This window comes from Cupressus sempervirens, chromosome 10, assembly GCF_028749045.1.
Source record: "Cupressus sempervirens isolate cs-2001-9-10 chromosome 10, ASM2874904v1, whole genome shotgun sequence".
Taxonomy (NCBI): Eukaryota; Viridiplantae; Streptophyta; class Pinopsida; order Cupressales; family Cupressaceae; genus Cupressus; species Cupressus sempervirens.
The window spans coordinates 95,000,318-95,072,406 of NC_143127.1; the positions used below are offsets into that span (position 1 = coordinate 95,000,318).

Consider the following 72,089-nt stretch of genomic DNA (forward strand, 5'->3'; position numbering starts at 1 on the left):
GGGATCCACATGGGATGGTTATGGCTGAGATTGCTTAGGCTACAAGAAATTTGTAAGACAATCTTTAGGGTTTTGCATCAAAGCTCTCACACAAATTTACATTTCTTTTTCGCAGTCATCCAACAAATAATGGATAAAACAATTTGTATTTGATGCAGCAATGAAAGCCAATTGGTTATGGGTGTTCTCTAGAAAAGAGTTGGTGACACCAGCAGAAATTGGCATCATGTTTAGAAGGTAGATTGTTCTGATCCTTCTCTAGCGGTTAGTAATTTCAAGCTGCATATACTTGGTTCATGCGAAAAGTCAACAATAGTATATGACTTGCTTGAGCTGACATTTGTAATTTTTAAAAACATGTTTTTTTTTGCAATGGAAGTGTTCCTTTTTTTTATCTTCTGTCAAAACTACAAAATTGATTTTGTTCTTAGCTTATGGCACATTTGGAGTTGTAAAAAATTCTTTTAAGAAACTCATCTTTTCTCATTTCAAGGCATTGACTATTCTAGAATATCTTATGGCAAATGGATTTGAATGTGTCGTTGATGAACTATTGGAACACACTTTCCAAATTTTAGTATAAGATGTCCCAAGATTGTCTTTTTGTTGGCTAGGAAACTTACAACAAAGGCTAGGATCAAGGAATCAATGTGATCGACACTAGTACATTTGACCCCATTTTTAGACCAAAATTTTCAACCATCTAATAAAATGAGGTCAAATTGGTCGAAATATGCAAGGCAACATATATATATATTTTTAAATACAAGCCCGTGTTGGTCAAAATTTTGACCAACACAGGCTTACACTGTGGAAAAATAAATAAAAACTCTATTTGCCATCCTAATTTCATTGTTGCTGCCCTAATTTCTCATTTATTTTTATGTGGAAGATAGCTTTTGCGGCTTAATAATTTCCTATAATGCATTTTTTAGCCAAGAGTACATGCCAAAAGGGTTTTATAGCTTCAATGCCAAAAGGGTTTGACAACTTGGGTTCTTTGTTGTTTGATTGTAGTAGAGGAGAGCTTATGAATGCTTCAAATTAGTTGACATTGAAAGAGATTTCAGAACCGAAGGCTCTTGTAGCATCAAAGAGTCATAGTGAAGCTAAAAGAAGGTGGCGTGAAAGGATTAATTTACACCTGGCAACATTGAAGAGTTGAACCACACTAATACAAGCTACGTCATTTAGGGTAAGCTTGGGTTGGTGTTAAAGTTTATTATTTAACCACATTTCTATCATTTGTATGGTTTAATGGTTGGATCATCTACCTTCAAAAACTAACACTAATCACACAACAACTACAACATAATTTCTTAGTAGGAAAAGCCACTAATGTGGGACTAGTTATGTGTTGGTGTCTCAAGGACTGCCATTGCTTGTTTTCAATGCAAGATACATACTAGAAGCAACAACTTCTCATTCAAATGAAACGAGACTACAAACTGACATCATTTGCTTCTTGCATATTTTGCTAGGCCATTTGTTAGAAGACATTGAACAATCATTTCCACAAACTTTCTTTTGATGGTAGATAAATGTAAAATGGAAATAACATCTAGCAGTGTATTTCGATAAGAGAAACCATTTCACTAACATAGGCTTGATGATAGAAAAAGGAGTGGCTTATTCTATGTGTCATCATATACAAGAGTCTAGCGGTGCAGTGGTTGTGTCATTTAATTACATTTTAATATTCTAGATTTTGAAATTATATGTGGTAAACCAAGATCAATGAGGTCATTCCCAATGGATCAAGGGTTGACTTGTTGGTCTAAATATTTGTTTAAATTAAGTCCATCTTGTTTAAATACCAATCATGGAAAGCCACACAAATGCATGATAGGTTTGTGAGTCAATATCCATGATTACAAGGCCAATTCTTCACCTATTCCAGCATAAGCCTTATTGTAAATGAAAGGAGGAAAAAAGCAATAGAGGAAATAACAGAAATGAAGAGTCTCATGCTCAACATATATCCTCTTTTGGCTGAAATAGAGCTTTAAGAATCATGGATCACTAGTCCAAAAAAGTAACAATGATAAAACACATACGCATTAGACATTCATTAGACATTCATAGACTCAATAGATCATTTACATGAAATGGATTCTCCATTACAAATGGGCACAAGGCTGCTCACTTATAATAATATCTCAACAAGCAATACATTCTCCCAAAAAATGAGTTTGAATTTTGAATCCATGGAGGTAGAAGTCATAGTGAACATGGGTAGCATAGATCTCCTTTGCTGATTGTTGGAGCACCTATAGGATGGGTGCAAGGTAATTAACCTTGAACTTCAACTCTTTGTTTCACATATGAAACTAATAGGGTTGCATTTCTTGACAATGCTTAGAGCATGGCCACTGAGCTTTGAAATCTTTTCAAAAGCCATCCATGATATTGTCAAGATTTGGATATGAAACAACTCAATTATTTTTAGTCCCACCTAGCATAGGTGGAGACTAAAGTTTTCAACCTTCTTTTTTCAATTAATTCATTCCTTAAAATCTATGCACAATTGGTTTATCCATGGTGCCTACGAAATTTTGTATTAAAATTTAATTATTTCTTTTTATTTCTTTTTTCGTCATTGGTTGTCTTTCCTTTTCCTAGTGGTCTTTTCATATTTTCTTTCAAAAATTTAGAAAAAAGAGGAGGGATGTAAAAAAGTGGCATGTGGCATGTGGTTTGTTTTCATTTTTACATTTTACCTACATGCATAAAGGGTAGTTGCATGGCAAAAAATTAGCAACAAGTGTGGACATCTTCAGTCTCTTATGTGTTGATGGAAAATTGTCTTCATGACCTTATTTCAAAAATGGAAAGGAGAAACTATGTTTATTTTTCTATTTTAGATCAGATCAGATGTTGAAAGTCTCATGGCTGTAGAAATATCAATTAGTTTAGGGTGAGTGCCAACTTTCTACTTGATTTCTACAGTCTATCACTTTGCAAAGACGTCACACCCTTTGTGGTAGGGTTTTCTTTTTGTCAATTTTGAGGATCCTAGGTAAGTAACATGCCAAGGTTTCTACAAATCTTGAGATGAAATTCTTCTTTTTCTATAACATTTAGTTCTTCCTTGCATTCTGCAAATATTGAGGGAAATCCTACTATTTTGATTCAAATTTAGGGTTTGAATTTGGATATTGAAAAATATTTTACCATTTTTCCCGCACATAAACAACATTAGCAAGTTGCTGGCAACAACCTGGTAAGGGTGTCAATCTTGCAGACATTTTGAACATATTCAATCATACCCACCTTCCTCTTACTAACATTTGAGAAATATGAATCTGTATCTAAATTCTTATTCTTTCAAATATCAATTTCTATTGATCTATCTGAATATGGTCGTATTTTGTTTAATGGAAGCTACAAAAGGCTTTACTATGAACTCTGTGCAAACAAATTCAAATAAGAAAATAGCTCTTCCTGCAATCCAACTATTCCACATTATGCTCAAGGAGGGAAGTATAAATTTGAGTGAAAATTAGGAGACTTGCAAATTATAATGCATTATGATGCTCATCCTATTGTTCTAATTGTTTTAACCAAAAGTATAACACAATGTTTATTGTAATGTAGAGGTGAGGGATGGAATGTGAATATTGCATTAAATAGTGCCGACAAATGACTCGGATGCATTCACCATTAATAGCCATCTGGAAACCTAATTCCATGATCTGTAATTAATGTTCATCTTTCAGTTCAACAAATCATTACTTATTCTTGTACATTTCTCTCTCATCCCATATTGAGGGCAAATAATTACTAATTCTTGTTGATGAAGAGTACATTATTATAAAAGAAAAGCAGAAAGGTTGTAAGGCATAGTTGCTGAATCATAAACACATGTAATAGTTAATATTGGCTAGCCTAGATATGTGAAAAAAACTTATTTTGAAATTTTATGTTCTTACTCTAAATTTAGTAGGATATAAAAATTTATATGATTAAATTGAAAACAACAGGAATGTAGCTGACAATTAATTTGATTATTTCCATCACTTGTCCACCCATGCCTTGTGCCTATTTTGGGGGTTGTAACTGTCCATTTCAGACAGATTCTATTTTAATTATGCCATGTGAATTTCAGGCATCCCATAGGCTACAACATGAGCTCTTCATCGCTGCTGAAAGAATCTATAGTGGCCAATTTGTTTATGTTGTTAAGAGGGCTTATTTGAGTGTGGGAAATGTGCTACTCCTTAGATGTATTCCTTAGGATGTCATGGTCTGCAATGTAGAACAACATGTGGGAGATCATGGCTCCTTTGTTTGGGCCTCCAGAGACTACGCAATCATCATTAGTCATAATCTGGATAATAAAACTTTCAAGTAATAATAATTTCTCGTTAGCATATATAATAATCAAAAATTTTTCTTTCTTTGTTCCTCTATTCATCTTTTGTTTAGTATATTGATTCAAAAGTTGATTTGTAGTTGATGTTTATACTACATTTTGATTATACAATTATTTTATGCCCTAGATCAATACTTTTTTGAAATCAACTTCAATTTACAGGATAGAACTTTCATTTGGAACTAGAAAGATTGTGCCAAGCAGCTACAGAGCCATGATTGGTCAGACTGCTGATGGTGGTCAAACTGAAAGCCAATGCTAAAATCTTACATTGCCTAACCCAAAAGAAACCATTGGCCCAAGGTGCTTGGAGCCGCAATGAATCCAATAGAACATCCGCATGGTGGTGGAAACCACCAGCATACTGGGTATATACGAGTATTGTCTGCTGCTATGCTTTATTGTTTGTGCTTGAATTGGTTTTCCTTCATGATTTTTTCTAAGCTAATCCATAATTTCTCTAAACTGATATTATTTTCTACTGCGTAATGTTTACAAGTTTCCAAATAATTTGTTTAGGTTTTCTCGCATATGCTTATCTATTCAAGTCGTCTATGTATTGATTCCCTAAAAATATGACCTTTATCCATCAATACTGACTATAGCATTTTTTGGGTCTCTTGTAAATGTTAACTAGCTAAGTGTGTGTGACTAGCTATTGATTCTACTTATCGTGATTCCAATATGCTCTCATCTATTTGTATACCTATTCTTAATTGCCACTCCTCTCCTATGTAAGCATTGTGTAGTCCTACTCATATCTTTCAAAAGATTAGTTGCATCCATCTCAGGTTGAGTAAATTTGTGGCCAGACTTTTTTAATTTTATTTTTTTCAAGTTTTAAAAATTGGATTCTCCTACTGTGTAGATTTAGAGCATCATGGACTATAATGTGTGCCCATATTCATTTTGAGTTGAAAATTCTCGTAGCTTTCTTGTTTCCTTTAAACCATAGAATGCTCATAAAGGTTATATTTATAGGGAGGAGATTGTATGTGTGCATTTCTTTCTTTAAAACTATAAAATGATAAAAAAATATTGTATATTTGCATTGTATATTTTGAAGACTAAACTATAAAGGCATGTATTGAAGTTAAGGGCATTGTAATGTTAACATGCACCTAGGAGGCTATTGAAAGGTCAATTTTTTTGGGGATTTAGGCCTAGTAAAGCTTGTAAGAGTTTTAGGTGTCTTTGGAAGGGTTAGTGAAGTTATAAAACCTTTGAAAAGGTTAGTGAAATATATTAAAGTCATATATGATTGTCAGTTGTCGAAGTTGACACTTTGTGTCAACTTAGACAACAAATTTTAGTTTATAACTAACTGGTAACTGTCAAATAGTTAGACAGCAATGGTTATTTACTATTTTTTGGTTATTTAGAAGGGATTTTTCAAGTGTTTGAGGGAGAAGTAGAGTTGGGGCGGTGAGACAAGGCATTGTGAAAAAATTTAATCAATAAAATAATCTTGTTCTCTGCAATTCAGTCTCTGTCCCATGGAACAGTGAGTTCCTATGATGTATCAAATGCATTTTGACTAATATTTAATGTGAGAACATATTATTATTTTTGTTATCTTGTCCACGCATTCTTTTAATTTTCATTGCGGGTTGAGTAAGGAATAATAGACTGGTGCATTCAAACCAATGACTGGTTAGGCATAGTCAACTCTACTTATTCTAAAGTTTCCAATGTAGATTCTCTCCTACCACCTATAGTCACTGTTATTGGTGGGAGACAATGAGGTTGTGATAATTTATTTGTACTATATTAACCAAATGTAGGAGAGTGGGAAAACTTGTTGTAAGTGCAATGTTGGATGGTAATTGCTGATGGAGGTTTAGCCCAGATTAGACACCAATCTAATAGATAGTAGATCATTTCATGTTTGAAGATGTTTGGGGGGTGAATCCTTCATGTTTGGGGGGTGTCTCTATTACCAAAAATGAGACAATAGAGCACTGCTAGTGTTATGATGGGAAAAATATGTCTTTCATTGTGATAAACTATTTCTAAGTCATCTGTGTTGTTTCTTGCTATTGTCAAGCAGTCTTTGTTTTCCTTGAGACCATGAACAAAATTATTTACCATTTTTGCTAATGATAAACTTTTGACTTGAACAATGATAAAGTTTATTATTAATCATTATAGTGGAACAACTTTTGACTTGTTCAAAAATTTTAGTCGAAGGTGTTGGAATTGATAGTGAACCCCAAGCTCCTAGAAATCACCTACAACTACAATGCATGTTACATCTATGTCTGAGAGAGAATATGATCCAAAAAGCATGCCTACTTTGGTGATTTGGCTATTATTGCAGCACTACAAAGTGTCTTATAGTGTTTCTCATTTTCTTAAATAATAGGCAATTAGTTCATGATTTCATCATATCTTATAGTGGAACAACTCCAAGAATCTTGGGTAAATTGCTTGCTATAAGACTTTCTTGTATAGGACACTCAATAATGTTGGCTAAGTGGTGGGCACAAAGAGGAACAAGAAAGGATCTCTACAAGTGCACAGTGTAGTAGAATTCAAAAATGAAATTGAAGTGCTCTCATATATTCATTATAAGAATCTAGTCAGGAAAATTGGCTTTCATCTCCATTCATGATGGAACTTACAATGATGCATATCCACAACAATCTTTAACTTCTAGCAAACAAGTTAAACCTAAAGATAAGTTGTTTGAAGACTTGGTTGACTTTGCCAAGGCAAAAAGTAAAACTTCACCCAGTAAAAGTGAAAGTTTTTAAAAATTAGAGGTTGTTCTCTGGGATGGTTTGTACTACATATCTTCAAGTAGCTTGCTAAAAGTGATGGTTTAGGTGTAGAATCAATTTTATTGAAGCCACTATATAGTCTTTTGTTCAATTGAGGTTTAGTATTCATTATGTGTTATATTATTCCTAGTGCACTGCAATTTAATTTATTTCTTGTTACTTTTTTTTTTTCTGATATGAAATTCCTTTTGAAGATTTGTATATTGAAACAAACTTATGTTCTTACCTAGAAGGTAAACGATTTTAGTAACAATGCCAAAAGATCCATATATATATATATATATATATATATATATATATATATATATATATATATATATATATATATTGCAATGAATTGTTGAAGCTGGTTCTATTTCAGATCTCAAGTAGTGTGTGAGCAATATCTTTTCTTATCATAATATTTGTGGGAAGTAATTGCCTATGTGGCCTTCCACTATTCTCTAGTTCACAATTCGATTGTGGCATTTTGTTCGAAGCAAAGCTTTATAATTACAAATCTAGGATATTTTAACAGATCATTTACTTGTGTGAGGGGATGAAACCCATTTTGGTGCCCTAAAATAAGATAATTATATATAGAAACTCAATCATTGAGACATTTCATATGGACTTGAGCTATCTTGATCTAGGCTTAGATCTATTTCTATGCATTTTCTATAACTATTTTTGGGCTTTAATCTGCAATGTGAGATGCTTATTTTGTTGGCAAGTAATTTAAATAGGAAGTATTTTCTACCACTAATGTCTGAGAGTTTGTTTTATAAATGATATCTAAGTTTATTATTATCAATATGCATGAAATCTTATAATAGGAGAATATTATCAATATGCATGAAATCTTTAAGATCATACAAGATTTTCTTTCATCTAGAGTTGCATAGGTGTTGAAACTCCTTTATTATATATAGGTTGTTGCTGGAACTAATTGTTTGAAAACATCATAATGTGGGTTATTTTCATATTGCAACATTGTTAGTCAATCAGAAAAGATGTAGATTTGAAATTTGTTTCACTTTTTTTTCATCCTAAATTAAAATACATCTACATTATTAATAGTCATTTTTTGTGTTTTAGGTGCAATTTATCAGATAACCTCCTTTTTGATATGTCTTTTGAGTTAGTCCTTTGCTTAAACAATAAATTAAAAGATCATTTTATTGTAGGGCCCTGAAGTCAAAAGTGGAGATCTACCACAACCTATCATGCTCAGAAAGGGCTAAGAGTTTACTTTCACAATCAAAAGAGGAGTAGGCTCTGAAGATTGTGTAAGCGTGAATTATGATGATTTTGTGAATGATGTGGAGAAAGGAGACACACTACTTGGCGATGGTACATTCTCTTGTGCTAGCTTGAAAATTCATTTATTAGCTAAAAAGAACAGAGTTACTAATGTTATTCGCAACATTTTCATAGCTTTCTATTCCTTATCATTATTTGAATTTCTCTAGGGGGGATGATTTCACTACAAGTGAAGTAAAAAACATCAATTTCTATAATTTATGAAGTAATTGATGGAGGAGAGCTTAAATCACGATGACATTTAAATGTGTCTGGAAGAAGTGCTACCCTGCCTTCCATTACAAGTTAAGACCATTTTATCAACTCTCAGGCATGTATAGAAAATTAGATGTTTGTTGCTTATTGACATGTACATCTCAATTTGCTTCTTTCTTAGGGTTTCATTGTGATTTCCCTTTTTTGTGCCTAGTATTGATTGATTGAAGTTACCTAGAATATAATTGAATGATATGTTTATCAATCTTGAAATATGTGTAATATTTGTATTTTGTTGTTGCTTGTATATGTGATGAGTTGTTTTGACCAACACAACATCTGAGATAGCTTAATTTGGTATTTGATAAAATCTATTTCTTGTCTTTTTTTTTCACAGATAAAGATTGGGATGATATTAAATTTGGATTTGAGAATGGCATAGACTATTATGTTTTTTCCTTTGTTAAAGATGCTAAGGTGGTGCATGAGTTGAAAGATTACCTTAAAAGTAAACCTTTGAAGCAAAATTTTAACTTTCTAGTGTAATATAATCCATTGCAGATAGTATTGGGCTTGATATAGCATGTTCCCTTAATTTATATTTTAAATCATAATTTAAAAAGTGATAAAATATCAATGCATTTGTATTTTTAATTATGTGAAGGTTGTGGTGCGGATATCCATGTGACTGTGAAGATTGAAAGTGTTGATTCAATACTGAATCTTCATTCAATTCTTTATGCATTAGATCGGGTAAGTACAGTCTCCCTAGATCAGAGGTTTCAGTTGGATAAGTTGTTACTTTATGATTGGTGATATTGCTTTGAATGGGGTTAATAAATTATGTGAAGTCATTCTTGTCAAGCATTATATAGAAAGTTAAATGCACATGCTACTTTGTTTACTATTTAGTCCTGCATGTATTTGTTTGGATGTTGGTGCTTTTCCATTGTTGGTTTTTGATGGTTTTTGTACAGCTTTGATGTAAAATACAAAATATAAAAGCTTTACTTGTGAATATGTTATAATCTTCTTTAAATTGTTGGCAAGGACTATGAGCTTCAGTAAAGATGCTTTTAAATCAATTTTTTTTTATTGTCTACCATTCAGTCAAGTTAACTAGAATGAGACCATCATTTAGCTGCTTGACAATTCCTAGCTATTGAGTTTTTAGATTGTAGTTTCCTCATAGAGCTCAAGATGGTTCTATCAAGAAACGAGAGAGAAAACCTTAAATGTGGATAGTAATATCTAAATTGACACTTTGAAAGGAGGGATACATATATTCTTTATGCTATAATTTTCACATGAAATAAATTAATGTGATTTTTTTCCTTTGTGAGTAAAATATGTGAGGCCATATAGCCTTTGGAGATTTTTCTAAATGCGACATAAGTTGGTTAAAATGGCATAACTCTCAACTGTGAAAATCTTGACATCTTCCTCATTCTGAGACTGTTTTCTTCTGATGGGAATTTTTATGTCATCACAACTTATCATAATTGATTGTACTAGGTACATTCCCATGCAAGACTTGTTGGTATCTTATGCTTATGAAATTTTAGTGTATGTATTTAAACATGGCATTCTCTTCAAATTCTACTATCGTAATTCATAAATTTGACATTAGTTCAATCTCATAAATTATGCCTTTGTTATCTTTGTCCTCTCCATCTTTTAGCTTCACAACAAAGGGCTTAGAAGTTGTGAACTATCAAGAAACATTTTTCTATGAGAGGAAATGCACTTATCCAATTCTTAACAGAGATGTTGTGGCATGCAAGGGCTATGGGTATTTTTGTGCAGCTGTCATACCATGCATGGGAAAAGATCTTCTATTTGCCATAATTTTTGTCAGTGTTGCCTTGAGAAGAATTTAGGGTTAGCTTTAGGTTCATTCTAGCTTTGATTTTATCTTGTCACCTTTTGTTTGGGTATGAGATGCCAGATTTTGAATACATAGGATACAAGCTAGGTTTTAAAAGCTAAGAAACATTGTCTTACATGTTAGATTTCAATAGCTAAGAAACATTGATCTTATTGTTTTGTTAATTTTTACCTTCTTTTGAACTTGGTATACAAGATTTGTTGTTTTGTGTCTCGTAAACACCACTTAACAGTATTTGGCTAGTCTCTAGCATATCTCACACACCCAAATATTCAATCGGCTCAGTTGAGGTTGAAAGATACCACCTAGAGGACTAACCAAGATAGTCTCCCAAACAACAACACCCTTGTCTTTTGTCCCTATTTAGGTAAATATTTAGCTTTCCAGATGTCCAGAGTCCATATAGCAGTTTATATGTCAATCTGATGAAACTATGAATGATCATGCATCTCTTAGTATTCAGGCTCCACTATTTCTCCAGACACTAGTGTCAGAGTGTAGAATTGTCATGGAGTAGTGTTTCTGCAAAATAGTTTGTGATTTGCAAAGGGAAGGGCACCATTCTTTAATGCAAGTGTCCATTTCTGATGGCCATACAGGGTTGGAGCACCCAGATATTGTGCAAGTGACCTGTAGTGGTGAATATAAGTTGTGTGTCTTTGTCCTAGTCTATGTCCTACAGAAGCATCCATCTTGAATGCTAGTGCTCCATTTGATTCTCTAGAATAAAAAATTTCTTGGATCCTTGTTCCTATGTTTCTATTCCCTTTTCTTCTATCTGCTACAGCCTACAATATACAAAGGAATGCATACTCTCTCTCTCTCTCTCTCTCTCTCTCTCTCTCTCACACACACACACACACACACACACACACACACACAGTTGGAATTAATAATCTTTCTTTGGTTGTATTTATTTATTTATTGGGATAAACCAAGGTATCCCTTATGTATTATTTATTTGTCCTCTAGTCCACATGTAAAGGACATGTCATTCTTGTCCTATTGTCCACTTGTGAGGACAACTCATTTTTGTATTTTCTTTAATAAGAAAAATAGATATTCCTCCTTAAGAGAAACTTGACACTTTGCACACACCTTTTATGAATGTGGCATTTATAGAAATGGGTGTTACACATGCAAAGACATGCAACTCCTTTCTCATCTCTTTAAAAGAGGTGCTTCTCTTTTTCATTTTCATCTAGTCTCCATTATTCACATCAAATTTTTGATGCTATTGTAAATGAGCTATTTTGCTCCATTTCTTCTCTCTCTTTCTCTCACATTCTTAGACTTTTGCCTCATTCATAATACTCACAATGGGTTTTCTTTGCTTTCCCCTTATCAAATCCTTGTCTATTGTGTTGCTTCTTCTTTGGTATTGCTCCATTGATCTTGTATCATTTGTATGGTAAAACTCTTCTTGCTCTCTTGGATTAAATCTATTATTTCATGCTATTTTATTTTATTATATTTTATCATTTCAATCACTTTTTCTTACATGGTATCAGAGCTTTCTAATCCTTATTTGAGCTTTTGTGAATTTTACCATATTGGAGAACTTTGGTGAGAGAAGAAGTGAAGAAAAAAATTCATTCCTATTTTTTTTTGTAGGTTTTTTATTCAATCTTCAAATTTTTTTTCTAACCCTTTTTGGAAGGTTTACCGCCAAAGAGTTCTTTATTTTTTATTTTTTCTAACCTCCTTTGGAAGGCTTGCCGCCAAAGGATTCTTTATTTTTAATTTTTTTATTATATCTAACCCTATTTCTGTTGCAGGCTTTTTAAGTTTTTTGAAATTCAAGTTTTTTTTTCTATTTTTGTTTTAGAAAGAAAAGTACAGTAGTTCATATTTTTCTTATATCTCATAATCTATTATCTGGGTTTGGTTGAAATTTTAATAGCATTTAGAAAACATAAAAAAGAAAAAACTTTTAAAATTTCATTTGTATCAGAATAGTATTGCAAAATTTATTGTACTATATGTGCAGTATTATTTATTTTTCAAGTTTTAAGACAACAGTTTGTATTTTTATGATATCTCTCAATCCGTGATCTGGGTTTGGCTGAAATTTGAACAACATTTAGAAGACATAAAAATAAAAAAACACTTTAAATTTTATTGAAAATTGAATTAAATTAAAAAAGTTATCGCTCTCTGTGTGTAACACATTTTTTTCAATTTTTCAAATTTTTATTTTTCCTGTTTCTTCAATCTGACCAGTGGTTTTGCAGGAAACATTTTAGTTTTTAATTTTGACTCTCTAAATCTCTTGATTATTATTTAACATTCTTTTGGATAATAAGTCTCACTTTTTTATTTCAAATCTATTATTTAAATTTTAAACGTAATTTTTAAATCATGTCAACCTTAATTCCAAAAATCAAGTTAAATAACTCAAACTATCATGCTTGAAAAACTTATCTTTCATTTATATTTCGTTTTAAGCATATTTTAGATGTTGCTACTAACCCTTCTGTAGTTCTTGGTACCTCAGCTACACAAGATGAAAAAAAATGCATGGAATACTAAAAATGAGGAAGCCCTTGGCCTCATTGGTATATCTCTTAACCCATATTTATATATTCTAATTTCTCATTGCACTAATGCCCACAAAGCTTGAGATATTTTAAAACAAACATATGACAAGCCATCTAAATCATGCAAGATTCAATTGCAAGACAATTTGGAAGACTTAAGGTATATTGATTTCAAATCCATGGATGAATTTTACTTAAATTTGATTATATTAAAAGTCAACTAATTGGATTAGGCGTTACTCTCACTGATATTAGATTAATTACCATTATTTTAAAGAAATGTCTTCCTAGACAATTTTAACAATTTATTACTAATGTTCATTCTCAACTTGCTATTCCTACTTTGTCTACTCAATTAACTTATAGTATTTTTCAAAATTTGTTGCCTCAAGAGGAAGCTAAGTTGTTACAATTTGGTACTCTTAGATCTAATGAACATGCTTTTGTGTCTAAAAGTCAAAACCAAAATTTCAAAACTTCTAATAATGATTCTCCCAATACTTATAATAATAATAATCATAATAATCATCCAAACACTCATCGTAATAATACTCATCCTAATCAATTTAATAAGAAACTTCACTGTACTTATTGTGGGAAAGATGGTCATGTAACTAATAATTGTTTAAAAAAATAAAAAGATAAGCAAATTATGAATAACAATAATCAAAACTCTCATCCATCTCGTCATGCTTTTACTGTTAGTTACAATGTTCTTAAAAATTTAGAATGGATTATTGATACTAGTGCGTCTCAACATGTTACTTTTCATAAAGAAGTGTTTGATTATTTAAAACCTGATCCTTCTAATATTCCAATTCAATTAGCTGATAATCATAGTTGCAAAGTTGAAGGATTTGGTAATGTTAGTATTTCAAATGGAAAATTACATGATGTCCTTTATGTTCCTGATTTGAAATACAATCTTCTTTCTGTTGTAAAATTATTTCAAAATTACAAAGTTGAGTTTCATAGAGACATGTGCTCTGTTATTGATCCTAACACTAATGAAGTTGTTGCTAATGCTAAGTTAGGCCATGATAACTTATTTAAATTTTCTAGGTTCACCTCTTCTAGACACTCTTTGCACAAAGATATTACTTTTAATATGGAGCATGAAAGGCTTTCTCATTTGAAAAATGAGTATATCTCATTTAATACAGTTGAAAATTTACCTCCTATTGCTTCATCTAAGATGACATGTACAAAGTGCATGAGTGAAAACATGCAAAATACAAAAAGTTATCAAGCTTATAATCCTATTACTAACAAAGTGCACATAGCACAAAATGTTTATTTTGTAGAAAATGGTGTACATGATTCTTCTAATGCTCAAAATGAACAAGTTCATGGAAGCAAAATTGTGTTAGTGGAGGACCAACCTCCTTCTCTAAACCTTACTCCTCATATATCTACCTTTATTCCTTCTATTCTTTCTTATAATGGTAATGGTAATGATGCATTTATAGATCATGGTAATAATGCTAATATTGATAATGGTAATAATGCTAATGTTGAAACAAATGATGCATTCATAAATCATGACTCTTCCTCTAGTGATAAATTTGTTAAGAGAAAAAATAAATGATTTCAAAAAGTACTTAGTAAAAGAGATCAATTTTTAGAATGGGTGGACTTCAACCTAGGAGGATTAATTACTGCAAATATTGTTTGATGTTAATAATTCTCTTTCAACATCTTTGACATTTCTCTTTAGTATGTTGTCTAGAAATTATGTTCTATATATGATCTTAATTCTATATGCATGATTTCATACCATGATAGTTTAGGTATATTTATTCATGTGTATATATGGGGCCCCACATATATATCCTGATAAATATACAAATTATTATGTCTCTTGTGACTTATCAAATATGAGTGCATTCTTTATTTCACATAAGTAAATTTATTTTATTTATTTTTCTTATTCTTTGGGATTATGAGTTATTATACACTATTTCTTTCAACATTTATTTTGTTCTACTGATTGGCACATAAGTGCAGTTTATGCTTTTCTAGCATCATTCTATTGCCATATTGGCACTTTATGGTTAATACCATTTATTATTGGAGTTTTTCTCCAATTTTAGTTAATTTGACCCATCTTGAAGGCATTTTACTCTTATTTGAAGGCAGTCAATTTTTAATACTCATACTCCTCCCTTTTGATATCTTTGAAAACATGCCATATAATGTTATGTATACTTCTTTGCTTAAATCATGAGTCATGCAGGTTATGGATTGATCACCCATTAACTTGTAGTAAAATGACTTATTATTGGACTGTCTATATCCACGTGATTGAAGCATTGTTGATATTGAATTCACTAGCTAGCCTTTTCTATGGTCTTTTCTTGAAAGTTTTGATAACATATTTGTTCTTTGCAGGATATGATTTATCTTGATTTCTTTGTGGTACCAAGTTACACTTATATTTACTCTATGAGAATTTACTTATACATAAAAAAGTTTCTAACTTGAATATAAGATGAAATTATCCTTGTGGATAGTTGCCTTTTTTTTTATGTTTCAGGTAATCCATCAAGGCACATACAAGATATCATTATTCATTGTACAGATTCTATGCCACATGAATCCAATTGAAGATGTAACACACTTGAAGAATTATCCACTTCTCTTGGCTCTCCAATGATGTACCCATGATAATAAGAGACCTCTTGCACAATGAAGATATTTCAAAAAATCAAGTTGTAATATTGTAAATTGGTTTTGACAACATCTCTCCAAGTAAATATTAAAGGGGGGTGTTAGAATTAATAATCTTTCCTTGGTTGTATTTATTCATTTATTGGGATAAACCAAGGTATCCCTTATGTATTATTTATTTGTCCTCTAGTCGACATGTAAAAGACATGTCATTCTTGTCCTATTGTCCACTTGTGAGGACAACTCATTTTTGTATTTCTTTTAATAAGAAAAATAGATATTCTTCTTTAAGAGAAACTTGACACTTTGCACACACCTTTTATGAATGTGACATTCATAGAAATGGGAGTTACACATGCAAAGACATGCAACTCCTTTCTCATCTCTTTAAAAGAGGTGCTTCTCTTTTTCATTTTCATCTAGTCTGCATTATTCACATCAAGTTTTTGATGCTATTGTAAATGAGTTATTTTGCTCCATTTCTTATCTCTCTCTCTCTCTCTCTCTCTCTCTCTCTCTCTCTCTCTCTCTCTCTCTCTCTCATTCTTAGGCTTTTTCCTCATTCATAATACTCACAAGGGGTTTTCTTTGCTTTCCCCTTATCAAATCCTTGTATGTTGTGTTGCTTCTTCTTTGGTATTGCTCCATTGATCTTGTATCATTTGTATGGTAAAACTCTTCTTGCTCTCTTGGATTAAATCTATTATTTCATGCTATTTTATTTTATTATATTTTATCATTTCAATCACTTTTCCTTACACACACACACACTCGTACATGCACACACACACACACACATACGCACATGCATGTGTACATACATCCATGCACAAATTTACTTGTTTACATTTTACATTTCCTAACTTTGTATTGATTATAATCTTTATTAAATCTAAAATGGTTTTAGAGTATGCTATCAATGTATAATATGATTTATTTTAGATCCGAGTGAATATAGTCAAATATAGTGAAGGTTTAAATTTAGGCCTAGTTCGAATCTATAACTTCTTGTGACCCAAGACTTAATTTATGTTCTTTTAGTAGCATAAGTTGCTTTCTTTGAGAACCCTTTTGGCTTTTTTGGCTAAATTCTTAGTTTCTTCTAACCATAAGGTTAATTTCTTGGCAAAGGGTTTGGTGATATGGTGGTGATGAGAGCTTCTAAAAATGCTATCCTTAAAAAGCAATAAAGAAGCACAAGTATCATGACTCCCATGAGTTTACTTAAGAAGACTTAATTTCTATTCTTTCCATAGCATAATCTGCTTGCTTTGAGAACACTTTCAGCTTTGTTCCTGAATTTTTAGTTTCTTTAAACATAAGGTTATTGCTAGTCCAAGGGTAAAATTTTTGCACAAGTTTACTAAAAAGTTCATAAATGGATAGAAATTGTTGATCTAGATAGTTGTATAAGCTTACAGTTTTATGAAAGTACTTCGTTGGAGGTTTTTTGATATTTATATGCTTCCCTTGGACATTATCGAATGTTTTCTTTCATTTAGTTTATTTATGACAAGCATTTACACACTACTTCCATGCGAATGGTCATAGCCACCTTCATTTTTAGCCACACTCATTCAAGTTATGCATGTATTGATTTTTTTATGGTATTTGTATGTTGTTTAGGATTCTAATAGTTTTCTCTTCCTTCCTCTTCTTTAGGCTATGGTAGCTCAAGGGGATCTTGGAGTAGAGCTTCCTATCGAGGAAGTTCCTTTACTCTTGGTAATTTTATAGAGTTTTTTATCATCAATTAAAATGTTACACATATCAATGAAATTCATTTCTTGAATTCTGTGTTTGTAACCATTCTTATTGAATTCCCTATTTACTACCCAAGATTAGGCTAATATTTCAAATCACACTAGGTATGATGCAGTCTTCCATGCTGACACAAGTAGTGTTAACTTGGAAGGGCTTTCTATGCTTCCCTCATCACAAGGTGCACCTTCTTCTGGAATGGAAGTCCAAATAGATGCTCTTGGCCTTGGAATTCAATTAAGCTTCTTGACATTATTCATCTTACTTTTTAATTATTTGCAAGCCAAAAAAGCAAAGATGGAGGCTAGTTTCAAAATGCCCTCTAATTTGTCATCTTGCTTGGTTTTTTAAGAAAATTTTTGTCCTTCATTGTACTCATAATGAAATTTCCTAAATAGAATTTAGTTTTCACTTGCTTGATTCGATAGAAGAGTAGAATTGGGTGTAGAAGAATATAATTTAGTGTTAAATTGTTAATTTAGCCAGTTGAAGAGAACTACAGATTACGTAGCAATCAAGTTTGGAAGCCTATCATTGGATCCATGATGTTACTTGCAAGAGTGAATGGCGGATTTAGCATTTATATTTTGATCTATATTTTAATTTATTTTTTATAATTTCTAAAATGAAAACTACTTTTATCTATTTAGTATGTAAAGTTTTGATATTTTTTCACAGCAAGTTAAATTATGATACTTCTAGAACTAGAATTTAATTGTATAGTTTTTCAGTTAAATTTGTTGGTCTATTTTTCATAAGTAATCAGTGATAAGAACCCACTTAACTGATCCATAATAACTTGTTCATTTATTTCCTTCCTCTTTATTTGTCTTTTTATTGCATACATCTACTACCATCATTCTCATGAGAGAGATTCTTGTATATAGCTACTCATGAGAAATGAGTTCATAAATTCAACTAAAAAGTCATAGATTTTTATATATAGCCGATCATTTATTCATGTAAATGAATCAATAGATTGGATTAAAAAATTATATACTTGAATCCTAATAATTGTCTTATAGTTGGAATATATTTATACATAAGTAGAAAAAAATAGTCCATAGTAAATTGGTACATATGAAACTGAGTTTAACTATGAAACTCTTTGTGATGCACAATTTGTTTGTTAAATTAATATGTACTGAGAATTGTTCTTTTTATTTCTTACTGGGCCAAACTTTTCCTAAGAGCGGTAAGGGAGGTGGAGGAAAAGCTCATGGAGAACATCAATAAGCTAAAGTTAGAAATGGTGAAATTGGAGGAAGTGGGACACATGGCAAGACTAAGAGATTATAGAAATAGATGTGTGAGGATGAAGATTGTATACTATGATGCCTTCAAAGAAGTGAATTTCAAGGAAGAAAAAGAGAAGCTAATTTTCATGCCAACCTTAGCAGGCTTAACCTTGTTGCCTTTTATGATAAGTTAGAAGATATGGTGGAAACCCATGATCGAATGGGGATTATGAGTCAGACCAATGGGGATAAATATGATGGGCAATGGTTTGATGGGTTGAAGCATGGCCATGGAGTCTATAGATGGGAAGATGGGAGTTGTTATATGGGGACCTGGAGTAAGGGGCTCAAAGATGGGAAAGGTACATTTTATCCTACATGTGGAAATCAGACATTTTATCCTCAAGGCAGTTGCATCATTAAAAGTACTTACTATAGGAGTGTTATAAACTACAGTACAAATTGCCTGAACTTGTTTAGTTATCCTGTTCTAAATATGAGTTTTATGATTCCATTCTAATCCAAAGTTGTGTAAAAGTAAACATGTTCTACTGATAAAATGTTCAACTGAGAATCTAATACCATCTTTATCTGTAGATATGAGATATCTTGAGTTGGATGTGAAACTATTTATGGGTGCAGTGGGGTAATGTACAAAATGCATTTCAGTATATTTGAGTTTGTGTGTTTGTCCATAGACATATTGGATTCACAAAATTTTGAATTTGCCACACTTGGTTTTGGGTGTACAAGAGATTTACATTTTAAACACCATGCATACTAATTTAGTCTCATCTATGCAATTTTTGCAATTAGTCGAAGAAAGTGGGAGTTATTGTTCTTAGTTTATTTGGTGATTTTTGTTAGCATCCTTGAAATTGATGCATCTTTGTATCATAAGATGCTAGTTGTAGCTAAACAAGTCCTTTAAACTATACATTTAGGTGTGGTAGCCAACTAATGCTAGTTGTAAGGTACACAAATTTTATATTATGGGATTCCTCAGTTTGCCTTAATGTTCCACAGGGTTTCAGCATCCTATTGTTTTTCTTTTCTTCATTGTTTACCAGTGTGACCATTTTAGAGGTACTTCTTTGTATGCTGCCAAATTACTATAATCATGTTCATACTTATGAAAGCACATTGAACACTAAATTTTTTGGTCTACATAGTATCAAAGTAGTAGGAGGACAAAAGGTATTTTCTATACCTTCTTACTATGTTTTCCATTTAATCGTTGACATAATATGTCAATTTTTGGTAACTAGACATTATTTTCAAAATTAAACATGGTGAGTGGGCTTAAAGTGTCAACTTGGTGGGGCAAGTTGGTGAGCTGACTTAGCAAGGCCACTTAGAGATGCGACATGGCAAGCTGACTTGGTGAGCAAGCTTGATGAGCGAACCTCAAGACTGACCTTGATGAGGCACTTTGGTTGGGTGACTTGATGACCAAACTCAAAGAGTCAACTTGGCGAGCATACTTGAATAGTCGATGTGGTGGGGCAAGTTGGTGAGCCGACTTAGCAAGTCCACTAGGTGAGGCAAGATGATGAGTCAACTTGGTGTGGCAACTTGGTGAGCTGACTTAAAGACTGACCTTGATGAGGCACTTTGGTAGGGTGACTTGATGAGCAAACTTAAAGAATAAACTTTGTGACCATACTCAAACAGTTGACTTGGTGACATGACTTGGTGGGCTAGCTTGGTGATCCGACTTGGCGTGCGTAATTGAATAGTAGACTTGGTGAGCTAACTTAAAGAATCAACTCATTGAGGTGACTGGGTGGGAGTGACTTAGTGATCTCACCTGGAGAGTTGACCTAGGGGATGGGCTTGGTGAGAAAACTTAAAGAGTTGACTTGGTGAGCGTACTTGAATTGTCGGCTTGGCAAGAAGACTTGGGGACTTGGTGGGACATGTGGGTGAGGCAACTTGGTGAGCTAACTTGCTGAGTAGATTCAAGTATTGACCTTGATGAGGCACTTTGGTGGGGCAGCTTGATGAATGAACTCTGAGTCAACTTGGCGACCGCACTTGAACAGTCAACTTGGTGAGCGTACTTCAATTGTTAGATTGGGGAGTTGACTTGGGGAGTCGGCCTGGCGAGAAAACATGGTGAGTGGGCTTAAAATGGAAACTTGGAGGGGCAAGTTGGTGAGCTGACTTAGCAAGGCCACTTAGAGACACGACATGGCAAGCCGACTTGGTTAGCAAGCTCGATGAGTGGACCTAAAGATTGACCTTGATGAGGCACTTTGGTGGGGTGACTTGATGACCGAACTCAAAGAGTCAACTTGGCGAGCATACTTGCACTAGTACATTAGGGTTCAATTTTTGACCTTTATTGGTAGAATTTTTGACCCAATTTTTGACCAAATTTTGACCAAATTCGACCAACCCATTGGTCAAAATTTGTTTGCTTGAAATTTTGACCAACTCACTAGTACATGATTTTTCTCAATCATATAGCTAATTATATATTCTTCATATTAGTTATTGTCAATGTTTTTCAAGCATTCTATAAAACAGTTCACATGTCTTGCGTATGATATGAGATTTTGCATGCATCCTGCACTCTCTCTCATCCAACTAATGATGGATTACATAGAGTGATCTGAAACCATGATGCTAAAAAACACACAATCAAATCCAAAATGAACTTGCACTACAAATGGATTGTGGAAATATGATATTGGTAAAATTGCATGCATGTCTACTAGGACAATCACAACTTAAACATATATTTGTCTTGGTAGACATGCATGCAAAATTAACAATATCAGATTTCCATAATCCATTTTTAGTGCAAGTTCATTTTGGATTTGATTGTGTGTGTTTTTTAGAATCATGGTTTTAGATCACTCTGTGTAATCCATCATCATCTAGATGAGAGAGTGTAGGATGCATGTAAAATGTCGTATCATAGGCAAGACATGTGAACTGTTTTATAGAATGCTTGAAAAAAATTTACACCTTCTTGTTGGTGGAAATTTCCATTTTTTCGACCTTTGTTGGTGGAAATATACACCAACGCTTAATTTTTTTTCTACCTTTGTTGGTGGAAATTTCCACCAACACCTAAATTTTTTTCTACCTTTGTGGGTCAAAATTTCCACCTTCATTGGTTGAAATTTCCACCAATGCCTAAATTTTTTTCTACCTTTGTTGGTCAAAATTTCCACCTTCATTGGTCAAAATTTCCACCAATGCCTAAATTTTTTCTACCTTTTTTGGTCAAAATTTCCACCTTCATTGGTCAAAATTTCCACCAATGCTTAAATTTTTTTTCTACCTTTGTTCGTCAAAATTTTGACCTTCATTAGTCAAAATTTTGACCAATTCTTGTATGACCTTACACAATGGCTTTGGTGGATTTTCAACGAATAGATTGGTTGAAATTACCAATGATTTGGTCAAAATTTTGACTAGAAAAATATTGACCAGTGGGTTGGTCGATTTTGGTCAAAATTTGGTTGAAACTTGCGTCAAAAATTTGACCAATAAAGGTCAAAAATTGAACCCAAATGTACTAGTGATGTATTACTAATGCAAGGAGGGTAGGGAAGAACTAGAGCCAAAGGCACACCCAACAATCCAAACCAACCTTGTAGAATTAACACAATAGAAGTAAACACAAAAAGAGAGCAGCACCACAAAGAGAGAAAGAGAAAGAGAGAACAAAACTATTGATTCATGAAAATATCAGCATACATGCATAGCTATAAAGAATTCTAGGTTATGGCTAGATACAAAATACCTTCAAGATCAAAGATTTAGCTTCAAATTTGCACTTTCCAATACTACACTAGATTGATCTACCCAAATCTCAAAAAATTGCCCTAACTCTAAGCCTAAACACTTTGTTTATACTTGCCAAAATGGCTTATAGAATGTTCTAGGTCATTACATAATAGGAAGGATGACCCAACAATAATCTAGACACATCCCAAGAAAAGATCTCCTCATAAATGTCAAGATTAAAATAAAGCTTGCAAGTTGGCTCACACCAAAAATGCAAAAATCACATCCAAGATACTTACGCTCAGCATCAATAGGATAACTTGGCACATGAAGAGTCACTTGGCATACACTAGGTAACTCAACACATGAAGAATAGCTTGGCACACACTATGGAACTTGGCACACACTATAGAGTGAGATGGGATAACACATAAACCCCAGTATTAACATGACATGGGATAACATCAAATCATCTTAAACTGTAAAATTACTAGCACTCGGTAATTGCTGCAACTCAACAATGACTGTAACTCAGTAACATTTGGTAGAATGAACACAAATGAGTAGGATAACATGTCAACTTAGGATACTCCTACATCAAACAACTGGGCTAGAAAGAAATGATTTTCCTAAATCATGCAAGTGTCACAACCTAAGCTAAATCCAACTCAGATTGAGAAATCCATGTAGCATATTCAACTGGTCTATTCTTCCACTTTACCAAATATTTATAGTAGTCCTTTCCTCTTGTGCTTTTACCAAATTTCTAATCCAATATCTATTCAACCTCTTCAATCTACTTCTTAGGATAATCATTAGGAACAACAACTTCATCATCTGACTCATGATACTTATATAGATAAACAACATTGAATATAGGACATATGTCCATGTCATCAAGTAACTCAACTTCATAAGCATTTCCTCTATCAAACTTCTACAAGATTTTACAAGGTCCAAACTTCTTCATCTTCAAGTTACTATATGTTCCAACCAAAAATCTTCCTTTCTTCAAATGAACCATCACCTCATCACCAACTTCAAAAATATGATGTCTTCTAGACTTATTAGCATTCTCCTTATACTTCTGATTACTTTGTCCAACTTTAGCTTCACTTCCTTATGCAAAGACTCCATAAAATCAAAAAAAGTTTCTCCTATAGTACTTCTCTTCTCTTCACTAGCAACATCTCTTAAATTTAATATTCCTCTAGGCTTCATTCTAGTAAAAATTTTAAAAGGTGTCTTCCATGTACTTTTATTCACAAAATTATTATATGCAAACTCAACTTGTGCCAATACCATCTCCCACTTATGTGTTTCTCTCCAACTAAGCATCTCAACAAATTACCCAAGCTTCTATTCACAACCTTTTTCTATCCATCAGTCTATGGATGAAATGTAGAACTAAACTTCAACTCAACACCCATCTTCTTCCCAAAAGTTTTTTAAAAATAACCAACAAACTTACTATCTCTATCAAAAATAATACTTCTTAGTAATCCATGCAATCTAACAACCTCTTTGAAGAAAAGTTCAACAACATGCTCAGCATCTGATGTCCTCTTGCATAGTATAAAATGAGCCACTTAAAAAAATCTATCCACAACAACAAGTATAGAATCATACCCCTTTGTTGTTTTAGGGAATCCAAGAACAAAATCCATATTAATATCACTCCAAGGTTTCTCAAGAATAAAAATAGGTGTAGACAATCTAGTATTTTGACTTACTCCTTTTGCAACTTGAAAAACTCCACAACTCTTCACAAATTTTTGAACATCCTCATACATTTGTGGCTAGTAATACTTCTCCTTCAGCAAACTCAATGTCTTATCAATGCCAAAATGTCCAACGAATCCAACACTATGCTTTTCCTTAATTAGATTCAACCTAATAGAACTTCTAGGGATAGACAACTAAATTCTTTTGAACAATTTACCTTCTTGAATAAAATATATTCATCATACTTATTGATGTGATCTATCAGATTTAGTGCTCTACACTCTCTCCATGCCTCAAAAAAATTACTACCAGCATCATACAACTCTTTCATTTCCTCAAAACCAAGAACTTCAACCTTCATTTCAATCAACAAAGAGTATCTTCTACTCAATGCATTAGAAACTTTGTTAGTAACTCCACTCTTATTCTTAATCACAGATGTAAAACTTTTCAAATACTCAACCCAATTCATATGCCTTTGGTTCAATTTATGTTGACTTCCCAAGTAATGTAAAGCTTTATGATCAGTGTACAACACAAACTCCTTAGGAATCAAATAATGTCTCCACTTCTTTAAAGCTTGAATAATAGTCTAAAACTCTTGATCATACAAAGAATACTTCCTTTTAGCATCATTCAACTTCTCACTAAAGAAATCAATAGGCTTACCTTCTTGACTTAATACAGCTCCTATGGTGCTGTCACTTGTATCACAATTAACTTGAAATACCTTATTGAAATTAGGCAAAGCTAATACGGGCAACTCAACAACCTTTTGTTCCAAAGTTTCAAAACTCTTGTTAGCTCCATCTATCCACTTGAATTCATTTTTATATCCTCTCATTGAATCAGTCATAGCATTGCAAACAACACTAAAATTCTTTATAATGTTTTGTTAAAACTAGCCAAACCATGAAATGATATTACCTCATCCAAATTCTTGGGTGTAGGCCATTCCAAAATTGCTTTAACCTTCTTTGGCTCCATTCTCAAACCATCAACTAAAATCACAAATCCCAAATACACAATCTCCTCTTGCATAAAAGAACACTTTTTTAGATTAATCAACAACTTTTCCTCTTTCAATCTCTGCAATACTTGTCTAACATGCTCAAGATGTACTTCCTTAGTCTTTTTGAATATCATAATATCATCCAAATAAATAATCACAAACTTACCCAAGAATCTTTTTAAAACTTTTCTCATCAACCTCATGAAAGTACTAGGTGCATTAGTCAAACCAAAAGGCATAAGCAACCATTTATAAAAACTATCTTTTGTCTTGAAAGAAGTATTCCATTCATCATCTTCTCTAATTATGATTTGATGATATCCACTCTTCAAATCAATCTTGGTAAAATACTTTGCTCCACTCAAATAATCCAATATATCATCCATCTCCAGCATAGGAAACCTATATTTCACTATGATCTTGTTAATAGCTCTAGAATCAATACACATTCTCCATTTTCCATTCTTATTAGGTGCTAATACAGTAGGTACAATACATGGACTCAAAATTTCTCTAATTAATCCCTTCTACAAAAATGAATGCACTTGTTTATTAAGTTCTTCATTCTTCGCAGTGTCAATCTATATGGTTCTTTGTTCAACAAACTAGCTTCAAGAATCAAATCCATACAATGACTTATGCTTTTTACTGGTGATAAACCATTAGGATTATCTTCAGCAACAATATCCTTATACTCATTTATAAATTTTTGTAATTTATTTTTGTACTATACTACCACTATCTATTGTCACTCAGTCATTATCAACTTCTATTGTCACTCGGTCATTACCAACTTCTGTTGTCACTTAGTCATCACTACCCAAACTTGATCCTCTAAGAATTATGGCAAAATAGACTTGATTCTTCTTCACTTCATTTTCAAATTTTTTTCCATTAACCATGCAAACTTTTTATTGCAATACAACTAACCTCATCTAGACTTTAAATCAATGGCAACAATATTTGCTTCTACCCATTGACCCAAAGAGTATATTGATTCAATCTTCCATCATGTACAATATATCTATCATATTTCCAAAGTCTACCCAACAAAATATGACAACAATCCATAGGCACAATATCACACAACACTTCATCAAAGTAATGTCCAATCTTGAACTTCACAACACATTGCTCACTTACCAATAACTTATGCTCATCTTTGATCCATGTAACATGATAGGGTTTAGGATGCTTTAGCCTCTACAACTACAACTTTGTAACCAGCTGTTCTGATGCCAAATTTGTAGAACTTCCACTATCAATGATCACCTTGCCAAATTTTATAGCCATCTTACATCTAGTCTTGAAAAGACTTCTTCTAAGGATAGGTTCCTCATCACTTCCCTTATTGAATAAGGTTCTTCTCACTGTTATATTTTCTCTAGCCTCAGGTGCACTTGGTGAAATCTTAATGTCTCCTTGAATCACAATATTTATATTATTTTACCCACTTTTAGAATATCTACATTCAAAAGATCTATGCCCTTCTTTACCACATTTGAAACAATTACCACGAAAACTATCTTTAGAATATGAATTACCTCTTCCTCAATAAGAACTAGTACCTCCTTGGTAAGAACTACCACCTTTCCTCTTGGTCTTGTCTTTGTCATCATTCTTCCATTTAGATTTTCCTTTATCATGCATAGAACTATTAGATCTACCACCTTCACCATAAGATCTACCTCTACCTCTCTAGAATCTACAACCTCTACCTCTTTGTCTTTGTTTATGCTTCTTTGTCAAGATCTCCTCAACTTTCAAGGCATATTGATATGCTTCTTCTACACTTTCCAATTTCACAAAACTTATTTCATCGTGGATTCCAGATCTCACACCATTTGTGTACCTTACAATTTTTTCAAGATCATCATCCACATGTCCAGATCTGGTGTCCAATCTATAGAACTCTTTAGTATACTCTTTTAGAGTCATGTCTTTTTGTCTCAAATTTTTTATCTTGGTAATCAGTATGAAGGAATTTGTTCTTTACCTTATTCACCATCTTTGGCCAAGTCTTGATCTTCTCTTTTCATCTCCTTTATCTATCAGTTTACAAATGCTCCCACCATAGTGAAGCATGACCTTTCAACCTAGTAACTACAATTTTCACCTTCCTATTATCAAGAGTGTTTTCATACTCAAAGAATTTCTCCATATCAAAGATCTAATCCATCATAGCATTGGTGTCCAGCTTGCCATCATAAGGAACAACTTCTACAGGAGGCTTTGAATGTGCCCTAGACAAGACTCTCAATAATCTTTCCTCATCTTGATCTTCTTCCAGTTCTAGATTAGGGTTTGGTTCTACCACTTCATCATCACTCACATCCTCAAGATGTGCTCCTCTCCTTTGGGTTGTCTCCATAGTATCTAATCTAGCTATAATTTATCTCAAGGTATCTAACATGACATTATTGGCATTTCCTCTACTATGAACCATCTTTACAAATCAATTTCCTACAAGATTGTAGCCCTCTATAAGTTACAGGTCAAATCTACATATCTTTAATGCTATAACCAAATCTAAATTAGGGTTCTACATAATCCAAAGTCCTAGTACAAACTACCTCACACTTTGGTAATCTGCTTATGCACTCAAGAATAATTGAGCTCTGATACCAACTAACAAAAGGAGGGTAGGGAAGAACTAGGGCTAAAGGCACACCTAGAAATCCAAACCAACCTTGTAGAGTTAACACAACAAAAGAACAACACTCTAGAGAGAAAGAGAGAGAACAAAACACTTTATTGATTCATGAAAATATCAGCATACATGCCCAGCTATAAGGCCTTCTGGGTTCAGACTAGATTCAAAATACCTTCAATATCAAAGATTCAACTTCAAATTTTCACTTTCTAGTTTTGCACCAGATTGATCTACCCAAAACTGCCCCAACTCTAAGCCTAAACACTCTATTTATACTTGTCAAAATAGCTTATAGAATTTTCTAGATCATTACATAATAGGAAGGCCAACCCAACAATGGTTTGGAGATATCCCAAGAAAAGATCTCCTCATAAATGTCATCATTGAAATAAATCCTACAAGTCAGCTCACACCAAAAATTCAAAAAATCATGTCCAAAATACTAACACTCAGCCTCAACAGGATAATTTGGCACATTAAGAGTCACTCGGCATAAAATAGGTGACTTGGCACACACTACAAAGTGAGATGGGATAACATGTGAACCCGAGTGTTAACATGATGTGGGATAACCTCAACTCAGCTTAAACTACAAAATTACTGGCACTCAACAATTGCTGCAACTTGGCAATGACTATAACTTGGCAACAACTGGCAGAATGAACACAAATGAGTAGGATAACACATCAACCCAGGATGCTCCTATATTAATTTTCATGCTAATTGAAGACAAAATTTTAGTGTGAAGTCAAAGCCAACCAAATGATTGATGAATCACTACAGTAACAGATCATGGTAGGAATTCTATTATGGCAGAACATGAAGATAACTTCCTTGACTTGCTATATTCTTGGGAAGTTGAAATGTAGTTAATAACATTTCTATTATAAACTTTATGATTTTTAATTTATCCTCATTGATGGAGTGATCGTAGGAGTAAGAAGTTTTTAGAAGCTTTCCTTTAAATAAATTGTGTCATAACCTTGAAAGGGGATTTTGAGATTTTGATATTTTCCTGGTTTTGACTAGAAGGAAACCGAGTAGACTATTTTTTCAATAGATTAAAATATTTTTTTGAAATTTAATTTCTTATTATGAATGAATAGTATATAGAGTTCAAGTTTCCACCTTAGAACTTGATTTTTTTCTATTCACTCATCCAAGGGGGCCCACTGGGTGAGTGAACTACTTTGTTAGAATAGATTTCCTTTCTTAGTTTGTTTTCTTGCTAAGTAGACTTTTTCTATTCTTATAGCCATTGATAATAGAATCATTGAACTATTCCTTTAGCATAGGTGTTTAAGTAGATTTACTATGGTAGGAATTCTATTATGGCAGCACATGAAGATAGCTTCCTTGACTTGCTATATTCTTGGGGAAGTTGAAATGCAATTAATAACATTTCTGTTATAAACTTTGTGATTTGTAATTGATCCTCATTGATGGAGTGGTTGTAGGAGTAAGAAGTTGTTAGAAGCTTTCCTTTAAATAAATTGTGTCGTAACCTTGAAAGGGGATTCTGAGATTTTGATCTTTTCCTAGTTTTGACTATAAGGAAATAGAGTAGACTATTTTTTTTAGTAGATTAAAATCTTGTTTTGAAATGTAATTGCTTATTATAAATGAATAAGATATAGAATTCAAGTTTCCACCTTAGAACTTGATTTTTTTTCTGTTCACTCATCCAAGGGGGCCCACTTGGTGAGTGAACTACTTTATTAGAATAGATTTCCTTTCTTAGTTTGTTTCCATGCTAAGTAGACTTTTTCTATTCTTGTAGCCATTGATAATAGAACCATTGAACTATTCCTATAGCATAGGTGTTTAAGTAGATTTACTATTTAGAGCATTACTCTAAGCTTTAAGGCCAATGTCATTTCAGTTCTTAGCTTAATATCCTTCAGCATTCTTTTCCTATTGTAGTTGTAATGACTTAAAGAGGAATCAAAGCATATAATTTGTAGCCACCCTCTCAATCTTATGCTCCTAGGTTGATAATTAAAATGAATTATATATGTTATACTTAGGAAAATACATGATTCTATTTAGTCATGGAGTTAATGTAGAAGGATGTCCAATCATTTATTACTAAGCTATTTAGCTGACCAAACACACACATTTGATGACTATACCATGAATTCCATGGAACCTACCACTTCTCTTTCACTCACTTATCTTGAGCTCATAGACTGGAATTCCAATGATACATCTAGTGAAGTCCCTTATTCTAAAATTACTATGCTCTTTTCTGCTACTTAAATGTTATTGAATTAGTAACATCCTCCACTAGTGAAAAAAGTGTCAATATAACTAAAGTTGACATCAAATATCTCAATCATACAATCAAAAAGGAAAAAGTAGAACGTTTGATGATTAAAACCACATTGTGGCATTATTAAAACCCAAAATAGTAAAAATAAAAAACATATCCAAAGGTGAAAACCTCTTTGAGGTGCCTAAGGATGAGATATTTGATGCACTTCCTAGTCATTTTCAAGATATCATTGGTGTTGATAGAGGCAACATAGCCAATCAACTTGGGAATAGAGGGACAACCTCATATGCTATACATCTCATAGTCTTTATCTACTAAAGGAAAAGAGGAATTCATTGCTTTCTTTCAAGAGAAAAAGATTAATTTTGCATGGACATACTCAAACATAACAAGCTTAGATCCTGACCTCATAATGCAGCATTTATCTATAGCACCAGGAGTAGCAGAAGCTCAGGAAAATGTATCCTCGTGTTGCATTAGATGTTAAAGTTGAACTGGAAAATCTTCTTAAAGTTGGTGTCATTTGTGCCATCGACTATGTTGAATGGATCTCCAACATTGTTCTAGTCTCTAAACATGACAAGTCTATCCCAATTTGTACAATTTTTTGAGATCTAAACTTAGTGTATCCAATAGATGATTTTTGTTCCCCAATATCAATATGATCATGGATATGATAGTAGGATATGAAATGTACTCACTCATGGATGGTTTTTATAGTTATAATCAGATTAAAATTGCACTGAAAGACCAGGAGAAAATTTCTTTTACTTGCACATGGGGTACTTTCTATTCGAACGTGATGCCTTTTGGTCTAAAAAATACTGATGCCACCTATCAAAGGGTGGTTACAATAATATTTCATGACATGATGCATAAGACGATGTAAGACTATGTTGATGACACATTGGTCAAGAGTAAATAGTATAATAGTCATCTTCAAGATTTGGGACCTATCCTAGACTGCATGAAAAATTCAATCTCAGATTAAATCCCAAGAAATGTGCATTTGGTGTCACTTCGGGGAAACTACTTGGCTACATTTTATCTACAAAAGGAATTGATGTGGACCTAGAAAAGGTCCAAGAAATCATGGAAATGTCTCCACCTCATAATATTATTCAAATGAGGGGGTTGTAAGGAAGACTTCAATTCATTCACAGATTCATCTCATAGTTGGCGGATAGGTCACAACCTTGTACCAAGACTCTGCATGAAGGTGTAAAATATAATTAGAGCAAATAATGTTATTAGAGCTTAACATAGATGAAAAAAATCTTTCTAATCCATCGATCTTGATGCCTCCTATTTTGGGGAAGCCTCTCATTTTGTATATCTTAGTGAAAAACATCTCTTGGTATCTTGCTAGCTTAGAAGGACAATGATAACAAGGAGTGTGCCATATATTATCTTAGTCATAAATTGGTCTCTTATCAGATGAACTACAATGGCATTGAAAAGGCTTGCTTGGCAGTGGTCTTCATTTCTCAAAAGTTGTGACACTATATGTTAGAACATACTACACAATGAATTGCTAAAATTGATACCTTGAAATACTTGCTTACCAAGGTAGCTCTAATAGGTATACTAGCTAAATGGGTCATGATTCTTAGTGAATTTGACATTGAATATGTTGAAAGAAAGGCTATTAAGGGACAAGCAATTGCAGATGAACTAGTAGATGCACCAATGCAATGTCTTCTCCCACTAAATAGTGATTTCCTAGATGAATCTATCTTATTGCTAACACACCAAACATGGGTGATGTTCTTTGATGATTCCTTCACACAATAGGGATCTAGTGTTGGACTCTTATTCATAACACCATAGAAGTGCTCATTGCCTAAGGTGTACATGATCTTATTCCCTTATACAAATAATATTGCAAAATATGAGGCCTTAATTAATGGCATGAAGATTGTAGTCAAATGGAGAGTAGATCAATTGAATATATTTGGCGATTCATAGCTCATAATTAATTAGGTTAATGATGTGTATCAGAAAAAGGATGAAAATTTGATACGTTATAAACAAATGGTGAGTGATTGAAAGAAATATTTTGCTCATATCACTTTTCAACAAATTTCTTGGGCAAACAATAAAGTGGTTGATATAATGGCTACTCTCACCTCCATGCTATAGATGCCTAAGAATGATTTTAAACATGAATCCTTGGTGGAGATATTACTCTGCCCTGCGTATACAACTCACCTAAATCTTGGATGATATGTTATATTGTAGGACATGATTCATCCTACTACCATCATATCTATTCTTACCTACGTGACCAAATTGTTCTAGACAATCTAACCCAGAATGAAACATGTCACCTAATCTATAGTGCATCATGGTATGTCATCATTGCAAATGACTTGTTTAGGAGAGGTCTTGATGCAACACTCCTTAGGTGTCTAGAACCCGATGAGTCCAAATGCACATTAATCAATGTGCATGAGGGAATTTTTTGATCTTACCCTATGGCTAATGCTATCTTGTAAACTTATAAAATTTGGTTACTATTGGTCAAAAATGGAGCAAGAGGCAATCCAATATGCTAAGTCTTGTAAACAATGTCAAATCCTTGGAAATCTGATTCATGCTCCAACTAGGTAGCTAATTCCATCTATCATGCTTTGGCCATTTCAACAATGGGCCTTTGATCTTTTGGGTCAGATTCATCCTTCATCTTTGAATGGACACAAATTCATCATGACAACTACAAACTATTTCACTAAATGGGTGGAATTTGTCCCTCTTTTTGAGGCAAGTGGTAAAATTGTAGCTATGTTCATTCTTAACTATATCATATGCAAGTATGGTGTGCCATCCTCCATCATTATTAACAATGGGGAATAGTTTAAAAATAATGTTCTTAAGGCATTGTGCTCAAAATTTTGAATCAAGTAGCATTGGTCTTCTATTTATTACCCCTAGGATAATAGACAAGTGAAAGCTTTCAACAAGGCTATTCTTAATATCCTACATCACACAATCAAAAAATCTAAAAGGCATTGGCACCTTCAAATTAATCCATCTTTATGGGCTTATGGAACTAGCATTAGAACTCCAATGGTAACAACACATTTTTCTTTGGTATACGGAGTGGATGCTGTGCTTCCTATTGAGGTCAAGATTCCTACTTTGAGAATCTTTATGAAAGGTCTTTTCACTAATGATGACCACAGAATATCTTAGCTTCAAGAGCTAGAATTGCTAGATGAACATCAACAAGTGGTGTGTGATCATCTTCGAGCTTATCAAAAGTATATGTCTAAAAACTACAACAAGAAATCCAAACCATGTGACTATTAAGTTGGTGACCTCATTCTAAGGGAAAACCTTAAGAATTAGCAACAAAGGATCAAGAAAGTGAAGTTTGAGCCTAACTAGCTTGGTCCATACATAGTTACTATAATGTTTGGATTCAAGGCTTATCAACTTTCAACAACTAAGGGAGAATCACTCAAGAAGTCGACCAACACTCTCCATCTGAAGCAGATTTATAGCTAACGTGCTTTCAAAAGCTCTTTGTGCATACTTAAAAGTATTGAAAAAATCTATTATCTTGGTGAGAACCTAAAAATAGGTGCCTATAATACCAAAAATTCAAAAAAATCAAAAAATACAAAATTTTAAATTTTGAAAAACAAAAAAAAAGTTGTCATTAATGAAAACTTGGCAAATAGGCATCATGATAGCAAAAAAAGAATTTTTGCCAAGAAGGTGAAAACCTGGTAAACAAGCACCTCTTGTTTCAAATGCTACATCCAACAACACATATTCTAGCTCTTGTGTAGTCATTTTTCTAATTTCATTTGTTGCTTTCACTCATGTATCCATGGATTGAATCGTGTCATAGTCTTGAGGTAACATCCCACAGTGTCATAAAGAAGATCTCTTTCATGTTAGTCACTAGTTGTTCTAACTACATATGCTTACTATCACTTATGTCACTACAAAGATTCCTCTCAAAGAAAATCTCTTAAGCTTTAGTCACTAGTTTCTCTAATTGTGTCTTCCTACTATTGCTTAGCTTCTACAAAGATTCCTCTCAAGGAAGATCTCTTTCGTGTCAGTCACTAGTTGTTCTAACTGTGTCTGCCTACTATTGCTCAATTTCCTACTAAAATTCTTCTCAATGAAGATTCCTCTTTGACATCAGTCACCAGTTGTCCTAACTGAGTCTATCTATTATTTTCCTCCTACTAAAGAGATTTCTTTCACATATGTTATGAACATAAATACTTGACATCAATCCTATGACACAAAAAATTGAACTAAAAATGTTGAACTTTTTTGAGATATGTTGAGCTTTTCTTTGTTTATTTTGCTTTTTCTTTATCATTCCCCTTCAAGAAACTCGATCTTGTTTCTTTTGACTATAGAAGTGAGGACTGGGGCAATGATCTTTTCTTTGTTTTCTATTTGATAGTTTAGCTCCAATGATCTGAACCATCCATGTAAAAGGGTTGTCCATTATAAGAGCCTCTATCTTGTATTGGATGGTCATGTGTACCTCAACTCCTTTTATATGGATACTTTAGTGAGGCTGGTTATTTTCCTTTCTTCTTTGAGTGAATTCTCTACTCTATAGTATAATACTAATACTCATCTTGTTAAGTGAACATATGGGTCATTGCAAGTATACTTACACAATTTTGTCTTAGGTTATGAATGCAAGGGTCATTGTAGACAGAATCTTTACTAAATTCTTAGCATAAGAATGATCTTTCATGTGTCTGATGTGTTTTGTGCAAGCAACATTCTGGTCATCCTAGCATTTATGCTTTGATGCTTATGTTAACTTGCTATATTAAAAGGAACAAATGTTCTAGTCATTCTAGCTTCTTGTGCCTTAATGTTTACATTTAATCCTGAAAAAAATAAGACATATGTCATATTCATATTCTCATGATTGCAATGTCAATGTGAATTGTATGGCATTTTTGGGTCTAACTAAACACTCTATGATGATAATTTTATGAGTTCAGTAACCAAACCTAGGGACATGTCTAGTATAGGGTTGCATTTTATACTCCACTTTCACAAGAGTTCAATTCAATCACTACTTTACTTGCATCTTTTGGAATGAGAGGTTGTTGGTTTATTCAAAGTATCACATTTTCATCTTAACTACACAAGTGATCAATTAATCGCCCTCTTGGCTAATTTGGCTGCTCTGAACTCATTTTTAAAAACAAATTTGAAATATGACACACTTAAACAACTCAAATTCAAACTTCAAATTTTTGGGACCGACATGATTGAATGCTTGTACAATCCATCTCACTAATACTTTGTGACTTTGTGAATATTTTCAAATCACATATTTCTTCAAATTTTCCAAAATTTTTGGAAAATTCAACTCTAGTCAGCTTTGGTCAACCAAAGTCATTGTCTTTTGGATCTTGAAATCACTAAATCAACTTAAAATTTTCTTCATTCTTTTCTGATCTATTCTAAATTCTTCTAAATCTTTGATCACACATGTGTCTCCCAATCTATGGCTCTACATTACTATTTTGGTGTGTCATCTTTTGATTTTGCTCCTAAGGGGGCAGGATGATTACATCATTAAATCTTTCAAAACTACTTCAACTTCATCTAAATATAATGTCCTAATTGTTAGGGACATCTCATCACTTAGGGTATCTTTGTTCCCTCTAACTAGAATCATCTCTCATCTATCTCATCTTTTGACCAACTGATTACACTTATAGTAGTTCCTATCATAGTTCAATGAACAAGTATGAAGGAAATCTAACCCTGACTCATAAGAATTAAGCCTCATTCTTGGGTTGATTCTATGACTCATGATTAGGTATTGTTAGCTTTCTATGTACCAATATTCAAGTGTTCTATTTGGACTCTCAAGGATTAAGCTACATTCTAGAGATAATTCTAATTCTATTTGAGAATTAAGCTTTTTTCTAGAGATTATTCTAAACTTTTTCTTTCAATCACTATTTGATGGATAGGTATTGAGGTAATCTAACCCTGACTCGTAAGGATTAAGCATCATTATGGGGATAATTCTATGAATCGTGATTAATATTGTCAACTTCTAATGGACAAGTATCGAGGCAATCTAACCTTGACTCCTAAGAATTGAGTATCATCCTAGGAATAAGTCTATGAAGTTTGATCATCTTTGTTATTTTATATCAGTATCTAGGTGTTCTATCTAGATTCACTAAGGCTAAGCTTCATTCTGGAGATAACCTTAAAAATCTCATCAATTGGTCTCAGTGTCATCAATCTTGGAACCAATCTTACTTCTTGCTCTATATTCTCAAACTTATGATTTCTTTGAATAAACATGCTACTTGCACATTCATTCAAAGAGGGAGAAATATAATACTCCTAAATTAGCACATTGATATGCTGAACCAATTTTGATCTATCAATCTTACGTAAAGTCCTATTGTACTAGGCAATTATGATTTTGATAATCTCTACTCAACCTAAGTGTCAGATGCATAAAATCATTAGTCTATATTAATTACTTGCTTTACTTAATTCCTAAATATTGATTAGAATTGGCTAAATTAAAGCTATTAATTTAATTAATTTAATTATAAGTCTTAGTACTTTGATTAAATTAAATTCACCCCTTTAACTAATATACAAGAGGAATTAAATATATTTGATTTAATTAAATATCCTCATTCTAATTATTGAGTTTAATGATTCAATTAATTAGAAATATTCAAATATGAGGTCATATTTAATTTCCTTAAATCAAATTTTTTCTCCAATATTCTCTCTTCAATTCAAAATTGGAAACATTGAGTTGACTAAAATTAGAAAAGGAATTAAATTAATTAACTCCTTATTCCACTCAAAAGCAATCAATTAACTTCCTTTTCATAAGGAAAATTTCTATTCTAACTAAATCTTCTATTGGATATATATATATATATATATATATATTTATTTATTTATTTATTTATTTATGAAAGGCTAAGTTATTGAGAGGGGAGGGTTTCACTCTCTATTTTCAAATTAAACATTTATGTGTATTCTGATCTAATTGTATGCATGAGAAATTGAAAAACATTAAGCATTCAAAACATTTGACACATAATTTTGGTGACCCGAAAACCTTCCAAATAGAAAGTAAAACTAGGGTGGGGATGATACCCACAAGCTTTAGTAATAAAATATAAAGTTGGCCTATTAAGGCTTACAATGATCACTTCTAATGATCTTCCCTATTAGGATCTATAAGGACTGCTAGGTCCACCTTGTAAAAGGATTTACAAACATACAATAAAGTATGCACTCGATAAAGAGATTTACAAAAGACTTTTAAGTCTACCTTGCGAAAGGATTTAACTGATCCACCTATTAGGATGAAATAATATTTGATCTCTAATCTACAACTTAGTTTTCTATCTGAGATACCTGTGAGTGTAATGATCACCTTGTAGTGATAAATAATTCTTTCTTGCTCCTTATACTGCTTGTAGCCTTGTACTTCACTCTTTTACTCTTCTTTTCTTGTTATCTTACTTCCATTCATTACATTGTATGTGATACAATATATTACATATATACCAATCCAATTTACAAACAAAAAAGTTAGCTACAATACATGTTTACACAAAATACACAAAGTTGGCCCAAATTGCAAGGATATGGGTTTTGAAGACTAGCTCGGTGAGGTTCTAATACTCAGCATCTACAATCAATGATCAACATCATCATGCATTCAGTAGACATAGAAGCTTGGTCCATACTAATCACTTTCCAAGTATTATGAGCTTAGTCTGCACTCATGACTCGATGAATACTATGAAACATGACATATAAACTAAATCACTTGGTTAACACTAAGTGGCTCAATCAACACTGGATTATCATTGTTGTAACTATGAACTCAGTAAGCACTGCATAACCCAATTTTCACTAAGAGACTTGGTAAACTTGATGAAGCTCAATTTACACTATTGATCACCATTATGTTAGAAACTGCTCAATGCAAACTAAATATTGTCTTTTGGATTTGGTAGCAATTGTAGCACTTGGTAGAGGCTGAAATGCTTGGTTGACTCTATTGATTGTACAATATGTTTGCTAGATACTTACAATCTAAATAAGTGTGTGTCACTAATAACAAACATGATTGGAATGTCAACAATCTCCCCCTTTGGCATTAGTGACAAAAATACTTATCAGTCAAAACTGAATTACAAGAACACCGTTTATCCATCACCTTGTGTCTCCAACTCGATAGAGTACTCTATTTTTAAGATTTTTCAAAATTTGTTTGTATAGAAGATTTATTTTTCAGTAACTGTACATATAATGCTTCCCCATACACTTTACATTTTTCACATCTGATATATACTTTTTCTCTCTTTTATTTATGTATACTCCTTATATAATGTACATCTTTTATACAATATACATCTTCTCCCCCTTTTTGACATTAATGCCAAAGATGTGTGCTATTTATGATATAGTAATGCGAAAATGTGACAAGAAATTTAAATGTACCTTTAGTATTAGTGTCATTGTCTTGTCCCAATTCTCTTGCAACAGCTTGCATGTGTGCAATGCAATCTGCACTTCTACTGATAGTTCTATCATGTGATCTTCAATTGAGAAGTTATTATCATGGATGAGTGTTTTGGCATGTGCAATGTGTTTCTACAATGCATCAATGTTTGGAAGAATCATGCCTTGAATTTCTATCAATGTAGCTCTTATTCTAAGTTCTTATCTCAGCAATTCTATCTACATACTAGTTAGGAATCTAATCTTTGAATAGTGGGTAGAGTTGTAACTTGGGTCAAGTTGGAGTTGATGTCCACTTGTCTACAAATCTTCATCAATCTTTGACAATTTATCTCTTATTTCCTTACTAAAACTTGATGTATTATAGAGTTTATTGAATATTGTAGTTACATTGTTATAGGAGATCTCCAATGAGCCTAGAGTAGTAGATAATTTTATTTTATGAATAGAAATCTATTGAGCAATAAGTTCCAACACTTTATTTTCAAACTTCTTCTCAGCCCTCTCCAACAATTTGTCTTGACCATTCACATCTTTGTTAAATTTTTGAACTGCCTCTGCTAACTAAATCAAATTTGGTTGAGAAGTGTCAACCTCTATATCTAGTGCCTCGGTTAAAATGTTCTTAGCATCTTCAATTATTCAGATTTCCTTATTACTTTCTTCTCTAAGCCTTTGCTGCTTAGCTTTCTTTTGCATAAGTTCTCCAAATTTTTGCATTTCATTACGATTGAGATTTGAGATGTCCAAATTAGGAATAAAAATCTCCTCATCAAGATCTATTTTTTCTTCCTTCTCTTTCCCTTTACTCAAAAATTTTGTACTCAATTGAGACTTGGTCTCAACTATCTTCGTACTTATTGTTTGCATGCTAGGAATTGAAACAATTGTAGAAATGGTAGGAGTCGCTAAAAAAAGTAGATACAAAACTCATTGTTGAAATACCTAATGTAACCAAAATTGATGTAGAGAGAGGCGATAGATGAAGTGCTTGTTACTTCTGTCAATGAAGTACTAAGCTAGACAAGTGCAAAAATTTATTGAGTGCTTAGGCTTTCAATGTTTAACACAATCACTCATGTAATAGCCTTCTCCAAACTTGATGTTTTCACTATTTGGCTTGGAGAATGAGGAAGTGAGGCTATGACCACTACAAAAATCTTCTTTGGGTCAATCTCCTTAGTGTTCTAAGTTTCTTCCTCAATAGCTTGTTGTCCATGTTCCTCTTCCTCACCATCTATGTTGTCAAAATGAGTTACTTCTTCATCATCAATTTCTTCATCCTTTTCTTACTCTTCATCATCCTTATCATTGACATGCACTACAAAATCACTCAGCTTTTGAAGAAGATAAATATTCTTCCATGTGTTTGTAGCATTCCTCACTACATGTTCAATGTCATTCATCAGTATAAAGCAAGTGTTGAATCTCAAGGTAAGTTTTTCTTCATTCTTCTTTAGAGATTCATTCACTTCCTTATCACTTAAGCTCAACATAAGTTGTCTTAAGGTCTGCTCATATATGTCTCTTGCATTTTTCATGGCATTTTCTCATCTTGGCTCGATCTTCTCCATTAGCTCATTAGGAATCTATTGAACAAGCTAATTTGGGCAATATTTCCATTTGCCCATTTTAGACATTATCATGTTTTCTATATACTTTTGTTCTTCTGTAGTCCTAGTCTCATATTTTAGTGCTTTGGAATTTGGTATGCTAGCTCTTGAGTCTATTTCTTTCAGCCCTTCCCAGAAGGTGGATGGAGGTTTTTTGAGTATTATATCTTCTCCTTCTTTGTCAAGTTTCTTTCTTGATGCTCTCCTTAAGAATACACCAATAGAAGGTTTGGTAGGCTTGGTAATAATTACCTTACATTTCTTCTTTATTGGCTCTTCTTCCTTTTATTTCTCTTCACCTTCCTCTATATCTTCACCTTTTCCTTCAGTCAACAAAAGAGTGGAATTGATTTTCGGTTTGGCAATTCTCTTCTTCCTATTGCTGACTACCTAAGGGAGTTTGATTTCCAATTCAATTATAGCTTTTACTTCATTGTATGTGCAAAAATAAGTATCTTGAGGGTCAATAGGCTCATTTATCAGTGCCTCAATGATGTCCTTGGTTTCATCTATGTTTACCTCATAACCTAGAGGTTTGACCCATACAATACTCAGTCTAACTACCTGAATGTATACTTTGTCACTATCAACCATGAAAAAAACATCATCTTTGTAATCATCAACAAGTTTCTTGGGTATCATGAATCTATTATTCATCTTTTCCTTTAATGCATCAAAATAATTATCCATAATACTTACATACTTTTCTCCCATTTTAGCTCTATATTCATTAATTTGATAAAGCACAAATACATCCTTCCTCCACATGATTATACCTTTAGATGGGAAGAAATTTTGTACATAGAAAAATAGATAAGTTAAAATTGAACTGAACTTACAAGGATTGTTCTTTAAAGTTCTTATGCTCTCGATGTTCTTGTTGAACTGGTTTAGCATCAACTCAACAAGGTCAAGTGACAAGTTATTCTTGACCACTTTGTATGCTAAATCCACTGCTTCACATGATACATTGTTGAGTTTTCTTGAATTCTAAATCTTGTGGGAAATGACATGTATCCTAAATTTCAATTCCATGTCAGTAATGTAGCTGATCTTCATTCCCTTTCCATCCCATTCAGAAAGGGTTTCTTCTCAAGTTCAACCCGACTTAGGGTTTTGGTCATTATTGTTTTTGCCAACATAGGAAGACTAGTAATCCTATGGATCATATTCTTGGTTATAAAAATAGGTTGTTCCAACCATAACTAACCATTGTGTATATGGCTAAGGATGAACCTTATCAATTTAATTTGGAAATCCCATGGCATATGTGAAATATGGGTTAGACCTTTTGCTTCTAGGTATTGATGTTCAGGTTTTAACACACTATTTACACAAAGATTTTCCAAGGTTTCATCCATTTCCAATGTTCCAATATCTTGAATATACCACTTAAAATGTGAATTAATATCATTGATTAACAATACCTTTGGTGGAATTTATGATTGAGCTCAGCTCAGATCTAGGGTTTCTACAACAAAAAGACTCAACTTAAAATTTGGTGCCTTACATTCCATGACTCGAACTAACATAACAGATCCTTTCTTCATGTTGCTGCAGGTGGATGCCATTTCACTTTGTAGGGTTTTTTGAAAACATGAAAATCTTCAAAAGTGATTTGCTTAGTTTGCTCAAATGGATAGAAATTGCCTTACACAAGTAGCTTTGTAAAATTTACGGTGACAAAAGACTTCAATTTCATCCTTTTATCATTTTTTTCCTTTTGATTTCCATAAATGCTTGGTACACTTGTCCACTAAAATGATAGACTGACATCCACTTCATTTGCATTGAAAGCTCAATAGTCATTCATGACCCAGTAACCACACAAAACTTTAGTTTCTCTCGACCTTTTTTTGGCAAAGTCTTGTAACCTGACCTTGCTTGGTAGGGATAGTAACTTGACCTTACTTGGTAATGACTTGCATCTTTTTCTCAGTGATCCCTTTGCATCTTAAATTCTGATTTAGATCATTTATTCTATTAACTAGGACTAATATGAGATGTCTTCTTTACAATCCTAGTTCCAGTTCTCCTTGAGAGTTCAAGTGGAAATGCTTAAGTCACCCAATTCTTGAGTGACATGATTATTACTGCTCAAACTTTCATTTTCAAGAGATTTTGGAATCCATTGTTGTCTCATCTATTTTCTAATGTTATCATCTTTTTCCTTCTTTTCATCTTCAATTTTTCTAGTATTCATATAGTTCTTAGCAAGATGACCAAGTTCTATATAGATAAAACATCTTTTGGTGGTGTTTCTTGTCCTCATGTGATTTTTTACACAATTCATTCCAATGTGTCAAAATTCTCCATAGTAATGACATCTACACCAAGTGTTGTATTCCCAACCAAATATAGCTTTTACAATCTATTCTAGTGGGTTCATTATCTTAGTTTTGCATTCTAAAGATTTGTGCCCATGTTTCTTGCATTTGTGACATTTGGTTTCAAATTTAGGTTTTTATTTGCATTCATTAGCTTTATGACCATGCTGATTGTAGTTGTAGCATTTTCAATTGAATTTTTCTTTCTCATAGCTCCAAAATTTGTTTGATGTATGTCCAATCTTACCACAATGGCTACAAGTAGGGTTTTGATTCTTTTGAGCTCCTTGCTTAGGTGATTCACGTTCTTCTATATATCCAATTCCTTCTTTACCCTTTTTTCTAAAGTGATATTTCTCATTCAATTAATTCATGTCTACTTGAGATTTCATCATCCTCTTATTGGTTTTCTTTCAGTTCTTAAATCATTCAACAACCTTTCATTTTTTTATCTTAGATTCATGATTTCTTCATTTGCATTAGTGAGCTGATTAATGAAGTTTGCTTACTGAAGGGATAAATGTTGAATCTCATTATTCTTTCCTTTTATTTTTTCTTTTATCTTGATTTTATCTTCCATGACTTCACATAGTATTACTGAATGAATTTCTTGCTCACTTCTTAGTTTTCTTACTTCTTCTTAAAGTGAACCATTCTTTTCTAATAGTTCTTTGATTAATCACAACAGATTTCCGTAATCCATGATATTCTGTATTCGAGCTTCTGGATGAGATTGTGTAGGATTTTTTAGCATCTTTAAAAAATGTTTTAGATCATACTCCATGATCCATCATCAGGATATTAGTGAGAGAGCTAAGAATGTAGAAGAATAATATGTTTCAGACAAAGCTAAATAATAAGAGGATAGAGAAGGGAAAGGAAGAGCCACATGTAAATCAAGAGAAAAAAAACAAATAAGGTCAAGAAAAACAAAATGAAGTACAAACTATCAATTGAAGAATGAATTAAAACTTTAATTAAATAAAATTAAATTTGTATTATAAAAAAGAAAAAATAGAGGTAACTTGATTGCTTCATTGGCTTCATCTGGACTACTTGCTGAATGGATGGATGTCTTCAATTCTTTCTTTAATGTAGAGATGGTCATTCATCTAGATTGCAAGATCTTTTCTTCTTTTTAGTGATTGAGAGAGTTTCTCCTTTGCTTTCTTGAGTTGTGCAATAGCCATTTCCAAATCTAGCTTCTCATTGTCAATAGCCTTGTCAAGTCTAAATAACTCTATAACCTTTGATCTTTGCTCAAGTTGTTAAACTTTTCTCTGAGAAATACAAAGCTTTGACACTGATTGTTTGAAATATATATGACAAGCTAAGTTATTAAGAGAGGAGGGGTGAATAAATAACTAAGAAAATTTTACTCGTTATTTTCAAATTAAACCTTTATGTGTATTCTAATCTAATTGATGCATGAGAAACTAAAAAATGTTAAGCATTCAAAATATTTTACACACAATTTTGGTGATCTAGAAACCTTCCAAATAGAAAGTAAAATTGGGGTGGGGATGATACTCACAAGCTTTAGTACTGCAATATAAAGTTGGCCTATTAAAGTTTACAATAATCACTTCTAATGATATGCCATATTAGGAGCTATAAGGATTGCTAGGTCCACCATGCAAAAGGATTTACAAACATATAATAAAGTATGCACTTGATAAAGAGATTTACAAAAGACTATTAAGTCTACCTTGCGAAAGGATTTAACTAATCCACCTATTAGGATGAAATAGTGATTGATCTCTAATTTGAAACTTAGTTTACTATCTAAGATACCTATGAGTGTAATGATCACCTTGTAGTGTTAGATAATTCTTTATTGCCACTTATACTACTTGTAGCCTTGTACTTCAATCTTTTGCTCTTCTTTTCTTGTTATATTACTTCCATTCATTACATTGGATGTGATACAATAAATTACATATATACCAATCCAATTTACAAATTACAAAGTTAGCTACAATACAAGTTTGCACAAAATATACAAAGTTGACCCAAACTATAGGAACTCAAGTTTTGAAGACTAGCTTGGTGAGGTTCTGATACTCAACATCATCATGTATTCAGTAGACATAGAAGCTCGGTCCATACTAATCACTTTTCAAGTAGTCTAAACTCATTTTGTAGTGGTGACTCAGTGATACTATGAAACTCAGCATATAAACTGAATCACTTGGTTAACATTGATTGGCTTAGTCAACACTAGATTCTCATTGTTATAACTATGAACTCGATAAGAACTACATAACTTAGTTTGCACTAAGAGACTTGGTAAACCTTATGAAGCTCAGTTTACACTACTGGTCACCATTATGTTAGAAACTGCTTAGTGCAAATTAAATATTGTATTTTGGATTTGGTAGCAATTGTAGGACTTGGTAGAGACTGAAATGCTTGGTTAACTCTATTAACTATACAATATGCTCAGTAGATACTTACAATCTGAACAAGTGTGTATCACTAATAAAAAACATGACTATAATGTCAACATCTTCTTTAGATCTTGACTATTCATTCAATTTGATCTCAACCAGTGATCAAATTATTGGTTTCTATTTAAGAAACCCCCAACTCCTCATTTTGAAGGATGCATATGAAAAGTGTCAAATTAATGTCAGTTGGAGTACTCAGCTCTTGTATTCATAGTTACATTATTTCATGTTCTCTCTTTCATAATAGATTAATCATGCATACATGGAGATTAATTTTTTCTTTATATTATTAGAATAACTTGCATACATCTAGCTTAAATATTTCATATCATCTAGCTTAGAAGAAATGCTTCATACTAGTGGTCTAGTTTTTTATCTCTCAACTCTAAGAGTGGACAACAAAATCCAGTTAGAAGGCAATAGATCAGTTTGTTGGATTATTTTGAATGGACAATTCCATGTTCATTCTAGGATGCTTCTAACATGTAATGATCATATTGAAGTGTGGTTAATTATAGAGGCTCACAATTAGCAGACACAACCAATAGAATTGCTTTAATTTTTGTAACTTTGTCTGCCCTTGTTAACCAGTTTCCTTTCCAACTTCCTATTTTCTTCTAGATTCTTTCTAAGATACTATTCCATCCTTTATTATGTTTTTTTCCTTTTTCTAATTATATACCAAGTATTTGCATGTAAATGATCCATTTTTATATCTCATAAGGTTACAAATCTAGTTTTCTAGATCAAGTTTTGTGTTTATAAAGAATATTTTAGAATTTTTTGCATTTACCTTTTTCCCTAATTCTTCCATATAATGATGTATAATGTTTTTAAAGTTTTGTGCTTCTACCAAAAAGCTTTCTCCTGGCAGTATTGGGTCATTAGCAAATTGTTGGTGTGTGATATTGGCGATATTTTCTACAATAGTTATGCCTTTAATTATACCTTCTATCTAAGCTCTTTTTAGTGATCTCTTAAAAGCTCCTTCCATAATGATGAATAGGAATGACGGTAAGGGATCTCCTTGTCTAGTATCTCTTGAAATATTGAAAAAACCTTCTAGGGGTCCATTTATGAGGAGTAAACATTTAGGTGTTGATATACATTTGAAGATGGTGTTCATTTGTTGGTGTGAAAACCTAAAGGCTTCTAATGCTTTACATAAGAATCTCCAGTCCACCATTTCATATGCTTATTGTATGCCTAGTTTCATAAACATGATTTCCTCATTATTCCTAGCTGTTGAATGTATCATTTCTTGGATAATGATTATACCATCTAAAATGTATCTTTTTGGTAAAAAGCATGCTTGTTCCTTTGATATGAGTTTGAGAAGTATCATTTTGAGTTGTTGAGCTAAATATTTTGAGAAGATTTTATAGATAGTATTGCATAGCACTATAGGTCAAAAATTCTTAGGTACTTCTGTAGAAGCTTTTTTGAGGATAAGAGTTCAAAAGGTATAATTGATCTCTATTAATAATGATTTTTTATTTCTAGATGCTTATATGGCTTCCCATAGGTCTATCCCAATTATGTCCCAACATTTTTTATAGAAGAAAGCATGAAAGCCATCCATCCCTAGCGATTTATCAAGATTAACGTTGAAAAGTGTAGATTTGACATCTTCTAAGGATAGAGGTTTGTTAAGTAGTTTATTATCTTCTATTATGACCAGCTTCGGGATGGTTTCTAGTATCTTTTCTTTTGCATTCATATTAGAGTAGTCAAAGTTGTTTAGGAGGTTTTTAAAATAATCTAGAAATACTTTTGCAACATTTGTTGGATTTTCAATAATGTTTCCTTCTCTATCCTTAATCTTCATCATTTTGTTTATAGTTTTGCTTAAAATAGTGTTATTGTGAAAAACAAATGTATTGTGATCCACTTCTACTAACCTCATCTCTCTTGATTTTTGTCTCTAGAATATCTCTTCTTTTGCCAATATTTCCTCATACTTTGCAAGTAATTCTTTTTCTTTTAGGTAATTTTTAGTGTTCATTCCTTTCTTTATAACATTATTTTTTAGTGTTTTTTGGTTTTCTTCATTATGTAATTTTTCTTTGAATATGTTATTGAAATGTGTGTTGTTCCACTTTAGGATATTTTCTTTATCATTTTCATCTTAGAAACGAAGCAATACATTTTTTATCCTTGGAAGTTTCCTTCTATCGACCATAGCTTTATATTTTCTATGAAGCTAGTGTCTAAAAACCACATTTTTTTCACATTTAAAGGGGTTTCTTGAAGGTCTCATGGGTTCTATTAATTCAATTCTTACTAGTTAATGATTTGATCCTTCTATGGGTAAGATAGTTGACTGAAGTACCATGTCTATATCTTTTAATTCTCCTTTGAATAAAAATCTATCCAATGTTTCTATAATATAGGTGAAGTCTTTCGTTCTATTGTTCCAAATATAAGTTCCATTGCTAGTTGGAATATCTAGCAACTTATTTTTCTCTACCCACCTTTTAAAGTCAATATTTTTCTGTGAGATGTGCTATATTCCCCTGTATTTTCCATCCAAGCTTAAAATAACATTAAAATCCCCACTTATAAGTATGAATTCATTATGATATTCTCTCATGAATATGCTAATTTCTTCCCATAAATGATTCTTATTTGTAGTTTGTGTTGGCCCATCTATGTTGATTAGGATGATTTGGAGATTGTTCCTGATACTCTTAATTTTACATCCCATCCATTTATGGTTCAATTTTATCATATCTAAGGCTATTCTCATCATATTACATATCATGCCTATCCCTCTTGATGCCCCTCTTGGTTCATGTCAAACTATTTTCCAATTTTCTAGTTTCCTTCCTAATTTGATTCCTTCTTCTTTATTAAGTTTTATTTCTTATATTAGTATAATTTCACATTCAAATAGAGATATGTTTCACTTTAATAATCATTTTTTGCTAGGGACATTAAGGCCTCTAGCATTCCATCTTGTAATCCTCATACTAACATGGGAAGGCTCTTCCCCTTCCCAACTTTTAGAATTTGAATAAACTTTCTTTGTTCTTTTGCCTAACCATCTGCCTCTCTTAGCCCATTGAGTGATTTCCTCCCTTGTTTTAACTTTTGTTTTCCACAATTTAGTTTCTTGATGCCTTCTTGATTCATTGAGATTCCAAAATTTTCTAGATTCTCCTTAGCATTGTTGATGCTTACTATATTTCTTTCTTCTTCCTCATTTTCTCTTTCTCCTTCTAGTTCTTTAATTATTTGTTCTTCTATATCAATATGATTCTCATCTTGTTCTATTTTTTTCTCCATGTGTATTCTACCCTCTTCAGATTTATCCTTTTCATTGAGCTATTTTAAAACCAATGGAATTCCATATTCCTCCTAGTTTTGCTAGATTCCTTTCTCATTATGTTCTTCTTGTTCCTGACTAGTGTTCTATTTTTGAGTATTTGGAGTTCTTAAGATTGCTTCTCCTTCTGTTGGAATATATGTTTCCTAGGTTCTTCAACTTTTTGAGTTTCTTTGTTGGCTATTACTTCAAATGGATCTTTTCCATTAGCTAGGGTTTCCCAAAATTTGTAGCTTCATTTCTTGGCTCTTTTACTAATGGCGATGTTGCTCCATTGTGCTGATATTGGTGGTGGAATTAATCCTTCTATTTTTTTTCTTCATTTTTCCTTCAATTATTAAACCATTTGGTTCCAAATAATTGTTTCTATTTTTCCTTGAGACTAATTCTATTTTGGACCTCTCTTTGTTTATATTAGGGTTATTCTTTCGTGTGCTTTGAGGATCCCTTATTGTGAAAAGCCATGCATTTTCTATATCCTTAATAGCTTTAAGACTATTCATTTCATGAGCAAGTGTCTCTAAAAGCTTTCTCTGAGATATCAGGTTATCATTCTCTAGTTGTTGTACATTTTCCAATTGTGATTTTTCCTTTTCTCTTTTCTTATTGAGGACTTTCTTCTAAATTTTTTTTTCTTTCTAACTTAGGCTTTGCTTTGGTTCTTATTTCATGTGCCTCTTTTGGTTCTAGAATCTCTATATGATCAATGGTGTCATTTATCTTGAGTGTAATTTCTTCATTGGGTTTCTTAATACTCCAAATATTCTCCTCTAGTTCCATAATTTCTTTTTCTGATTGCATTTTTTCTTCTTTTGAGATTGCAACTTTTTTACTTAGTGAATTAATTAAATTAACTCTTTCTATATATCTGTGTTGTGTGATTTGATTAATGTCTTCTCCCTCTAATTTTCTAGATTTCTTTTGAATAGTTTTGAGTACACTTTTGCTATTACATTTGGACCTGAATTGCAATGGTTTCCTATTGCCCAAGTGACAATACCAAGAATTGACTCCCACTGACAATCATCAAACTTTTGGCATTGCAAATTGTGACAAAAAGCTCATCTATCACAATTGTGATGCCAAAAGTTGTTGCAATTTGAAGGAAGGCAAGGCCAAGAGTTCATAATCATGTTGTCATAATTGAGATAGGTTTTCATAACAATTATGACATCTTACATTTTTAGTATATTGTCACAATAGCAATGCCCACACTCTAGGCTTGACGGTCATCTGTCAAAAGGGTTGTCACAAGTGCAATGATATCTAATAGCAATGCAATGGGTGTGATAGCTATCTATCATATTAATTTGTTACAATTGCAACAAGTATGTGATGGCAATGTTGTTGTTACAATAACATTCCATCAAACCAAGCCATCACAATTGTGATGGCCTACTAAAATATTTTTTTAAAAAAAAATTCAAAATGCAAACATTCCAAAACATTGGCTTCATTCAATTTTAGGCTTCTTTGTTTCTAGAAGAGCCAGTGGAGGAGGACCCTTCAAACAATGATGTTGTGGAGGAGGACCCTTCAAACCTTGCTACTCATGAGGAGGGAAAACTAAAAAATTAGGTAAAAAATTATATGATTCCACTATTTTTTGACTTGGAAAGGGAGTATTTATAGGATGAAAATGAATCAAGCAACCAATGAGAAGGAAACTCGATGTAGAGATTACTGTAATATAACTCATGATGTGTGGAACATAATTTATGTATGGTTGGAATGGAGCTGGAACAATATTGTATGATATCAGTGAGATTGCATTCATTGTTGGAGGGGTAATTAGGAAAGTGGATGGGTGTGGAGGGAAAGTCATGTATTGTACTACAAGAGGAATAAATTCTTGCACTCATGGATTCAAATTGGTAGTCATGGCTTTCTACAATTATTGTGCTTCTAATATTCCTCAAAATTTATCTTTTTAAGGGCAATGATAGAATGAGAAACCTAATTTTGAAAGTTGTGGCAGGGACAAATATTTCCAAGTGGCCTTTTAGTGATGGTCCACCTATTTTCATGTTAATTCCTCAATTAACTAATGTTGCACACAAAACGTATGTTGAATCCATGGCTTCCTACATGGAGAAATAATCATGATGTTGGGCTTCTTATCTACAGTAATATAAAAAGGAAATAGAAAGGCAACACAATCTGTGAAACACCTGAGCAGAAGTAGTATCAGTTAGACAACTTAGAAGAATGTCAAACACAATCTCCATGAGAGGGGCCAAGGAGGAAATTGCATAACCTACACTAAACAATGTACATGTGTGATCAACATACTAAAATATATTTCTAACAAAGAAGACAATTTTTTTTTCATCATTGTCTTTATAAAACATGAGGTGTAGGTCTAAATAACAAACTAAAATGTATAGGGAACTTAGTAGTTTTTTTTCATCATTCTCTCTAGAAAATATATGTTTTAATTGGTTGCTTAGCCATGGGTGTATCCTCAAGATTTTAGTATTATATTTGTAATGTGACATGATGCCTACTTTTCTATTATGTTTTCCTGAAATGGAAATGCAACACCATCTATGAAATGCTTGAGCAGAAGCAGTATCAATAAAAAAAACTTAGAAGAATGTCAAACACAATCTTCATGAGAGGGGCTGAAGAGGAAACTGCATGACCTACGCTAAATAGTGTATGCATGTGATCAACATACTAAAATGTATTTCTAACAAAGAAGATAGTAATTTTTTTTCATCATTGTCTTTGTAAAACATGAGGTGTGGGTTTGAGAAAAATACTAAAATGTATAGGAAACTTAGTAGTTTCTTTTCATCATTCTCTTTATAAAAGATATGTTTTAATGGACTACTTATCCATGGGTGTATCCTCAAGAGTTTAGTGAAATATTTGTAGTGTGACATGTTCTTTATATTTTTTCCTTTTGGTATCATTCAATATTTTTTATATCTCATGTCTTGACACATGATGAGATATTGTGTTGTATTTACTTATCTACACATCTCCCAAGGGATTTACCATACCTTTATACTACTTAGCATTTCTTTTATAAGGTCCCTTCAACTTGGTGCAGCTTCATTGATGTAGCATAAATTTCCTCCTTTTGAAGTACACTTTATTTTCCCTCCTACAGGTCTACCTAATATTGAAAATGTACTCAATTGCACAAGGTCTACTTTAACTATTTTCTTCTAAATCTATTTATCTTTTAATATATAGCTCACTAATAGGCCTTTGCTTCCTAGCACCAACATTCATCATTTGATTCCATTTTGTTTTGACAACTAAATTTTTAACACCGATAATTATTTTGCATAAATGAGGTTTATATCAATAAATTTTTTAATTACTAAGAAGCTCTTTTATGACACATTAAAATATGATCTTGCATGAAAATGTTACAATAGATATTGCAATCCTTCCATGTCTATACAACTCTAATGTGTTATGGAGTAACTCTAGTCTATGAACAAGACAGTCACACCATTTTTCCAATATAAGACTAAATATACAATGTACTAAGAATGTAATTTAATTTCATTAGTAGAAATCCCTAAAATAATGTTAATAAAAATTCATTTTTAATCATTATATTTTCCTTTTTATGTCAAGTGTACTACATTATTTGTCATACATGTTTCAATTGAGAAGAGATTGAATCCAATTTTAAGTCATGAACTTTTTTTAAACTCTTTTTATAATAGCTAATTTCAATAGAAAATATGTAATATATAACATTATATAAGTATCCTCTAAAATCAATGAGCAATGAATGTGATTTTGTGGAGTGTTTTCCAAGAATCACTTGCCTCTAAATAATGTATACTAACATATTGTGAGTATGATCTTAAAATCATGCTTAATAACTCACAACATTATGTAGAAGATCATGTGATTCAAGAACCTATTGTGATGGTCCTAGTTGCTTCTGTCACAATTTGACTTCATCTTGTTATTGTTGATGGTGTTGTTAGAGATCCTTTCCTTGGTCCTTGTGATGTTGTGTCCACTCTATATGTTGGTGTTTCAATGGGGGGTGTGTGTTTTCCTTTCTCATCTCTTGCTTCGAGGTTCCTCTTTCTCATATGGTTTTGGTCACAACTTATGTTGGTGTGTTGTCCCTGTTGTTGCTAAGATTTAAACTCTATAAGCACGTATATTTCATCTCTGAATTACTATGTTGTGATAATGCACATTGAATATAAAATAGATCAATATAATATTCAATAGAGGTTAAATGAAATCAGATCACAAAAATTAATCAGAATGCAGTAGTCTTATTTTAGTGCTTAGCCAATGAAGAAAGTAGTATCCCAAGGACTAAAAATGTCTAAATTGTCATATGGAAAGGGCACAAGTACAATGTTATGCATCTCTTCTTCAAGCTTATACATATACATTGTATGAAAAACAATAAGCAAAGCACCACTCTTTGTTTAGTCTTCTCCAATACGTGCCTAGAAAATTCTAGAAAATCCTATTGGTTGAGCATAGAATAAAAGAGATTCTTTTATGTTGTAACAAAATTGTGTTGTGTTATATAATTATTTGTGTATTTTGTGGTTAAGATGTCAATGCTCTATAATCCTAAATTTCTTAGATATTGGTGTTATCTGAATAATGCACACTTTACCACCTTTTTCTATTTTCCACAACATTCTACTTAGTTGCTTACTAAAAGTATTTGAGTGGACACCAAGAAAGATGTCATACTATACACAACTCGGTCTAAGTTCCATTTTTTTATTTTCTATATGAAATCATGACATGAGAAAAATCCTGAAAAACTCAACCAATGTGTTTCAAAACTACAACAACATTGGGTCTACTAAAGATGGTTCTATAGTAGTAGAAATAAATGCAATGCTCTAGAGTTTTCAGATCTGCAAATGTCATGCTATCTAAGAATAGAGATTCAACCACATTTATTTTTTAGAAAAGTCCCATAAATGCAGTTTCAGAGGGGATCAAAATATTTCTGATTGCTATCCTTTATTTGTAATAGATTGAATAATGACCTAATAGTCATGCATAGAATTGGTCAAGAAAGGATCAAATACAATAATGTTGATACATGAATTGGATTAGGTATATTATCCATTCTTCTTCTATGCATATCAACAACCTAGGCTTATAATAATATTGGTTAAAGTTAACTACTATGATCTAGGTCATTGTTATGATTTGATTAGTTAATAGTAAATTCATGCCATGAACATACATGGCTCCACATCATGAAGACATGTCCTTTCATGACATGTCTTCTTCATAACATACTTATACCAATTTCTCAAAGGTAAGAGGCATATCAAAATCTATTAATATTCTCTCATTTTTGTGTTTGGTGATTTCAGACTTGATGAATAATTAAAACTTTGATCTTAAATGGGATCTTTAATATGGTATCAGAGCCTAGTTAAGAGAAAGATCATATTTATTCAAAGAGATACCTCTTCTATGATGGTAGGTTTTGTGGAGTTTGAAATAATATCTATTGATGTTTGTCGAGACAAGCTTGACTATCTCAAGAGTTTTTTGCTCTTTCTTGAGACAATGAATATACTCCAAAATTAGACAATAGTAGGCAAGATCACAAAGTAACCTAGGCATAGGATGGATAACCATGAGGATAAGAAATATACGAATAGACCCTCCTCTAGCAGCATTCTAATATTATTCTTGGCTAAGCACCAATTCAATGAGGACTTCACCATAATCCATACAAATATCTAAGAATTCAAAGTTTCAACATTGGCTAGAGTTTCTAAAAACATTGAATAGTATTACAACTCACCGAAGAAGAGCATCATTTCATAGTCCTAGTGAAAGGGGAATTCGGTTGATGTCAAAGAAGATTTTTTGAATAATGAACGATATTGATGCCAAGATATAGTCTCAATTGGGTATGATTGTAGGATAATATTTATTTGAACATTAACCTACCAAGATTCATTTTATTCCTCTATCATAGAAAAGGAGATTAGAGATAACATTTACTTGGAAATCATTATGAAGACTCAACACACCACATTCAACATATTGTACTATGTGAAGCTTATGTTGGAATTTGTAAAACTAAGAAATCTGGTGTAAGAGTGGATGACAAATTGAGTTTTTTGTTTAATATTGACAACAACCATTTAGAAAGGTCTAGCTTGTTTGAAAACTCTAATGGTTTAGGTTGTGAACATTCAAGAATTAAATTTGGACTTAAGAAAAATTCAAGATATCTTCCTATGACAAGAGGAAGCAGCTAGCAGATTTGATTGAATTGATCTTTGAGGATAGATAGATAATTAAATTCTTATAGTTAGGGGACTAAGTTGATGACTAAACCATTTTTTGAAGAAGAGGAGAATAGCATTTAGAGGGACTCTAACATTACATTAGAAGCAACCTTAGATGATGAGGTCATGAGGTTGAAACTCCTTTACTATCTAACATCTATGCTTTGCTAGGAAAAACTCCACTTTCCTTGTCTATAGGCATTGCTTATTATTTTAGACAATTCTTGGCACCTCTTTAGGATTTTATCTAAACAAGTTAAACTTTACATTATATTGACCAACTCTACATATTATTGGATATTTAATTTTAATTTCATATGTGTCATCTAACTATATGTGCATTCAAGAAAGGAAAAGAACTATTAAAATTTTCACCATTTTTGCAAATTGCACCAAACACTCTTCAATTGTAGCCTGAAAATAATTGTTCCAATTTTTTTTATCATCATTGAGATTGGAATCCAGATCAGACATGGCACCAACCATTTCTATAGAAGCTTTTGATTTTGACTATTGTGCAAGGATAGTAGAAACTTCAATGATATTAATTTGTATTTGAGTTTGTTGCACCATATTCTTATGATCAAGATGTTTAATAAGCATGGACAATTGAAAATGACTAGAATGACCTGCAAATTGACTAGGAGAAAAGAAAGAAATATCTTTAAAATATTAAAATGAAAAATTGAACTTGGAATTTGGAAATAGAAACTAAAATATTCACATATAAATTATAATTTAACCAAAGCATTTTAAAAGTAAAATTCAAAATTAAATCAGTAGATTTCATAGATAAACCTAGCTAGAGATGTAGCTAATGAAGTTTGACTTTTACATATTGTAATTTGCAACAAGGATTATAAATGTTACCTACTTTCTCCATTAAGTGTTGCATGTCATATAGAACACATAGTGCAAGTCCATTCTGAAAGGACTAGTATTTCCCACTATCAAAAAAATGAAATATAGGTTCAAGTACATAGCATGTTGTGGTGGCCTCCTTTGTTAATTTGGCCATATTTTGAAGACAAATCTTTGACCACACTTTAGGATCCTCTGCTTCCTCCTTATAATATTATTCAACATATCTCCACACTCAAAGAAATAATGAAAATAGTTCATGAATCAATGTAAACTTTAGAATGATCTAATATCATTTGTTTCCACTGTTCAAATTCTTCTTCATGTCTTCTAATTTACAAAAAAAGCTATCAAATGCAATTAAACACGATTGCAAATAAATAGAAACAATAGAATGCCTTAGCGAAGAATAATTTGAGGCAGTCCCATAGAAATCCATTCTTTCAAATACTTCATACACTGCAACTAAATTTCATAAATAAATGAGCTTTACTATGGTGTCCTTATGCATTATCTGAAACCAAGAGATTCACACAATTAGTTTTCATGCAATCATAGATTAATGTTGAGCTTCACTTGGTTTCAAGAATAATTTAATATTCTCTACTAATCAAGGCCAACCACATGAAGGTAAAAGTTCATCCCCCCTCCCAAACCACAACATCTAAATTCCCCATTAACACCTAAATTTCATTCATTCTATTAATAAAATCTAACATTCACGAATTATCACATGATAACATTCATTAACATATTAGTTTCATTAGAACATTCACATTATCTTTGAAACATAAGATTCATTAGAACATGAACATGAACATTCAATAGAACATAAAATAAAACATCTATACATAAGCATCAATCATTATCAAATAAGTTACATAAGTTCGCATGAATTATTTCTTTTTTCTTTTTTTCTTTTTTTTCTTTTTATGTCCTTCCTTGTATTATTGTAGAGGCATATCCACATCATCATCAATATTTCTTCTCACCCATTAACATGCACTCATTGTCCTTTGCAAAGGAAAGTTCTTTGCAATAACAAATAAAAGGGTAAAATTTAAAAAAATTGAGACTACACAAATTTTAAAGAACATTGTAGTGCTCTCTACCTTGTCCAACCACATCATCTTGCCCATCAACTTGGTCCCCAACATGCTCATCATGAACAAACTCTGCATCCCCTATAAGTACAATACAAGATATTTTCTTAATACCAACACATATTATAGTTAAAGTTGTATTAATACACCAAATTCAATTTAAAGATTTTACCTATATTAATAATTGAGAAATCAAAAATTAAATAGAAAATATATACCTTGAGTACTAGGATCCACATTTGAGTCATCGCCTCCATGGTGCTTGGCTTATATATCAAGTTTGGTAGGCTACAATCCAATGAAAATAATTAGTGCATTTATCAAATATATATACATATAAATACAAGAAAAATACTAAGAAATCTTAATCATTCATTTTAATATGTATTAATATATTCACTTTAAAGTTTTATTCAAACATATAATCATTGTTTCCTTACTTAAAATTGTAATACCCCAAAATTGGCTTATTGCCATGATCACCAATTCTGGTCTATTCTAATCAATCCTAAGACCTATTCTAATAGGCAATTCTTATTCTGCTACTTGCTACTTGACTTAATTATCAAATGTAGAAAACCCTAATCTGCATTTATCATACTCATTATTTAATCCCTATAGTACGCACTTATATTAGCCGCATTAAACCTATTTGATTTCAATTTAATTTAATATAAAGTATTCATACTTTATTAAATTAAATTATCTGCTAAGGCTAATGTACTATGGAATTAAATTTATTTAATTTAATAAATATGCCTATTTTAATTAATTAAACAAAATTATTTAATTAAATAGAAAACTATTGGGAGGCCTAACGAATCCGCTCTCAGTTGTGTTGTACTATGTCTTGCACCCCAGCCGCAGGCTGATCTGGCATATCCTCATCAAGCATCTCAAGTGCTCGCTGCTGTGGTGGTGCCTGCTACTGTGGTGGAACCTACTACTATGGAGCCTCCTACTATGGGGCCTACTTTTCTATCTTTTACCTCCGATGTCGACCATGTCCTGTCCCACTACCCCTGACACCTGTGTTTGATCCCATTTGATGTGGAGGAATCTGTATCTGTTGTACCTAGTGTTGGACCTATGACTACTGTTGTGGTTGCACCTATGGTTGTAGTTGTTCCTCCTACTACTGAGGCACCTATCTCTATGCCTGATCAACTATCCCCAGTGGATCAATAAATCATGAGAATGGATGGCTGATCAAATAAGCCTGATAAGCAGGCATCATCCCTGCATCTACTACCTCTGAAATGTAGTCCCACTAAAGTGCAGTTAGGCTATGCACATCTATCATGGATTGGCCTGGATCCATACATGGAGGTCACCCCTACTCTACATCCCTCGCCAGTCTGGCATAGGTGCAGTACTCCTATGAAATATCCTATGGTCGGTCGTACTGCCACCACACCTGTGAGATCGTAAACCACTCTATGATCTACATGGTCTTGCCCAATAGTGGCCATGAGCTGAACATCCTAGGTAACTCTCTCTAGGCATCATCCCAATCCTTTCTCTCTTGCTAGGGCCACCATACGATGGAGACTAGGTCATCGAGACATGTCCTCCAATGCTCTGTCTTACCTAGGAAGACTTGGGTAATATGCCCCTGATATCTACAGATATATGGCTCCCTCGACTCTCAGGAATCCTCGTGAATGGACCTACATATGGGAAGATGCTCCCATGCCCAGATTTGCAACACATAAACACCGACGGCCATAGTCTTCTTCTCATGGAAGACTATCTCATGCATCTCATGGAATAAGTGGGCTAGCATACACTAACCCCACCCAAAAATCTCAGGTGCCTCTACAATCTAGGAAAGCATAACTCCCCAACCACACTCTAAGCTATGTTGTCCCTTGTCTAGCATGAGAAAGAAACTCAAGAAGATCACTAGTACAGATGCCAGTCTGTGCGTCTGTCCGTACGTGTGCATCAGCTCATCCAAACTGATGGCTCAACCTCTCTATAGCTCCCTCCCAAACACAAAAAAAAGTGCCTCGCTACCTACTCGGGGCACTGTACTATAAACCACTCAAGCTCCATGAAAAGGGATCTGCAATATCCTCTAGATGTTCTCTGGGGTTATCGTCATCTCCCCCACTAGTAGATGGAAGGTGTTCATCTCTGAATGGAAATGCTCCACCAAAGCTATGAGTAAGCTATGATTCACCATCATGGCTAGAATATGGCATAAAGAGGAAAAGCCTAGTTGAGCAATATGTGCCCAATCTGCATCATTAATACTCTACAACAACTCTCCATATGGTGGATAATGTGATCTGAACGAGACATTGTCAAAAATCTCCTGCACACACACAAACAAAAATGACAAGCAAACGATCAGTACTAGAATGAAATGGAAAAACAAAGCTAATAAAAATGCAAATTTTATGTACAAATTTGAAAATTTTAACCCCTGTTGTCATAGGTTCTTGCACAAAGATCTTCTCATATGAAGATCTGAAGATCTTGCGCGAAGTTTCCCTCTTTCACGCAAAGAATCTCATCGTCGCGTGAGAGACGAAGTTCTCATGCACAAAGAATCTCATTCTTTGCATGAGAGGTGGGTATCTCTTGCACAAGAAACCTCACTGATGCACGTGAAGAAATAGTGCACCCTGTATCTTCACACGAGAAAGGACAGTCTCATGCGAAGACAATTTGGACAACCCTAAAACATGCTAAAACATGCAATAAATGATCTTGAACTATGTAAAAGTGAAAGTACAAAGGTGGAAAACCAATGACTCACCAATGGCCTATAATCTGCTGACTAGTTTTGTCATTTGGAGCACTCAAAATGATGATATCTCATGTTCACTTCCATGTCTCTCTCAGAGCTCAATTCACTAAAGGACAAAAAGCACAAATGAATTGAAAATGACCCCTTGGGCCCTTATATAGCTGTTGACCTAATTTCTCAAAGTGCTCTGATTTGCGCAAAAATCGCCCCCCTAGCTATTTTGACTGTTTTGAATCAATTTTTGGGATCAAATTCAAAATTTGACACACTTCAGTGCCTCAAAAATGCATTTTAAATTTTTGATATCGATGTGATTGAACGCTTGTGCAGTCCAAATTTTTCTAATACTTTCTGATTATTGGAATCTTTTCAACTCAAAATTCTTCATGTTTTCAAATTTTATTTTTTGAAAAAGTCAATTCAAGTCAACTATCACAAAATTTGGTCAACTATTGGTCAAGCTTGGCATTCAGACCTTGAAATAATTGCAAATCAACTCTAAATTTTCTTTAGATCATTCTGATCTCTTCTATTTTCTTTAGATCATTCTGATCTCTTCTACATTCTGCTAAATCTCAAATTTCTTCTATATCTCATGATATACTACTTCACATCATATTTTTGGTGTGTCATCTTTCGATTTCACTCCTGAGGGGGCAGGATGATTACATCATTGAATACTTATTGCTTGAGGCATCTCGTTCCCATCTTATGTCCTCATCATTTGGGGCATCTCACCACTAGGGGTATCTTGTTACCCTCTTTCTGACATCTTTTCCATCTTGTCATCATTTGATTATAGGTATCAGGATAATTTAAACCTCGACTCCTGAGGATCAAGCCTCATTTTGAGGATGATTCTATGACTCATAATTCAATCTTGCTATCTGTATTCAATCTCAGGTATCTAGGTGTTCTAGATCCTTAAAGGTTAAGCTCCATTTTGGAGGCAATCTTTAAATGCTTTCAATCTTAGGTATCTAGGTGTTCTATCTGGATCCTTAAAGGTTAAGCTTCGTTCAACAGAAAATCTTTTAAATGCTTTCAGTCTCAGGTATCTAGGTGTTCTATCTAGATCCTTAAAGATTAAGCTCCATTCTAGAGATAATCTTTTAAATGCTTTCAATCTCAAGTATCTAGGTGTTCCATCTAGATCCTTAAAGGTTAAACTCCATTCCGGAGACAATCTTTTAAATGCTTTCAATCTCAAGTATCTAGGTGTTCTATCTGGATCCTTAAAGATTAAGCTCCATTCTGGAGATAATCTTTTAAATGCTTTCAATCTCGAGTATCTAGGTGTTCTATCTGGATCCTTAAAGGTCAAACTTCATTCTAAAGAAACTTTTTAAATGCTTATCAATTTTAGGTATCTAGGTATTCTACTTGGATTCCTTGGGATTAAGCTCTATTCTAGAGATAGTTCTTAAAAGCTTATCAATTGGTCTTCGTATCATCAATTTTAGAACTAATCTCATTTCTTGATCCTTACCTAATGCTTTCTGATTTTCTTTGAATTGAACATACTGCTTACACATTCATTCAAAGAGGGGCAAAATGTAATACCCCAAAATTGGCTCATTGCCATGATCACCAATTCTGGTCTATTTTGATCAATCCTAAGACCTATTCTAATAGGCAATTCTTATTCCGCTACTCGCTACTTGACTTAATTGTCAGATGTGAAAAACCCTAATCTGCATTCATCATACTCATTATTTAATCCCTATAGTATGCAATTATATTAGCCGCATTAAACTTATTTGATTTCAATTTAATTTAATCTAAAGTATTCATACTTTATTAAATTAAATTATCTCCTAAGGCTAATGTTCTATGAAATTAAATTTATTTAATTTAATAAATATGCCTATCTTAATTAATTAAACAAAATTATTTAATTAAATAGAAAAGCTATTTCTGATTTATTAGGCAAAGTTATTTAATTAAATAGGAAGCCATTCCTAATTAATTAAATGAAGTTATTTAATTAAATAAGAAAAGTGTCTCTAAATAATTAAATAAAATTATTTAATTAAATAGAAAAGGTATTTATGAGAGCATATCTCATTTTATTTCAGTTCAAAAATGGAAATTTCTAGATAACTATTGATCAAATTAGAAGTGATCCAGATCACTTGCTCTCTCACTAAAGTCTATCTGAGCTGACTGACTCTTACACTCAAATATGAGTTAGTTAACTCCCTTTAATTTGGGAATCTTCCACCTTAACTGAACCTCATCTTCAATCCTGACCGTTGATTAAAATCGATCTCAACTGTTGGAATATTTTAGGAAAATCTATTTAAGAGACCCTCATTTCTTCATTTTGGGGGGTTGAATTGAAGAAGTATCGAATTACTGCTGCATTTTACACTTACATAGCTCATTGCTATCTTTCATACATTTCTTAGCTTAATCCCATCTAGATTTAATATGCATACATTTAGTATAATTTCTTTTACATGTTTTTAGATTAAAAATGCATATTTTATTCTAGATTAATCTGCATACTCATATAGATTAATTGCATTCTCAAATCCTTCGTTCTTAGAGGGTTTGGTTCCTTGCACCTCAATTCCTAGGATATTAACAAGAAAAATCCCTTTAGATAGAAGGCAACAGGTCGGCTTGCAGGGAAAATCTTGGGTGAAAAATCTCATATTCATTCCAGGATGAATCTGCATACAAAAATTATGTTGAAGTGTGTGTGTTAAACAGAGGCCGCATATTCACGCATACAAAAATAAATATAACGACTTATATTTTTGGAACTTAATATCAAATACAGTAATTGTTAAAGTATTCAATTTGAAATAAAAGTCAATTGAATTATTTGGCTCATCAATAGATCCAACAGAAGAACTTTGCACACTTATTGCTCAGAGTTGTTCATCCATGTCTATATAGCCTTTTGTGTAGGTTAATTTCTTGTCCTCTTCAAAGATTTTTTTAAAAAAAAACTCCATGGCCTACATTTTTTCATGGTATCATGTAATCAATTTCATCAAAGACCAAATTTTTTACATTTTATAAATTTTTCATATAATTTTTCATTTACTTATAATTACAATTCATGCAACAAGTTTTGAATATCCACTCAAGTTGAGCTTGTGTTGCCTATGCTTTTGTTTTCTTGCTTCGGTTGTGTTTGATGTGTCAAGAAACCTATGTGAAGTTTGAAATATGTTAGATCACAAAAGTATTAAGAATAAATATTACATAATTTCATTCTTAATATTATGACATACTTTCTTTCCTTAGGTGGTACCACTTCTCCATCATCTAATGTTTTTTTTCTCAGTGGCATCCCTTTTTAGATTCTCCCACTCAATAATGGGAATACAAGGGAGGTGCTCATAACAATGGTTTGCTTTTCATTTGGGTCCTGTAGTTGAACCAAATATACTTGAAAGCTTGGCTCACTTTCTCAAGGATCCTAATTCTTTGAAAGATGTTTGGTCAGAAAAGTGTCATCATGGCTTGAATGATTTGGTCCTTTAACTCTTTCCCTTGCAAATTCCACCTTTTAAAAAAAGGAAAAAAATTGTTAGATTCATAAATGAACTGAAGCTATCTTTTGATTTACTTGAAAAAATTGATCAAATTAAAGAAACATGGTCTAGCAATGAAATCAAAATATGATACCCTATGTGTATGGTCAGCCCAAATATACGTAAACATTTATCATTAAGTTTTTCATAAAATATATTGTTCCCTACAAAATAATAATGTGATTAGTAGTTATTGCAAGGGATTGCATGTGAGGTTAGTGCATTTGATTATGAGTATAAGATTGTATAGTAAAAGAAAGGATCAATCTTTAAACTACTTGGAAGTTCGAGTATTTTCAGGGGAAGACCATCTTAATTGCTAATGAGAAATTGATCACAATTCTTTATTATTGCTATACACCTAGCATGAGAACACCTAGAAAGGTCCTCATCACCTCCTACATAAAATGAATCCAATATTACAAAATTCCCCCTAAGAAATAATAGTTCAAGTGAAATAAACACATGAAAAATGAGAGAGGAAAACAAGAATCTACTTGCCAATAGGAAGTGCCACTGCATCTGTCACTAAGCTATGTGTTCCAAATTTACAGTTAGTAGTGCCTCTTCAGTTCTATTCCTTGTAGTAGGTTGCCTATTGAACAGAGGATCAAAGGTAGGAGCTGAAAAATGAGATTGTTAGAGCACAATAAAGCAATATTGTTAGAGCTATTAAAAGAAATATTGTTCAAGCAAAATACAAGTGTAGGATAAAACATGCAATGTACTTGAACCACCTGAAGTATTATCCTCTGGGGGATCACCCTTAAATGTCCTCAAGATCCTCTAAAAAAATAACACATATGCATTTTATTTAATGACATAAATAAAAGAGCATAATATAAAAACCATAATTTAACTTTTGTTATAATTAAAAACTACATTAATACCTACTATATATGTGTGAACTAGGTTCACCAACTTATCCTCCATATTTTGTAATGCAGGAGTTTGAGGTTGAGGTTATGCCAATTGTGATAACCTCCTTCCTATATCATTAATCAACTTTTTTGATGCAACTGCAAGATCAGGGTCTAAATCAAAATCAATAATAAATTCATCTAGCTCATCATGCAACTCCTTGTCCTCGTAGACTACTTTTTCCTTTCCCTTTTCCTAATCGACACTCATTTGCACGAGCAATATTATTGGCTCTATATTTAAAATTAATCCAAAATAGTAGTGAAGAATAAAACATAAAAAATATGCATTAACATATTTCTTGTATCTAATTTGTACAACAACAATGAGTTTTACCTGTCGAGAAGAAGAACCATCGCCACCGTGCATATCTTGTGGCTATTGATCCATATTGTAGCCCTGCATTTCAAAAAAAAAATCATTGAGACATTTTAAAACACATGTTCTTATTCTAAGTTAGCAAAAACAATATACAAATTTAATGGTGTGTTTATCTTCATTGCTTGGAGTTGATTTTACATGTGCATAGTACGTACCACCTCACCCATTATAGTGGCTTTTTTAATCTATGTGATTCAAATTATAATCAATAACAAGCTCTTCACCTCCATGTATTGATTTTATTGCACATACAAATATGTGATTTCCCTCACATGCCTCAAATATGCAATTGGGTTGCTTCTTAATTGATGTAGGTCCTATGCTATTTATAAAACCTACAATATGCATTGATGTTTTTGGCCTTCCATCAATGTATATAGCTACTATTTTACTTTGTTCACTAAATTTTTGTTGTATATAATTTTTTGTGAGTGCATACCTATACATACTTTTTTATATCTAACAATATGCATCCAACTACTGTAATAATAGCAGGGACTGACATACTCCATCAATTCAACAACCTTGTTGTAAGAGAACTTTATCTCATCCATGGAAAATAGACCCAAACCATGTAATGAGGATGGTGCTATGTGCTATATCCTCTCTCCAACACAAAAATTAGTGTTTATTGAAAGAATTTCATTAGGGACCCATTGTTTCTGTAGATATTTGTACCTAAAGGGCACATTGGAGTTAACTTCACTCTTATCATCATAAGAACATGACCCCCCTTGAGAAAGAAAAAAATTCATGTGCTTATTGAGTTTATTTCTAATATTTTGACCTTGAATCGATCTCCTTCATTTAGACATACTAAATGTCTCACTTTCTTCTTCCATTCCTACATTTTCCTTGCTTGAGGAAGATAGATCTAACAAATATTTATTTGTTGGTACCTGCACTCCATGAAATAAGAGAGATATTTTACAAATGATAAAAGACATTAATCTCCATGGGGGTACCGACTTATACTTGATGATCCATGAGACCGTGTGAGATGCTCGTGAAAGGGCTTCGAGTTTCTACAATAGTAAATCAATTGACGTATGTTAGCTAAAACATTCATGATACATATACTCAAAATTACATCAAATATTAGCATCATATATGAATTATATATAGTAAAAGGTACATGACAAGTTAATCAAATTAACCATTGATCTATCAAGAACTAAATATTGAATAACATAGGCATTGATCACATAACTATATATTTCATTCTTCTCATTGATAATAAAACCCTCTACCAATGTTAGCTAATCAAACCCCACCAATCATTGATATTATTCTTCATCCATCTCATCATCAAGATCATCATCGTCATCGACATTGTCACCACTACTATCTTGGTCATTGTCATCATCATCGTCATCATCATCATCATCATCCTCCACCTCCTCATCATCATGATTAGTATAAGCATCATCATCATGATTAGTAGCAACATCATTTACATCAAGAGCATCATTGACTAACTCTCAATCGTGATCCACTTCTTCCTCTTCCTCGGTATCTTCTTCTTCCATTGCATTATACTTTATTAGCCTTACTATTGGATCATGTCTAAAAAAAATGACCAACCTATTTTATGTAGAACCTTTCAGTAAAAAGCCTACTCACATTGGCTTGGAAGAACATAGGGCTCATCTCCAACTGACTTAAACAACCTTGTATTAATCATTGGAAATGTATTCTCATGCTTAATAATAGTTATATTAGGATCATTTTGATTGAGTCATAGTTTGTACCATTTGATGAAAAAGATAACTAATTTGAAGGAATTACAGTCACAGTCAAGTGTATCAACCAAAATGTCATAGTATTGATTCTGAGATTCTCAAGGATGTAAGTCACTTCTAGATGAGATATTAGTCACTTGGAAAACTTCACTTATCCCATAATCACAAGTTCTCTTTGTGTCATCTAAATATTTGATGTAAAATTTATAACCATTGCATAACATTACCTTGTGGTGTTTCACCTACAATAATTTCAAACATGTATAAATTATTCCATCACGAGTTCAAAAACATATAGTTGATTAACAAACTTATAAGTACCTGGAGATCTCTTAAACCATATGCTAAATCTATTTCCTTCTATGTAACATTGTGTTCTCCATTACAATGAGTTTTTTTAAACCAATGAAGACATAGATTCCCATTTTAATCCATGAGCTAGAATGTTGACATCGTTCAATCCATATTTCATCCAATCTTTGATTGTTTGCAATAAACAAATGTATTGCATTCCACTCTTTAGCAACTATACAAAAGTAAATAGATAACTTACAACATATTTATTTTGAAGATTAAGAATTAATTAACTATAATAACATCTCATAATTTATTACCTTTCACTTTCCTAAATCTATCATTCCCCAGTAAGTACTCCCCTTCAAATTTTTTAATGGAGTCAAGATCCCAAATGCAATCTATATGGGTCTTTGTTGCAAGATTAGGAAGATACTGAGTAATGTACACCATCATTTGGTATGTCGTATATCCCTTAATTATATAACCCTCAGGATGTGCTCTTTGTTGAACCAAACCCTTCAAAATTTTCAAGTTTCTCTTAGCCATCCACATTGACCTAGGTTGTACAAGTCCACACAATTTAATCTCCTCAACTTGGTGTATGAGGTAGTGTTCTTGTGCATTGAAAAAAGTTGAAGGTAAAAACTTTTGCATTTCACACATTAGTAGACAAATTCTTTTCTTCCAATAATTAATATCTTATTTATGGATTTCTTTAGATGACAACCACCTACAAGAGATTCAAGACACAAAAACACACACACACACACACACACACACACACACACACATACAAGACTTTACAATACATTACTTGTTTGATATATAGAACAAATATCACTGCTTACCTCATGTATTTTCCAAGATCATATATCACTCGTTTGATATTATTGTTGAAGTTGTTTGGGAGTGATAGTGGTAGCACATACTGCAATAATTGTCAACTAATCATTTCATTCTTTTCTAATGTAATATAATGAAAATTGAATGTACTTTCACAAATATATTATAAATACGAGAGAGTGTTACTTATCTTGATGAAGATATGCCAATCATGCATTTTCAACCCTGGGCCAAATTCACTTTTCTTTGATATGAGATTGCTTGTATTCATAGAAAATCCTATAGGAAATCAATTTTTTTGTATGACTTCTTTTAGGGAATTACTTCAATGCTCCATTAATAACCAAGGAAGAGCACAAGTGCATTAATATGATCTCCATTGCTATTTGATTCAATGATATTTTTTATTGCATGATTGGAATCATGAATGCCACTATAAATTTTGGCAAGTTTTTCTTTGTCACACCTTTCATCCAAGATTTTTTGCAATGTCTCTATTACATTCTTTCCAATATGCATAGTATTCAAACAAATACACAATTTATAGCTGCTCATAGTAGTGCAACCTACTAAATTCTATGGGATAACATTTTAGTCCCTTTGGAAGGCAATCAGTATTGATGCCTTAACAACCTCAAATTTTATTATATTCCAATTGTCATAGGTGAGGTGTCATTCTTCATGCCTTTTATGTAGTCTCTTCTTTCCCATTGAAAACATTTTTTCTAGCACTTTGATACTTATGTTTTTTTGTGGATGAAGTGTCTATTCTCATCAAACACCTTATTTCTGAAACTTTTGGAATAATGAGATTTCATATTTGGACTACACATTGGACATGGAAATTTTGTCTTTGTTTGAAGACCTACACAATAATGATACAATTGGATTAAATATGTTTATTTTTGGAATTAGTATTATCGTGTGCAACTAGATTTCAGCATAACATACCACAAAAATGTGTCAACCCTGTGGCATCATGAATTGTGCGCACAAGCATTGCATGGAATTAAAATTATTTTGTCCAATTGGTCTAGAGATATCATACATAGTGAAACCATTCCATAACACTAGAAAGTCATTGATAAAAGGTGCAATTTATACATTCATATCTTTCACTTGGTACTTACCTAGTTGAATGAACAACATCAAATAATTATTCTAGTCATTTCACTCCAAGACTTCTAATTACATGTAGGTAATAATAAAATAATAAAATATCTAGAACAATCATTTCCAGCATAATGTGCTCCCTCTTTATTGACATCCATGGAGGAAGGTTATTATTGATAACAAAAATAAGCCACATTGAGTAAACAAATCTCATCTCTCCATATGGATTGACACCGTCAATTGCTAGAGAAAGCCTAAGATTTTAAGGTTCTTCTTCATAGTGTAGCCACTTTTCCTCTATGTCCATAAATTTTGAACCATCCATAGGAATTTGAATAATGTAATCTCAACTTCTATTTTGATCATGGTAATCCATAAATTGTGCCAAGCTACTACACCTAAATAATCATTTAAGACATGGAATAATGGGGATGTAATGAAAAACCTTGCAAAGCATCTTTTTTGTCACCTGATTATCTTGATATTTTCTCGTATGACATTTGGGTCATTATGTTGCATTTTTGTGTTCTTTATGATAAATTACATGATCTTTGAGACAAACATCTATTGATTGATACTCCATTCCAATATGTTCCATAGTGGCACATAATTCTTGGTACGAGTGAGGGATAACATTCGATGGTGGTAAAAAATAGTCACCTATCAATCTACAACAAAAAATATGAGTCATTAGTATAAATAATTTTAATGGTACATATTTCACCTTTTATAAACTATAATGACATATATCACAAACCTTAGCATACGTGACATTGTTATGTTGGATAAACCTTTTATAACCTTCAAGTTCACCAACAAAAATACAACAGAGAGAAGATTTGATTGGGATCCTTTGTAAAAGATAGTGTTTGCCTTCTCAAGTAGAGGTATTTCATGGATGGCCACAATGTCATCCTCATCATAATCATCACCATCATCAATAGCACCAATCGTACCAATACCAAATGTGTCATAGATCAATACATTTGTACCATCATCTTCAAATGTGTTTTCTGGAACCTAATCATCATCTTCCATAGGATCATGATCTTCTCCTTCAATACTCACACCTCCATGTTCCTTCGAGATGTGTTGGTCCATATCACGTACTACCCTGGGGAGATCAACTTATATAAAAATGATGACAATTAAATTCTCATTCTATGGTTCATATGTATATTAATTACAAAAACAATATATGAAACAACTTATCAATGGATGATAATAAAACCCCCTTTAGTGTGACCATTTTCCCTACAATGTTGCTTAGTTGTTTTGATTTTGATTCTTCTTGTCTTTAAGTCATTACACTACTTGCAAGGACAATAACATTTGTCATTGCCTGCTCTTTGAAAGTTAGACAACAATCTAGTGATTCTCTCCCTATTTTAATCAAGCTCCCTTGTATTATCTGACATGATCCTTCTTCATAGGAATAACTTATTCATGTACCCTTATTGAGTTGGTTGTACTTAATGTTTATATCTATAGATATGGTTTTGAAAGAAATATTTGGTATAATTAATGTGTATGTCTACAAAAATATTGGACATATTGTACTTAATGTTTATACTTTCACATATGGTTTTGAAAGAAAAAATTGGTGTAATTAATGTGTATATCTGCAAAAATATTGGACATGTTGTACTTATTGTTTATATCTGCACATATGGTTTTGAAAGAAACATTTGGTGTAATTAATGTGCATATTTGCAAAAATATTAGACATGTTCTACTTAATGTTTATATTTGTACATTTATTTTTTGAAAGAAAAATTTGGTATAATTAATGTGTGTATTTGCAAAAATATTGGACATGTTCTACTTAATGTTTATATCTGCACATATGGTTTTGAAATAAAAACTTAGTGTAATTAATGTGTGTATCTACAAAAATATTGGGCATGTTGTACTTAATGATTATATCTGCACATATGGTTTTGAAAGAACAATTTGGTGTATTTATGCCTCTTTATTTTGATTCTATTTAAGGGAACCCTTTCAATGGTAATAGAAAATAAGAATGCATTTTCTAAGTGTTTACAATTGTTTAACAAAATTAATGTTTTACAAGAAAATGCACCTGAAGAACTATTAGCTCAGAAGCAAGAACATGGTGTTGATATTAGATCTACCTTGCTAACTCCCAATGATTTGGGCTATTATAATTTTTCCCCATCATATTCACTTTGATAGCCATGTTAGGAAGGTGATCTCACCTAGTTCATCCCCATGACTTTGAAGTCCTTAATCACGATCTTGGGTGCTCAAATTAATGTCCAAGACATTTGTGCCTTAGGGCCCTATTTGATCATCATTTGAAAGGGCCTAAATTTCAACCATAAAATTCCTCTCAATATGTTTAGAGGTTTAGAGGTAATGTCATTATGGCATAGGATTTTGCAAGGGAATGAGACTCATGATTATGGCATTTACACAGAAGTAGAACTTCCTTCTTCAACTCCTTTCTCTCAACTCTTCACTGAAGTTATTTTTCAACATCCTTGGCTTCTATTGTTGGGCCAATATATGGAGCCTTTATATCCAACCATTTGTTATAAGTTGGGGAATGCACTTCATGCCCGGCATGCAAGTTATGCATCTGCATATGCAATTTTATCACCTTGAAAAATTGTATTTGATCTTGCTAGTTGGGAACAACTAATTATTCAAATTATTTTCAATTGAAAATGTATTTCTCCATATTCAACTAACCTAAATCCTTGCTTCTCCTAGTTGTATTGTTTCTCTATTGTTATATATTCTAAAATGGATTTTCAATTTCTTTCTCCATGTTTTTATGATGCATAGAAAATCCCATATCATCTTAGGATAACACTAAGGAAAGTGGTTGCAAATATATGAATAAAGAACTCAAAAAGGAGTTCAATTAAATAAATAATTTGTGTCCAATTCTATTTAATGAAATACTAAACTAGCTAATCATCATATACTCATAACAATCAAAGTACACAAAGTAAGATCTTGGTACATAAAATTTCAACAAAAAATAGAGGGAACAAAATTCAAATAGGAAGTCATATAGTATCTAACTATAATTATGATTTAGAAATAATATCAATGACAAACCTGTTTACAATGTAATATTATTCTGTGTATTTTGTTAGTCCACACCAAAATCAATAACATGACAATGAGAAAGAGAATATCATACTATTAATTTTAAAGATTACATTAGTTTTATATGTATCTCATTCACTTGAAAGACTTACATGGAAAACCTATGTCTTGCATAAAGTTTTGAAAAAGGAAGGGTCTCAATAGGCCATATCCAAATACATAATGATATCCAACAACTCTCAAGATATATCCATGTATAAGAACTAAAAAAGAGGGTTGAACAAAGAGAGTACCCATCCTTACAAACCATTACCTTCAAACCACATTTCAATATGAAACCACCCATAGTTAAAATTGGAACTAGATACTTGGGATCCTTGCAAGGAGACTCCAATACATGCATGGTTACATCCTTGGCTTCCATTATTGGGCCAACATATGGAGCCTTCATATCCAACCATTCGTTATTAGTTGGGGAATGCACTTCATGCTTAACATGCAAGTGATCAATTTGCATATGCAATTTTATCACCTTCAAAAACTATATTTTTTCTTGTTAGCTAGGAATAATTGATTGTTCATTTTATTGTACCTAATCTGATGAAAAATTCTATAGGAATTTGTAATCAACCCAGCTAATTAGCAACTAGACCAATTTAATTGGGTTATGGCTTATTTTTTTCTAAAAATATCTACTATGATATGTTTTTGTAAAATTTCGGCGAACTCTACCCATTTTTTGTGGTCTACATTATTTTTGTGTA

The 72,089-nt window shown here is 32.5% G+C and overlaps 1 pseudogene; it reads left to right on the forward strand.

Moving 5' to 3' along the window:
- Positions 1 to 4,094: 4,094 nt before the first annotated feature.
- LOC149532743 (large ribosomal subunit protein uL2x-like) lies at positions 4,095 to 57,664 on the forward strand (annotated as a pseudogene).
- The last annotated feature ends 14,425 nt before the right edge of the window (positions 57,665 to 72,089 follow it).